Source organism: Strongylocentrotus purpuratus, unplaced genomic scaffold (genome assembly GCF_000002235.5).
Source record: "Strongylocentrotus purpuratus isolate Spur 01 unplaced genomic scaffold, Spur_5.0 spur5_scaffold_18, whole genome shotgun sequence".
Classification (NCBI taxonomy): Eukaryota; Metazoa; Echinodermata; class Echinoidea; order Camarodonta; family Strongylocentrotidae; genus Strongylocentrotus; species Strongylocentrotus purpuratus.
Genome location: NW_022145603.1, coordinates 15,597,383 through 15,669,471, shown reverse-complemented (window position 1 = coordinate 15,669,471; position 72,089 = coordinate 15,597,383). Strand labels below are relative to the sequence as shown.

General features: G+C 35.4%; 1 protein-coding gene across 1 annotated transcript; it reads left to right on the top strand.

The window, feature by feature from the left end:
• The first annotated feature begins 19,590 nt into the window (after nucleotides 1–19,590).
• On the top strand, nucleotides 19,591–46,282 carry LOC100893466. Its single transcript, XM_030989275.1, has 14 exons — nucleotides 19,591–19,938; nucleotides 21,822–21,943; nucleotides 23,054–24,066; nucleotides 24,653–24,799; nucleotides 25,944–26,118; nucleotides 27,556–27,741; nucleotides 30,995–31,161; nucleotides 34,698–34,860; nucleotides 35,580–35,728; nucleotides 37,144–37,282; nucleotides 40,547–40,774; nucleotides 42,008–42,168; nucleotides 44,891–45,155; nucleotides 46,150–46,282. Exons 2-14 carry the CDS (start codon nucleotides 21,830–21,832, stop codon nucleotides 46,249–46,251), a joined length of 3,009 nt encoding a protein of 1,002 aa, XP_030845135.1. The 5' UTR covers nucleotides 19,591–19,938; nucleotides 21,822–21,829; the 3' UTR covers nucleotides 46,252–46,282.
• The last annotated feature ends 25,807 nt before the right edge of the window (nucleotides 46,283–72,089 follow it).

The window sequence follows — 72,089 nt, the reverse complement described above, 5'->3', positions numbered from 1 at the left end:
ATTAACAAACGCGCCACACATTTTCTAAAGTCTTGTCAATTTGCTTGGATGGAATCTTCTCTTTGTGAAGAAAGTTAGTATATCAGATTGGATTCTCTTTTTGGAGTTTGGCTAGGTTATTGCAGAAACCTTCTTTGTGTGGGTGTGTTATATTGTTATATCAATTTGAGCAAAATAACACATATAAATAGCATAATCTCGACTGGATGAGAAACTTCATTTTATTTGCAGTAATACGCAAATAGCAATCGAGATATAAACAAACAATATATTTGTTTTTCTCCAAAAAGTATGAGATCAAAAAGTAAGGTAGAATGTGTTGTTTTTCTCGTTCTTCGCGTGGTAAACTGCTTTGCAAAACAACAGAAGTACAAGATAGATTTTTGGAAGAATATGTTAGTGTTTGATAACTGATAATGTTATCTTTTATGGTGTTTTTTAAACTCTTTTTGTTAATTATATACGGTGTATCCCTACGTTCGTTTATAATAATACACATCGTATGCCAATGTTTCGTATGAAGTTAATTCCAGACGTGATATCAATTGTGCGTTGAGACTGTAACTCCCGGAAGAAAAGCAGGATCCAAGAAGGAATTTAAAGGTACACTTTTGCCCTGAAAAAGAAGGTACCTCCCTTTTCTTCTTCTCTCTCTAGTATTACATTACTTTATGTTAAAGTCAGTGCAAAGAGCGATTATCCGCTTTAAATTTAATCCAATTTCGCAGAGAAAAGGCAAATGTCATAAATACATTGTCCTACTGGGAAAAAAGTGTAGAAATGCTTGACAATAAACACGATAAATAACTTATCATTCCTTCCTCCCAGGCCTTAAGACACAAATTAAGACATCCAGCCTGCACTTGGAATTACGACAAGCGAATATCGACGACAAAACCTTAACGTCAGCCAATATTTGCACGCAAATCAATCGTAATCATTATGACAAATGTAATGACACTGAGCCCTGCAGATGTCATTGATCAGCATTTGCTAAAAATGATTGGCTTTACTCCTGGGAGAAAACAGTTAAGTTTCATCAAACAAATCCATGTGTGATATTCTAATGTTGGCATGTATCCCTCTCTTGATTAAGATGTGATAATGTACTTTTGGTTATCGAAATATCATGAAAAGACTCTCATTTGGGAAACATATCACAGAACCTTTTTATAAATCACTTGCACGAATGCAATTTAATTCAATTATTTTAAAGTAAGTGCTAGTGATATGCGTCAATCATTGTTTGAAATTTCTTCTTGAACCGTTCTAAGAGGTTTTTCAAGCTGGTCTTAAGTTCTAAAGACTATGTCTTGGGTACGATTTTACAATTAGCTACCCCGTAAGAGGAGCAAAAAGGGTTTGAGAGAGGATTGTGTCCTGTAAAGTGGTGGGTTAACTGTGTCATACGATGGTAAAGTGGATCCTAATCAAATGATTGGTTGAGAGCGTACACGTGACCGAGCATTTTTTGTTTGCCTAACAAGTAGTTGTACTAATGACCGGTCATTAGTAAAAATCATGTTATAAAACATCATTTTTATCAAACAAATGAAACATCATCTAATAAAACAAATAATAAACATCTTTTTGTTCGGGCATTAGTAAAATAACGTGTTAGACTGTTCCAAAGGTACCTTGTGTGGGTAATTCTCACTAATGCCCTCACTGCTGTGTATTTTTTAATATTGTGCGACACAAATAATCTTTATGTGCCACATTGTATATTTCATGGGATGGAAAGGTCTGTTTCAAAAGGCTTCAATATGTATCTCACCGTTTCCATTGAAAAAGTATACCCTACAGTGTTTAAGGTTTGTCATGGAGCTATTAAAGACCGTACACGGGTAAATTTACAAAGACTTCCAAAGACATTGGGTTGCACAATCTTTCCGTCCCTTGGTGTCTGTAATTTTGTGTAAATGTGAACGTCTGGTAAACCTGCGACCGTGGGGACAGGCGAGTAAAGCAAGCAAAGTGTCCACAGTATTTGATACTGAACTGTGGAAATGGTTTTCAGAAGTTTTTGAAGCATTAACTATTGGGGTCTTATGTTTCCGCAGTACTGAAACATGCAAACTGTTACAGGGAATTCAGGTCACGCAAGTTTCTGTCAGATTTTTATTTCATCGCAATTATTCAGGATCCAAGCCGTCATTTACTAAGTCAAACAATAAATGTGTATATAATCTTTATCTGCAAGTGCTGATGATCATTTTCATTTTAAGCAAAGACGTATCTCTGAGTATGAAGTAATACATATAAATAAACGTATCATTGTATTGATAAAACTAATATTGAAGATTTTGGTGAATGATACTGGTAAATTGATTTGGCTGAACATATTTCATTGACTTTCACTTGACTTTAATGTTTTCAATTTACTGAAGAGGGAATCGCGTATTCGCTGATCTACTAAGGATAACAAGTGATATAAACTTCATCACATCAATTCGGAACAATCAGCTTTTCCTCGATTTACTTTCGAATGGGTTTACGAATTCGCGTGGGAGAGTATTTCTTTAACGTTTTGGTCTCCGATCGTTTCCGGCATTTTACAAACTTAAACATTGTACATAGAGGTTCCAGGTGAAGGAACAAGCATGAAATATATGATTCGGAAAGCATACAACGATATGAAAGAGATAATGGACTTCGAGCTCGCATAATAATAGTAAGAAATATTTTTTGGAAACATGTTTTGCAACGAAAATATCATGCCAAATCACGTTTGGCCTTTGTTCTTTGTAAAAAGAAATCATACAAAAGAACAAAAAAATGCAGTTATTTTAGTTTTATCGGGAGCGAGATCTTATTCAACCATGGTATTCATCACATACCATCGAAAACAGGTTTAATGATAAAGGCTTCCACACACCCCCGTTATGTATTTGATAATAATTTTGTATTAAAGTGAACTTCTACGCTGTCATTTTATTTGCGAAAATGTAATGGTGTTCAGTTATTCAACGATGGTATTCATCACTTACCGTCGAAAAACATGTTTACTGATGAAGGTTTCATGCTTCTCCTTTTATAGGAGAAATGCATATTATGTATTTGATACTTATTATTGAAGGGATTTTCCACGCAGTCATGTTATTTGCGAAAGTCTAAAGTGTATTTCAATAGTCAAAATGCGACTGCATACATTACGTATTGTTAAGTGGGATCAGCCATAGTGTTGTTCCTACTTAGCAGCAATTAATGTATGCACTTTACTTTCTGACTATTGAAATATAACTAATCGCAGCAGGTAAATTAAATAATTTGTAACGAGGCACTTAACAAGGATGTGGCTACCAAATTTGATTACGTTACGACAAAATTAAATTGACATCAAATGTGCCATTTTACTTTGTAGTTGGTCTGTAAAAGTGTCGTGGTCTAGCGGATGCATAGCTTGACTGTGGATCACAGGGTTCGCGGTTCGAGCCTCATAACTCGCAACACTAATGTCCTTTGGCAAGACATCAATCTTCATTTGCCACTCCCAATGCAGGTTTGATAAATTGGTACCTGGTAGGAAAGAATTCAGCGAGGGATTTTAGCGCCTAAGGGCAGCTTGGCTAAATCCAAGGTGATAATATTACTTTGTAGATGCCTTTAGCATCCCCTGGGATGAATACGAGGTCAATATGAATGTAGTTATTATTATTATCATTATTATTATTTCTTAAGGTCTTTAAAATACTATCAATTGAATACAGTTTGTACACATACATTCTTTTCAAATCTTAAAAGCGGTTGGTATTGTATGTATGGGGAAAAAAGCTTCGACGTGCCTCTTTTCATTGATTGTATGCGTTTTGAAAGCGTTAAAAGGCTAAATTCCTCCTTCGTTCGACCTTTGCAGAACCTTGAACTCCTTTACTTACAGGATGCATGTTTTCATCCTTTAAAAATGACAGGTACAAACTACATATGTCCAGTGCTCCGTTGACTGATTAATTGAAACTGTTTTCCCCGGATACGAATGCTGATGTTTCACAAGCTTGAATAGTTATCTTAAGGTGCATTGTATCACGGGGTTTACGTGTATTTCCTTAATGGACCATTACAATACGTTTCCTCCTGTAACCACAAAGAAAAAGCTTATGGATAAGCTTTGAAATTACTGAACACGATTCTATACGCTTGATTAATATTTGTCACCGAGCTCGACAACCGGATAGAATAGTAAAAGCCAAACGCACAAGCTAAACTGTATGCTCGTTTTACAGCCGTTGGACATTTACTTTTGATGTATTATTTTGTAGAAGAAGGTGATCCTTTGTGAATATTCTTTAAATTTGAAAACTATACGTTTTATAGGGGTATGGATTTCTTTGGGATAGAAACTGTATACGCTTACTCATATAGCTTCGTCGTAACGTCAGAAACTCTACGCTGAAATGTATATCTTAAATACAGATGATAGAAATCCCTCTGTATTTATTTTTACTAAATGACGTCACGCGTTACTGAAGACAGTACTTTTCTCCGTAATTAGACATACAATAGACACCGAGGTAATTGGTGATAGATATTACACTCACAACTAGGGGACATAATTTATCGTGAACTTGAATGTAAACCACAATGATCTATTACATCCTTTCCAGGCAAAAGCCTAAGGCTGACTCAGTAAATCCGATAGAAAATATTTTAAAAAGCACATGAAATTACTTTAACTTGTTCATTCATGTAAGTCAGGAATGATTGTATAATTAAGTAGAGGGCAAAGTAATCTACGTTGGAAGGTTCTGAGAAATGTTAATTCTTCAGTTTAACCAAGTTCATTGTTTTTTTGACAGAAAATTATACTTTGCTACTTTTATCTTATTTTTTCTAGAAATATAAAACCCAATCAATTATTTTGCTAACCCCCAAAATGTAAAGGAACTTCTGCAACTCAATGTATCTATCACCTAAATCCTAATCGTGTTTGTTATATCTTCTATGGGAACAAAAATCAACACTGCAAAAATACCAGCTTTTATTTCAAACAGAAACTAAGTCAGAAGTTGAATTAAAAGCAATTCATCATAAATATTGATTTTACCAAGGCCCATGCCAACAGAAAGATTAATCAATATCTAAAACTGAAAGTATACCACTTACCTCTTAGGGGGTCGCAGATTAGGCGCGCCAAAACTTCACAATTTTTCCTCTGCACTTGACTACGGCCGGTTTGTATTCAGCTCCCTGAAACAATGCTATCGACGTCAGTACCAATTCCAAAGAAATACAAAGGATAAATCTTTCCCGATTAAAGGATTGATACAATTGTGGCTGTCAGTTCCTGCGATCAGAAAAAAACCTCGAAAAACTTTACAAATCAGGCTTACCCCACGTTTGGGTTGCAAAGGAAACCCCGGCAATTTACCTCTTCAGGGCGTATGATACAAGAAACTTGAACAAGTGAATAGATTACGACCGTGTAGCACTCAATCAGTTTCTTTTCACTGTGCTTCGCCGCTGAATGAATGACGGGTATCGTTTGCAAATCTATTGGAAATACCTTAGCCTTGCCTACGAGTGGGTCCAGCACACACAACTTATTGCCACTATAGTGGGAAGTTCTTTGACAATGGGTACAGGGATAAGTTACGCCTACGTATAGGTGATTGGCGTCCACTCGGCTGCGCGGTGCTGGCGTCCGCCTCCTAGTTACTTTTTGCTAGACTCTTTTCCCAGACGTTCGGTTATTTCAAATAAAATCTCGCATCAATAGAGATTTATTTTAGCACGTTAATTAAATACCCAGATACGAAGTTTCATTAGAATTCTCCGCCTTTTAATAACGACTTTCCCAAGTACTCAAGTATGCCCGTACCAAGATATTGAAAATAAACAAAGTATATTCATTAATATCGGCAAATTAAAACTAGATAATTGTGATAAATGTGTTATAATTATCGATATTTTTTAAAGGAACAATAGAGACAGTGCGTTAATAGGCCATTACTTTTGAAGAGTATCATCATTAGTTGTATTATGAATGTTATTATTATAAGTAGTGTTGTTTTAAAGCTTATCTGTACTAGTTTACAGGAGGGATTATACCACTCTGCACGGTTACTGGACAGGGGGTTATCTCATCAACTTCGCTCTCAATTAACATAAGAAAGAGAGGATCATGGGGGACCAATGGTCACCGATTAGGCATTGTTTTCTATATAGAGTGAGCAAGTACATTGTAGCTACAAGTAGGACAGTGTGGCTTTAAAGGCTATCATTACAACTATCACTATTAAAATTATAAGCGTTTATATTCGTAGTATCATCATTAATATAATAATTATTATTTGTGCTATTACCAGGACTAATGGTAGTAGGAATAGTAATTTTAGTAGTAGTAGTGGTAATAGTAGTAGTAGTAATAGTAATAGTAGTAGTAGAAGTAGTAGTAGTAGTAGTAGTAGTAGTAGTAATAGTAATATTAGTAGTAGGAGTAGTAGTGATGATAGCCCTATCTGTGTTACTATAATTATCATAATTGTTATTGATATTAGTTATGTTATTATTATTATAATTATTGTCATCACTGCAATTCTGTTATTATGATCTGTATTATTTATATTCTCTATTGGATTCTAATTCGTTAAATGTCTCTCATTATTAAGGAATTTCTTTGTATTAATTAGGCTTGACAATTGTGAACGTCATAAATTAATTATTTAATTTAAGAAGAAAAAAACATTTTGGAATCGAAATATATGTATATGTATGTATATGTGTGTGTTTGATGCGAAAGGTAAGGAGAGAATAATGGTTGCATAAGATAAAACAAAGTTCCTCATTGCTCTCTTCTTTTTTTGAAAGGTTTTTGCAACTAAATATATAAGATAAATAAAACTTATGTTGCTGCTCATCATATCAACTATACTTAACCAAGAAGTTTCCTTTTTTAAATGGCAGTAATACATCTATACCTAAAAGTAAGGGCACATATTCAAAGCCAGAAAAAACGGCCGTCGTAGAAGCCTACAATCTCCTACAGCTGTATTGCACCACCCTCTAATAGAGGTATCCAACTTCATATAGAATCATAAATATCAACTTATTATCACTGTGACGTCACGCACACAGAGATCAACGGTCTATTTGCTCTAGCTGTCCGTGAACTTTGATAACAATGCAAAACATTTTTTCTTTCAAATATTTTGTGTGTGTGTCTCGTTGTGTGTGAGTTGAAAACGTGTATAGCATATATGACAATAGAAATGCCAATTTTGTTGAATGCCACCGGAACGTGAAAGATTGTTAAAATAGAACACTAATTTTAGACAAGAAAGCGAAATTCATATTACACGTTAAATAGACTAAGAGTGCAACTCTAAATGCATGATGGTTAAAAGTGTAATAATACAGTTGAGGGCAAGCGCCTGCAACATAAGAAGGTACATACAATCAACCGTCAAAATTCATTGATTATACGATCTTGCAACATTTAATGTCATGTTACCATGGTATGTCTACATCTTTAACTTAACATTATTCTGAATGTGCTATTCATTGTACAGTTACGGTTGATTCTTGCAGGAGAAACGGTCAATTTTAACTTGTATGTTACCTTGTCTCCTTGTCTTTTCAAAGTGAATTTTTTTTTTAAAAAAAACGTTACTTTCTTTTCAGTATTACTGTTGGACTTTTTGTTTTGGTGTTGATTATAACAGCATGGATATCTAACTGTCAATGTGATTGGATCTACACTTCCCTGTACAGTAAATGAAAGGTGTTTACGACGCTTTTGTGATAGTATATCCTCCCAAGAGTTGGTCACTATAGTTCAAAACGTGGCAGGAAAGTAAAGAGGTCATGATCTTATACCACAAGAAAGGTCCCCCCAAATCCCACATTAAATGTCTATTTTTGTCCACATTTTCAGCGCGTCCTATGCAAGTTCACACGTCTGATGTATGATAATCTTCATGGATTGACACACTCATACATCAAATGAACTTATCACATCAAAACATTCCAAGTAATCCGCGATCAATCATATCACATTATCCACGGCTCAAGTATCACCTGGTGCCGTATCAAAATGCTATTCAGTCGTCCCAGAAAGTGCCTCAGTCACACCTTTGCGTATTTGGCTTGCGTATTGCTGCGTACTAATGGCAAGCCGTTTTAACATTTATTCATATGTCTTAATATCAAGAAATTAATTCGTGGTATCAATAAATGTTTTCTTGATATCAAGAATTACCATTGTTTTATTACAGAAAATCGTTTCTTTATATCAAGAATCCATTTCTGGATATCAAGAAATAGGAATATAATATATGTTGAAATGGCTTGCCATAAATACGCAGCAATACGCAAGCCGAATACGCAAAAATGTGACTGAGGCAGTCCCTATATCATCAATTTATCATGCGTGATCCACTACCCCTGGAAATTTTCAGAAATTAAAATGAACACTGACCTTGCAATATTCTTTTTCTCCATGGACCTACATGTATTACCGACACTATGATAGATATAATATCGTGTGTTATCGTGAGGGTTAAGTTTGAACATAAGACTAAAAGAAAGTAATTAAACTATGTAAACAAATATTTCAAAAAGCCATACAAATATAGACGTGTTGTAAATGTTTATTTATTAAATATTCGATGTGATCAAATGTATAAAGTTGAGTTAAATGTTGTTGTTTTTTCTCTCACTTTAAAACATATACTTAACACATCGCCAAAAGCTTCTTTCTCAATAAAACAATACAACTTATGTATATTCCAAAATCAATATTGTTAACAATATGATTGCAAGGCCCTCAGGGAGAACAGTATGATTACTGATGAGGCTACCCTGGGTAAACAAGACATATCATTATTATTACTTCCGGGCTTGTAATTTTCTTTCTTTTTCTTGCTATAATTAAGGGTGGTTTAGGTCCAATTGCTTTTTGTTTAATTTAATCAATTTATTTATTTATTTATTCAGTCTTCTTTAAAATACAGGGTAGCCAAAAGGCCTGCTTTTCAACGAAGCCCTGTAGGCGAGTGACAAAGTACATGGTAACAATTACAACAATAACAAATACAAACATATACACAATACATAATATACAGTTGTTTACTACTAGATATAAAAAAATAACACAGAACACGTCTTAGTTTGAAAAAACCTACATAAAGTTCATACTTGGATTTAAATGAGCCATATAAAGCAAGGGAATATAATTTTATTTATAAATTAAACAAAACAAGTTCACTTAAATTGATATACTTGCACTGGTACGATAAAATCAAACAAAATATAAAACACACCAAAAGATAAGAAAATTTCAAGTCAGAGTACAGAGTTAAAATAAAAGTATGGCTAAAATGAAAGCGGCAGATTAAAGTGGATTGCAGTATTGAAAGTATTAGCACACAGTGGATAGTTTAACGAGACTCAAAGAACATGATACAATCAAACAAGCACAAGAAGAGCCCTCGTTCGATTTGAATACACTCTTTATAATAGAGTATGGGTATCGCAGATACACAACACAAACAAACCAATTAAGAAACAAATAAATAATTAAACAACAAATTTTTTTTGTTAAAAAGAAAGGAAAACAATTGACATTGCTAATGTGTATCCGTATTACAAAATTCTATATAATATGAACAAAACGTTGAGAAAAAAACATAAGTTGTGATCCAGAACTTTGTCGTTTAAAGTAACATCTGAAACGTGAGTATATTACAAATGAGTAGATGATATGGGTATCGGATTGTTACCAAGGGTGGTCGGTAAACTGTTTTCCTTTGATATTCTATCTATTATGCTTTAAGCATAGCAAATATAGAATACTCCGTTCTCAGTGGATGCATTCCATTATATTAAATCAATATTTGTTGTATAGAAGTATCAATAACTGCTGAAAAGTAATCCCATTTCCTGTTTTACCTTTATAACAAAAGTATGATTATAATTAAGAATAATGTGTGCATCGCTCCATTGCTGCTGGTAAAAGACGCCACATAATATACCATTTTGGCTGAATTGGATTTGATTTACAAGCAGGATTAATAGGTCATTCTGTATGAAATATCACTCATTAAATCAACATTAATATTCAAAACAAATTGAAAACTTTTCATGATTGGCCTCATTTTGTCTTAAGCTTTATGAACTACTTTTAAGCGTTTTGTCTGTCGTCACACTAAGCCTCTTTTCCTCGGAATCTGTCAAGTCCAACTTTGGCTTCTTGCCTATCGTTTTCGCCTAAAGAGTATTCCCGTGGATATGATCTGCACCTTTCCAATATATTCAGAAACGCCCCTTGACGGGCATTGCTTTCCAGTTCGTACCATATCCAATTCCGTACCTAGGCAATTGAATCTTTGGGGATGAACCCAGAGCATGTGCAAACACGGTCCTAGAATCGTATCTTTTTATCAAAGGCTAAAAAAAAAGGGCTCAGTATTGAAGAGAAATTTGAGGTGTGTTGCTCATAGTACATCCCAAAGCTTTTTTCTTCTTCCTTTTCTCCTTCTCTTTTTTCTTCTTCCTTTTCTCCTTCTCCTTCTTCTTCTTCCGCTTCTCCATTCAGGTGTTTCTTCTTAAAAGACTACCCCTACTTTTATTTCCATCTCTTTTCCCTTTTTCTTTTTCTCGCTCACTCTTCTCCCTCTTCTTCGTTTTCTTATGACTGTTTTCTTCTTCCCCCTCTTCTCCTTCTTCTCCTCGTCGTCTTGTTTTTTTCTTCTTAATCTTCTTTATTTGTTAAACTTTGTTGATGTTGGGGGAGGTGAAATGTAAGAATGAATTGCTTACTAAATATATACCAAACCAGCCGAGAGTGAGTGAGAGAAAGACAGGGATGAAAAGGGAGATAAAAAGCGGGCTATGATGCCCCCTCTAAGACACACCCGTATTTGATCACTTTTAATATGCCCCTCCCCCTCCAAATGTAAGATAGCTTTCCATCGTTGACATGACTTAGATCCGATATGCCACTGCTGCTCGTGGCGGATTTCTATTGACGCCCCGTGTGTAGTTCGGACATATCACGTGACCACGGTATGTGAGGCAATGGCGTGACGTTAGTTAGGCTACCTTTTGAACCAATAACTACATTAAAGCACATTTATTGACACCAGTAATGAATAACACGTTGTTCTGTATTATGCATTTATACATGACTGTAAACCAATTTTTTTATTAATGCTATTTTTATGAATGCATTTTAGATTCATTTGTTTATATATATGATATGGAGTCGACGAGTGACTCAATAAAAAGCTTTGGCGACGATTTGAGTTGTTTTTATTAATATATGTTTACTACTTTTTCTTGAAGTCGTTTGCGTTTTTCACAGTCTCTGAAAGGGATTTGGGTGTATTGAATGCGGACATTTATACGCTTTCTCTCTGGCAATAAGCATATATATATATATGCCTGTCCTTTTGTTGTATGTTTTTGATGTTTTGTGTTTTTTTTTTTTTAGTGATGCTTTTAATTTATTTCTTGCCGCCTCTTTTTCGAACCCATCATATTCAACCCTTCTCTCTTTTTCGCTCTCTCTCTCTCTCTCTCTCTCTCCTTCAGTCTCTTATATACTTGTTTTCTATCTCTATCTCTGTCTCTGCCCCTTCCCCTGCCTGTTCCTCTCTCTCTCTCTCTCTCTCTCTCTCTCTCGCTTTCTCCCTCTCTCACGAGCATCCCTTACAGACTGCCCCTGCCCACTTTAATTTCGACCATCCAATGTCCCCTTACGACAACACAAAACCGTCAAAAATATCTCTTTTATACGAATAACGTCAAGAGCTCTTAAGTAACCCATAAACATGTTTAAGAGTGAATTTAAGTTCATTTATTTTCGTGTTCATAATGTCTTAGTTTATCCTTTATCCATTTTATAGCATGTCTGATGTAATCCACTTCTCTCTAGCAACAGTCTACAAAGGGTACTCATGAAAATGGTACAAGGAGGATGAAGACGGAATCTAAATTTCAGGTCAACAGCTTGTAGCAGACTTTTAAACCCCATCTGCAATGCAAATTGAAGCAATATTGGAGCAGCGAAGGTGTGGCAAATTTGATTTAGGAGACCCGTTTCGTTTACTATTTTAAGGGACCTCGGCATCGGGAAACTATGTTCCAAGCATCGGCTAAAGTAATGAGCACTGTTATGTTATGTAGTCTGTGATGTTATTAATATATAAGGAGACCATTCTTATTGCAAAGAAGGATTGGTCTCTGCGTTCAATGGCTTTGTCATTGTCTTGTCCATGAGGGGGTGTACTGGTGATTGTACATCTTTCAACGTCATCACATATCGGTAACTCAAAAACTGGCTTGAATTGACCAAAGGACGTGTTTCCTCCTCTTTATCTACCTTCTCTCCGTCTACCTGTCTCTTTGTCACTCTGTCTCGCTCTCTTTATCTATTTATCACGCGTTCTATGTACCAATCTCTCACAATATCTGCCTCTCACTCAGAACATTACCTTAATTCCTCCGAAATCGATCTCTCCCCTGCATTTTAAATCATTTGCTATGTGTAAAGTTTCGCCTTGCTCTCTCGCTCTCTCATTATCTCTCTCCCTTTGTCTCACTCTCTCTCTCTCTCTATTTATCTCTCTCATTCTCTCTCTATCTCTCTCTCTATTTATCTCTCTCTTAATCTCGTTTTTCAATTGTAGGGCAACATGTCTATCATCTGACATTGTGATACCTTTCATTGATCACCTTTAAATAATATGCAACGTTAAAACCTTAGATATAGATATATGATGCTAATAGGCTCGTAATTTAGATACAAATTATTAACAACTTGTCATTGAATATTTCGCATCTTTTTTGAAAGAACAGAATAAAAAAAGAAACTAAATAATCTCGCTTGCAAATTTTGAGAAAGTACATATTATGCACATTTCATTAACATTCACAGGAAGCAATACAAACTCGTCAACATTCTCAGTTGAAAAGATTACCCAAGATCAATATTTTGTCATCAAACACCGCCCCTTGTGTTCCGATTGTCTCAATTCGACGTCCAATGTCACCCCGCAAGATGTTCGTGGGCGGGAAGCTATTGAATCTCCTTGCTTCGGTCATCTGCTCTGAATGCAAAATTGTGTAAATTGTCGCACACTTTGTTACGCATGTAGACTAACAAATTGACTTCCGCTCGCCCCTCTTTAAACGATGTAATATAGTGACATGCTTTAGTGAACATGGCGGAAATGAACTGCGAATAGCCGAAATGTATGCCTAATAAGGTGTGTAACGTGACACGGCATCTTTATGCCGTCTCAGACGTGGGAGATAAAGAAGAAGAAAAAAGGGGAAAGAAGAGAGAAAACAATAAGGAAATGGCGATAGACAGTACGAAAATAAAAAAAGAGGCGGAGATGGAAAAATAGAAAAAAATATATGAAGAAAAAAGAAAGACAGAGATACAATGAGGAAATTACGATATAAAGTGTAAAGTCAAAAGGAGACGGAGCCCGGCAAAATACATTTTACATGAGATAGATTCGAATTGTATAATTATAATAATTTCTTACGATTTCCATTTTCTCATGTGATGGTCTGTGTTATTTGTTAGTAGGTAAGCCCGGGGGGGGGGGGCTTTACTATGTAGACGGTTTTGTTTAAAGATATTAATCTAACATTTTACTTTATAAGAAATATTAATTGATTAGAAAAAACACCATTCCAATTCATAAATATCTTTCTATATTTCTATATTTCAGCACACGTGGATTATTATGTTTAACCCTGTGTTTTCAATTTTAACTTTTGTTCCCCCTCCCTCCTTTCGTTATGTCAGTATTTGGAATGGAATACTTGAAAAAGAGTTCAAATTATATTATATTATGTTTCGTCCTATCGTTACCACTGGTTTATTTCATTTTTCATGATTACTTTAATTTTCGGACATCACTTTTGACACTATTTTCCTTTTCTGACATTTCACTGAATATAAAGAATTTCGAAAAAGTATAATTTTCTAAAAACTAGAATCATTAACGAGTAGCAGGCAACTCCTTGAAAACAATATAATAAAAGGTAACTATGGTAATAATTGGAACATCAACAAGAGCAAAAAAACTATCAGTAATAATAATGATAATAGTACAAATGATCAAAAATGATAATAAAAATGAATACATTTCTAAATATGCAGCTATACAATGCAACCAAAAATAAATTAGAGTACATATATTAACATAATAATAGACGGTAAAATGAATCATAGATAAATGAAATGAATAAATAATGGCATAAATGAAATGCATAACAAATATATTATGTATTTTTTTAGGATACGGTAATAAATACTGTACATTACAAATGCAAACTACTCTTCTTGAGAAATTGGTTTTATGTCAAGGGAATAGACGTTTGTTTTTGTTTTTAATAGAGTATAATTGCAGAACTTGATGTTGCCAGCAAAGCTGAACAAAAAGGCCATCAAAGTTAGTCGACTTTAAAAAAATATTCATCACAATTATCTAGCCCGAAGGACGGAAACATGAAAATGGCAAAGCTTAAAGGTACCCGCTACACAAAGCGATTTCCACAATGCATGGCTATCACCGACCTCCCATTCTGCCCGAAGTGTCCCGTTGGGTCGTTCCCAATATTAGGTATCCACATGGTTTAGGGCTTCTATTCAATTAAGGTGGAAAAGTGTATTAATATGGAGGTATTTGTGTATATGATAGCAAGGTAAAAGAGGCTGAGAATGTCCTCAAACTTACTGATCTTGATTTTCGAGGTCTATTTCTGCCGGGTTGCCATTTCTCATGGGCATATCGACGTGGAGCAGCAAGACAAACAGCCCCTAGCGCTGTTGAGGAGTCACGAGGATCATATAATCGCAAGCGCAGAATTTGAAATCATAATTGCCAGTATGTATTTGTGGAATAAAGCCAGATATTATTCCTGTCATAATTATACATGATAGTATACACATCTAATAAATGACTATTTGAGGTCAATACACATTGTCTACATTAAAATTTTATAGGGAAATTATCTCAGTTCTGTCTTACTTTTACTTCTTTATATTCGCTTTTTTTCTTCTCTTCATCTCCCTCTCTCATTCTCTATCCATCTACCCCCAATATATCTATTTATGTATCATGTCTATCCTTTCTCTCTCTCTCTCTCTCTATCTCTCTTTCTCTCTCTCTCTCTCTCTCTCACTCTCTCTTTCTCTCTCTTTCCCTCTCTCCCTTTCTCCCTCTCTCTCTCTCTGTCTCTTCCACTCTCTCTTGTTATATCTCTCACTCTCTCTCCCACTTTTAGCAGTTATATTTTACATTTTGTTTGATTATTTGTTTTGGTCATTATATGTAGCGTATTTATACTACTACACTGTCGCTCATATAGTTGGAATATATATTTTTTTTAGCCCCAATTTATGGAATTATTTTGACAATGATTTATTCCTAATAGATCTAGATAATAGTATACATTCTCGGATTTTATTGAATAATAATTGTCCAGTGTTTGTTTTGCGTGACTGCTAAGGCATGTGTATGCACTATGCTTATCAACTAGGGGACCTACATTTTCGAAAAGTTACACGTACTATCTACTACAATGTTTGCCTTATTTCTATATTCAACTGTCTATCCATCAACCCACCGATATATCTCCTACCTACAGATTCATCTATCTATTTATATATCCCTCTCTTTATCTCTCTTACACTTTTGGCCGTAATAATTGTTTGCTTTGTGTCATTTATATGTTTGTGTCAGTGTAGTGAATATGTATTCCGTTTTTTTTTCTAGGTATAAAGTCAGTATTTTAAGTCAGCGAACCTGCCTACAACATGCCTAGCTTTCTAGTACGTATACTTGTAATCATCATAATTATTTACAAAACATTCCTTCATGCTATAAATAACAAGGACTCATTACTGTCTTACTAAATGTTTCAAGCTTTGTAAACTGTGCAGGGAATCTGGATAAAAGCAACCATCTATCAAATAATCAAAGTATACCCTCCACCACCATTATACCTATCTTATTACGTTAGATAAATTTTATCATATTGCAGTTATAAACAAAAATCATTATTTTGTTTTACAAAAACGTGGGTAACTAATCATAGAAAGGAAATAAACAGTATCATAGGGTATTGGTTCAGGATCCGATAATTTTGTTGTTGTAATGTGGTGTACCGCATGGATCAACAGTGGGACCGTTTATGTTCATCTGTTTATATTACAAATGACATGATTTGCGCCTGGGATTATCCAGAAAAGGACGTTTGAGTATGCCTAATTTGTCCACTTATGCGACCCCCCTCCCACTCCCATCTCTCTCTCTCTCTCTCTCTCTCTCACTCCTCCTCTTTGTGACCCTCTCCCTCCCCCTCTTGTACTGTTATTATCATTCAATACAAATATAAATAAATAGACAGAGAAAAAAAGTACATATTTCATTTAAATTTTCCCCTCACATATAAACTCTCTCTCTCTCTCTCTCTCTCTTACCCTCTCTTGCCCGCTTCACATGTACTGTAAGTGCGTTTTTAATCACCTTCCTTGTTGCCTTGAAGATTCATTTTCACTTTTGTTTACTTCTTTCTCTGTATTTATTCACGTCATTCCGACTTTCAGTCGGAATATACGATTACGTTTTGTTAATTTTTGTAGCAAGGATGAAAACATTATAGTTCGCTGCCTTGGGCTAAATGTTACACCTCTGTAATCACTTTCCTCTGTGGCCGTTGGAATGTTTGCATATTATGTTGTTGATAGTTTAGATCTACCTCGCCATCCACCAGCAAGTCCAGCGAAGAAAAGAAAAATAGTAAGGGCCGTCGATCTCTGCATCAACGTTGTAAAATTTGTGCCTGGCTTGATTATTTGAGAAGACGGTGAAAGTTATCGGTACACGCCCCCAGCGATATGGCGTATCAAATAAGCAGTCTATCATTGTTAGGTGGCGCTCTCAGTTCAATTGCAAACCCGTGACCTGAGACGCCCAGCAGTTGAAGTAGAAAATCGATCGACTGCAAGACGAGACGACGAGAAAAAAATATGTTGGTTTGCTGATTTCTTGCAAGGGATTTGTTCTTCTTCAGTTATCCCCATGTTTTCTTTTCTTTTCAGAGTATGATTATATTCGTGTATTTGTTTTTTCTCATTGTTGTAGTCTTGCTTCGGGCATTTACACCCGAAAATGTTGAATAAACATTTAAATTATACATATTATTAGGCAAAACATATTGTATCAACTATGAATAGACGGTTTGTTCTACAACATCGAAAAACAGTAGAGAAAAGAGACATACAAAAGCTTCTTCTTTGACTCTTATCGCAATAAGTGACTCAAAAGAAAATAAAGCTTAAATGGACATTATGTACCATCTTTGTGGGCTCTTTTTTTACACGTACATGTCACAGTTGTAAAAACTATCTACCTCAAAACAAAGGCACTGAAAGTTCACCTGTTGTAAGCTCACATCAATTTGGAGAATATGATGATACGAAATTATCTGCTATCGTTGCTGAATGAAATACAAATATGAATACTCAACAGCTTCAACTTAAGTTTTTTTCCAGATTAAAATCACTCTTGAAAGTTACCTTTTCCACAGGACTGATATGTCAAAATCATTTCGACACAAAATTATAAGCATTAAGCTAAACATGTACACATATATATGTAATATATATATATATATATATATATATATATATACACACCCACCTACATGTATCTCTCTTTTCCTCTCATTTGCTCCTCCACCTAGTAGAGATCGTTCCTTTAAACCTCTCTTATATATATTCCTCCGTCTTAATTATTGTAAATGTACCTTCTAAACTTCTTTATCTCCAAATTTCCATGTATGATTTATCTTGCTTCTGCTCCCAATCTTCATTTCTCTCTCATTCTCTCTCTACCTCCCTATCTTTATTTCTATCTCCCTACGTCTTACTCTCCCACCCCATAAACCGATTTATCTTTTTATTTCGCCAGTACCGCCTGAGTCGAGCTAAAAATCATTTGTCCTTCTTGTTTGTATCTGCCCACCATTAAATTCATCAAGATGATGATTTCCCATGTACAATTATTTCAATAAGTGTAAGTTATATATTGCCTTTGTATTTTTCCCCCGCAGGCTAATTGAATAAATAAAGGAAAAATATTGTTCGTCCCATGGCAACTATCCGTTTACATCGATTGAATTAAGATATTTTCCATTCTATGAAGGCCACGTGGAAAGAGGGAATCTACGAAATACACAGTGCATGAACATAAACATAAATTTATATAAAATGTATCATATAAATTTGTTGAGTTAACTGGACATCTATATAACCTCACATGGTACATTAATTGGACATCATCAACACGGGTCTATTATTACTACCCCTAACCCTTACCCTAGCCCTAATCCTACATTCAAAACAATACATTTAATAAAAATAATGAATAATGCTTCAAACTTTTTTTTTTTTTTTTTTTTTTTTTTTTTTTTAGGGGAGGGGGGGGGGGGGGGTGGGGTTTGCACAAGAAATCGCCAAATTCAACGTCATTAATATCACTTGCAATGCATTTTATGTCAACTTTGAAATAGTTTTGAAATAGTTGTTGGTAGTCTAATGCATCCAAAAATGCATTCTTTACACTTTCGAACACTAATACGTGGATAAATCAACAAATATGAGACTATGGCACTATTTTAAATGCATGTCTGTACAATGTTATGCACTATATTAGTCTAAATTATGTTACCAGTCTTTGTAAACAACAACGCACATGATTAATTAACATGGATGTAACACCTCATTCACTTAAATCACCCAATGTATCTATTTCACCATGCAACCAAAGGTGTCTACCCTCTAAAAAAATATTATTCATGAATTGTTAGTGATACACATTTATTATTTTCATTTTCTTAAGATGATAATGTTGTCAAATTTCAGCATTCATCCTAATTTGATAGTTTAAGCAAGTGAAGTACATGCATTAAACGACATAAAAAGGTGTCTAGGCATTTGCGAGAGCCCATTATGGCTGCATTCATTATTGCAATTGCTTAAAAAAAAATCACAAATGTAAAATACTGAGTATTTAGCAATCGAAACTACTTTTAAATGAAGGCGAGAGTCAAAAACTCTTCCCTACATGACACAACAACATCAACAACAATCAAAACAATTACAAACAACAACAATGGCACCAATCATCTTCTCAGCGAAAGATGTAAGGTGTCAAAGTATTAATAGCCCTGTGACCTAATGATCCTAGTTGTATGAAAGGCGATGCAGATGCTCTAGGGCATTGCATATTTTTGGATCTTAAGACTTCCATTTATAGTACCACCCTCTTTGTGGGGTTAGCCAAAATGTTTTACACATGTTGCGCATTCTTCTCCAACCCCACTTCGCTCTCGATTCATATCGACCGCCGTCACAGCGATCGATGCCCTCCTTAAAGACGGTTCCTTTTAACGGAGCATTAAGTGTCAATCTGTTGTTCCCGATGACTCGTGTCTTTCTTCCCCCTAATGAATACCATCATTGTACGGCTTCCATTGTTCTCCATTTGTGACAGCTAGAGATTCTTTCTTGGGGCAGATTAGTAGAAGCCCTTGAGGGTATTTATAGGAAATAATTGCAAACAGCCCCTACCCAAATCCCTCAAACACCAAACAAGATCACGTATTAGAGGACCATACATAATAGATTTGGCAGGACCGTTATGTTTGCTCATGTGCTCAAGAAGAAAACATGAACCGCGAGGAAGTGTTCTTGATAGGTGTATTCATAGAAACCATTCAACATCATAATTTCATCTTGTTGACAACGTTCTTCAGTTCCAAGAGAGAGGTTTCACCATTCCCCCTTGCATTGCTCGTATAGCCTCTGGCGTTGCATTCGAATTCGGCATCTCTGATTGTCCAACATGGATGACATGGAAAGGACGCAACCAAAGTTTTTGACGGACGATTGGTAGTTTTCTTCGGGTCCAGGTACGTTGGTTCCACCTTATACAATTATGGTTCAGATTCATATCTATAATTCAATCTTAATCATCCTCTGTTCGGAGTCAAAAGGGCGTTAACCCTCTGCTTACGGGAACCTGGTGGTCCCTGTGTTAAGCCTATGGGACCTATAACATTCAGTAGTCAACGGGTTTAACTCATCTGATGATCTGTTGTTGTATTCAAACACTCCACGGAAAACGTACTCTGTCGGGGTTCTTCATGACAGTGCAGTATATCAATAAAGTAGCTGCGTTTGATATATTTTTATCAAATGATTATTGAATTCAATGACCGGGGTGATAGTACACTGTTGGTCATAATGGTGGAATATTTATTTTTACCCCAGTTTAGGGAAGGATTTTAAATATCATTTATTTCTAATAGATCTAGATAATGGCATGCATTCTCAGATTTTATTGGATATTAATTTGCGAGTGTTTGTTTTGCGTGACTGCTTAATCATATGTGTGCTAATATGCTAATCAGCTAAGGGACCTACGTCCTGAAGTCATAATTGACAGTAATGAGGATTAATGCCTCACAAAAGGGCACTAATATATAGCTGATCGACACGATTTTTATCCTGGGGCCTCACAGTAACGAGGCCATTGATTAGCCCCTGACTCATGACTGTACGCAGTGTTTGCTAGGGTACGCGGCCCCTTTCTCAAATCCCCCAAAACGAAGAAAATGCAATAAATTATCAAAAATTCATTACATTTTCCCCCAGCCCCCAACAGGAAAAATTCCTCTGTAGGGCCATACATTATGGTTCAAGGCATAGCCACACAGAGTAATTTTTCCTGTTGGGGGCCGGGGGGAAATGCAATGAATTTTTGACAATTTATTGCATTTTCTTCGTTTTGGGGGATTTGTGGGGGCGGCCGCGTACCCTAGCAAACACTGCGTACAGTCATGATTCAGGGGCTAAGCAATGGCCTCGTTACTGTGAGGCCCAAGGATAAAAATCGTGTCGATCAGCTATATAAGTGCCCTTTTGTGAGGCATTAATCCTCATTACTGTCAATTATGATTTAAGGACGTAGGTTCCCTAGCTGATTAGCATAGTAACACAACTATGATTTAGTAGTCACGCAAAACAAACACTCGCAAATTAATATTCAATAAAATCTGAGAATGTATGCAATTATCTAGATCTATTAGAAATAAATAATTTTTTTTAATCCCTCCCTAAACTGGGGTAAACATAAATATTCCACCATTATGACCAACAGTGTATATATGTAAAACTCTTAGCATAACTGTATAGCTATATAATACCTTATAATTTCTTTAATTCGTAAAAATGTGTCTTCAACGAAGGTGATTCTTCTATACATGTTATTATTATTTCTTCTTCAACAAATCATTCCATATCAGTATTAAGGTCTATAAAATCGGTAAAAATATGGTCATTAATAAATGCATCCATACATGTATGTTTGTGAAGCTGTATCTTTAACTCACGAGGCGTATAGCAGGTCCACTGTACGTTTTAGTCTTTCTATTCTGTCCATTTTATAATTATCACTAACACCAATTAGATGTCTTCGATTAAGTCCCTAAGGGAAATATCACCATGGAAACTATGTTATAAAAAAATATTGAAGGCGACTGGAAAAAATTCCCTTGCGCAAGCATAGCTTATTCTTTAGATTTTCCTCGTATGATTTCGTTGTCTATTTTGTACGTATAGGCATCTTCAAATATTTCGTATCATGCAGGAAATACTTAGCTATGCCATAGGAACTCATATGTATACTCGTGTAACTGTTTCTGCCACTTCTCCACTGGGCTATGTTTGAGCTCATGTCAAATTGCATGTGTATTAAACAATTAATTGTGTGTGGATGGTGCTGTATTCTTAGAACACAAAATGGCTTTTAAAGCAGGGAATCATCTGGTGAGCGTCGCCGGAGAAGGCAAACCAGTCTTTGTGTGGAAAAGAAAGTGCAATAGACCAGGTGCAACTGTGAGTCATCAGTCACAGGTAAGAATTCGCAAAGTAGTGTTAAAACTCATGATTTATCGCTGTGACAATTATACTAGATCGTGTAATGAAGCTCAAAGTTTTTTTTTCAGAAAAAAAAGAGAAAATGAATTCGGTGCTTTTTTTTTTAAATAATAAAGGGCAAGTCTAAAGAAGCAAACATTGATAAGAGTGGGTCAGGGTGCGTTTGATCAAAATCCGATTTAAAATATATATAAAAGTTAATCATTTTTGAAGTTGCGATCAATCGAACACAAATTAAACATTCTGAATTATCTATTTCCTGCCTTAAAGAAAATTACCAATCATGAATGCAACCTAATTATGAATGTTGTAAATATGTTTTATACAACATATGAAACAAAGCTATCCCGTCATCACCAATTAAAGAAAATAAATGTTTATGAGATCGTTTGTACAGAGCAAATTGGAGAGGATTTTGCAAGATTCATCACACAAAGTGTGTTTGATTGATCGCAACTTAAAAATCATAACTTTCTTATTTGTAACCTGATTTGTTTGTCAAATTTTCACTGACCTGTTCCTCTCATTTCCTGCTCCTATTTATACAAACATCTTTAGAGCACATAAATCTAACATTTTATCAGATTCTTACATGTTTTAGACTCTGTCCTTATGTCTGTTTCTAATCAGTTTTACTAACGGAAAAATGCACAATACTTCCATCTCTCCTCAGATGCATTTTGCTGAAAATAGAAATCAAATACGAAACCTAATGAAGAAAATTACTAACAAACTCACATTCAACCCTTAAACGTACGTGGGTAAAGCGGATATCTGGTATCAATGGAAAAAAGACATTTATTTCTCCGCTGCACTACTAAGATATAAAGAAAACATCTTGTAAAGCAGTAACGATGTTCCCCCCCCCCCCTCTTTTTATATTTAAGCATAAACGGAAAGTTTTGTCAAAATATCGAAGCAAACAAAAAACATTTGCAGGAGATATACATTCTGGGCCAACAATATTCGATATTTTGAGCTTCAAATCCAAGGGGACAAAAATTCACCCTCTTTGTGGAACTGTTCGGCCATTCGCCATGTTTTTTTGTACTCGTATCAATTTCACATTTCATTGTTTCGAAACAGAGTTCTAAAAGCCGCCAAAGGACTGAAAAGGGACGACATCTCAGTAAGAGTGGAGATAGAAATAAAGATGATGAATCAAGTCGCTTGGTTTCAACTCTTTCGGACCTACAAGAACGACAGCAGAAAAGAGAAATGCTTTACGACAGTCTTGACAAGAAACTTGCTAAAGGCTCCGCCCATTCTGCAAATGCAGTGGACCTTGCCGATTTAGAGTGCAAGCCAACTCTTGCTAAAGATGATAAGATAGGAAGGAATCTGGAAGGTGATTGTTCGTCTTCGGGCTCCGAGTATGAACAAATCATCCCACCTTCAGGTGATGTAGCAATGCCAGGAAGTGCATTAATAACAGAAGTTGACCATATCAATGATGTTTTCAATTACTGTGCTATTGTTAGATCGGATGTAAGGCCGCTAAGTGCCGGGTCTCACCATAATATTGAAAAACACTCGAAGAACATTGTGCGTACAAATTCAGCAGTGAATAGAGGCTCATACGTTAAACATGGGTTGGACAAAGCGAACTCAAGTGCAGATTCTCAACGGAAATCAATATCAGAACGTCTTTCTGAGCCTGCATTAAACTCAAACAGTCCAAACACCGATGCAGAAGGTACGGACATGCTTCCTGGATCAAATCATAAATTCGTAGATCACGAGTCACATTCTGTGGTTGATTACGGAGGCAGCAGTTCTTCGGAAGCAGATGACGCACCACATCGGCAACAAGAAGTACCACTCTTGATGAAGCATGTGGAAGGAAGTAGCGGGATTAGTACAAGCGTGAAGGGACGGCCAATGCAGCGACCAGCTTCAGCCAGAGCGTCCCTTCAGCACCACTACCGGCATCGGAAGGAGAAGCTTCTTGATGAGATGAGAGTTCATCTTCATAAGAGGGTCAGGGCGAGGAAAGAGAAATCAATCGTCGGTGATGATATCTTCCAGCGACAGATGAAAAGTGGCTTCTGGACATCTGAGGTCCTTTACCATCAATGGGGAAATAATATCCTTTCCATGTAAGTTATTCAGTTAACAATTCGATTTACTTGTCATTCTATATCTGTCCCTTTCTTCTCTCACCTAGTCTTTGATTCCCCCCCCCCACTCTCTCTCTCTCTCTCTCTCTCTCTCTCTATTTATATCAGTATGTATCGAGATATAGTCATCGATATGCTCCCTCTTGTGATGCCACACATCCTTCTCTCTCTGTTCTCTCTCTGTTCTCTCTCTGTCTCACTCTGTCTCTCTGTCACTCGCACCATATCACACACACTCTCTCTCTCTTTCATTTCCTCTCTCTTTCTCCTCCAAAATCTCTCATTCTCTAATTCAACATTATATGCAATCGCGCACAAGGAGTAAAGGGAGTAGTAACTTTTAAAAACAATTAATACACTATCAGTGACCGTTGTCATAGGGATATCATAATTTAATAATTATTATAATGCCTTTCTAATGGGAGCATACCATCTATGTATTGATTTTAGGAATTTACTTACAGCATCATTCAATCGTGTACTATATTATTTCCTGTAAAATAAGTACCGAATATTGGTACTCTTATGTAATTATTTGCATGTCTAACTTTTCACTGTTTTCAAGGCGGAATACTTGGAAAGAAAACACATCTCAAGAGTTTGTCCAATCGTTTCCTGAAGAGCCTCAGCAGCCGATTCGACTACGCGCTCGTCGTCAGGCGATTTGTGTCGACAGGGACAAACGATCTCCACTTACCATGAACACGATGACGTAAGTCTTGCTCTGTCCTGTCTTTAATCCCAAATCTGGCCAATTAATATATTTTACCTCTATAATGGAGACGCGTGTTGGAGCAGTGATCTCGTAACCGGGAAATCCCGGGTTCGAAATCAAGTCGATGCGCTAGTGTCCTTTGGTACGGCAGAAATCCTCATTTCTAATTCCCTCGGAGAGGACTTAAAGCCGTCGGTCCCCTTGTTGCTTACTTTCGAGCATACACATGCTTTATTAGCAGTCAGGTAAAACAAACCATCAAACCAAAATCATTCTCTACACTTGCTTCAAGCCGTCGAAGATGGCGTTAGTAACAAACTCATACTAGTGTCCATAAAGGGACACTTACTCTACGTACGTCCAGCTTTCGCCGGACGTAGGAATGCTGGGATCACGTCATCTTCGGCTTGCAATTAGAAGAGGCCGAGGGAGATCGCTGTGATGGATATTATTACAAATTAAATCGGCCAGATACTTGACTATCCTGTCTGTATGAATTGTATGATACATGAGGAGGAGAAAATTGGCTCACCTGACTCACATTATATTATTTCAATATTGCTACAGAATATGATTACTAAACACCAGTTTTAGGTCGCTTCAAATGAACTGATTAGTCTATGATTGTTTCATACAAGTCATTTGTTCTTTTATTATTTTGCAGACTGTTTTCTTTTCCTCTCCTTTCGTTGTATAACTTCCGTTGTCTGTTTTGTTTCCTTTACATGCATAATTACGTGTATTATTCGTCCGCCTCGTAAGTGTTCTGTGTATTAAGGCAGTAGCCTAGGATTGAAAGTTTCTTTTCAACCTGCTTTCTCTTTTAATTTTCAATACATAAAGTATGTGATTAACAAATTGAAAGTTGTTAACAATATCCCTTACATAAAATACTCGATGAAAGTTGTAATGTTATCATCAATTTCTCTTTAAAAGAAGGAACATGATCATTTTGTATGTGGTTATTGTTTGTTTATTTTTAGTTTTGTGTACTTCTTTTCTGTGTTTAGTTATTTATTCAATTGTTGAGGTGGCATAAGTTGAAAAGTTCATGTGTACCATTATTTAACTCTTGTAATTAGTAGTTATCCTCCTTCGTAAATATTTATATTTGTGAGATTTTGGTCTGTCTCCACGACAGGTTCATGGCTCCTACAAAAGAGGAGGAACCTTCGGGAAATGTGCAATCACTGGACGCTAGACGGCGCTCTTCAAATTTACCCGCATACAACAAAGAGCGAAGCTACTCTGTCGATCAGGGAGGTCTGCCGATTAGATTTGATCTTCAAGAAGATGCAGAGTCGAGGAAAAGAAGAGTAAGGAAAAATAGATAAATAAATGAATACATAAGTAAATAATGAAGTCATTGAATAAATAAACATCTGAATTAATAAATGCATTTATAAATTAATAAAATAATAATTATGTTAGTATTCATATAGGGAGAGTAAAAAAAAAATATATATGTTGATATATTATTAGATAGATAAATCAATAAATTAATTAAAAGACAGTTAAATGAAGAAAATGGAAAATAATTAAAACAATTACTACCATGGATTAATAAATTGTGAAAATTTACATTTTTAAGAATTTACCTTCATTCATCTTGTGTGTTTTCATTTCAATTTCATTTAATTTCTTTATTGTGTCCATATAGGATAATTGTTTATATGCACATGAACAATCTTGCTTCAACATATGAACATAGGAACAACATATAATTGACATTCATAGGACCCTTTTTTAGTATACATCTGATATAAATACATGATCATGACATTTAAATACTCTTTCTTCTTCTTCTTCTTCTTCTTCTTCTTCTTCTTATTCTTCTTCTCTCTTTCTTCTTACATACCCTCCATTTTCTTTTATTCTTATATGCTCTAATCTGAAGTAGGTATTTTGTGTTAAAAATTATTTATTAATATGGTATAACGGTAGGGGTACAACAGTAAAGTAAGTTTACTGAAACGAAATAAATTATTCGTGTAACACGTCAAAGAGGGTATTTTGCATGGTTTTCACATTCTCTTCTCTTTACTGGGTTTCATTAACAACTCTTATGGAAAGCGGAATGAATTAATTAATGCGGCAACTAGTTCTTGCTTTAACAGATCTCAATCTTCGTCCGCTTCTCAGGTGTTTGTACTGGTCGTTAAGGGGGTGGGTTAGATGAGACATAATGAATAGGGCCTTAGATACTAGTCTTTCCTTACATACTACATCTAGGTCAACAGTATGGTTCATTATTTTGCTGGCTTGTTTTACAACCCTTCTCAGCTTTTGTTTGTCACTTTGCCTTGCATTATTAAACCAGATAATGGAATCAAATGTAACAGTACTCTGAATTATCGACTGGTAAAAGAGAAACAGAATTCTATCGTTCACATGAAAGTATCAATGGAATCAATGAAAACGTTGCCCGGCTATGCAACGCTGTTACATCACTGATTTAGTTTAATTCGAAATTTCCTTGCGTATAGTGACTTCAACTTAAAATCATAAAGCATTCCTTCCTTTTTTTCCCGATTGCTGTCAAACTTCCGCCATTCTACTCTTTTTTTTTTCTGCCTTCCTGTTTTTAACAATTTGGACAATCTTAACATTTTTTAGACATTTTGGCCAGGTATTCTATTCATCCTTTTTTTAATTAATTTTGTTGCATGTTTGTCCTGAAATTGTATAAACAAAAGATTGATCTACATTGTATTAATCATATCAATATTGTTATCGCATATAATTTGTTATAGTTGAGGGCGCTCTTCAAAGACACTATCATCAAGGTATATCGAATCACCACAGTCATGATGCATATGATTGAAGCATCGAAAGCAGGAACGTACTCCGGCCTTATGGCATCACTCCACTTCTCACAAGCTGATGGCTCCGAGGATCCGAACAGTTTCAACAAGGAACACTATTCCAGGAAATATGCAGTGAGTACGGTATCCCAGAAGATACAGATTATACACCAAAATATGATAAAAACTTGAATGAATGAATGGATGAATACATTAATGGATTAATGGATGGATGGATGAATGAACGAATGGATGAATGGATAGATGGATGGATGAATGAACGAATGGTTGGATGAATAAATGAATGAATAAATGAATGGATTAATGAAGTAATGACTGAACGAAAGAATGAATGAATGGCCGTGAGCACGTTGTATGTACCTGCGTCCAGAGAAAAGAAAACTTGACTTTTCAAAACGATGACATAAACAGATTTTTCTTATAAGCTAAAAAAAACTGTTCATATACCAGAATTACATCGGAATATTCTATCTTTCCGTAATGATCTATTAAATTAAAGCAATTAAATGTGTAATAAATTCGATCTTAGCTTAATGTTTTCATCGATTGTCACCCATTGGATTTAACTTTGTTATCCTATACTACGTCCTTTTTGTTTTAAGCTTTATATTCCTCTAATTCAATTTCTAATTTCATCGTCATGCCCATAGGCTCATGAGTTACAAGGCGCGGACGATTTATGCGTCTCCCTCTTTCATTTAGTTTCTTTGTTTTCAACTTCTATATTTGTTTTCTTCCTTCAGTTTCCTTTCTTATTGCTTTTTTCAAGCATATTTGAGCTCTTATATATTTGATATACTTTAGAAAGTTATCAATGATGGAGAAAACAAATGTTTTTCAAAATATATTTTTAGGTAATAGGAAATTACATTAACAGATAAGTGGTTCCTTCCTAGCTCTTCAGCTTTTCCTATCTTGAATCATCTTCCTTTGTTTGTACTTTTAGCACAAAACAAAGAAACAATCATGTTTGTTATGATTGAGATTAGGAACAATTGAACACTTGAAAATACTTAGACAGATATCAAGTACTTGTTGTTCACACCCGCGCACAGTCATTTACATTCAAATTAATAATACAGCCTTATGCAAGGGCGGAAAGACACGCCTAATTGCGTGGTTTTTCTTCTTCACAAATTTTAGCGATTGCTTCCAGACAATAAGTGTTATAAGTATTCGTTGCATTATGCAATGAGTATTAGCGTATTATAAGTGTATTATAAGTATAACAATAACCCAGGGCGTTTTTCATCATTTAAATCTTTGACAATGACCATAAGCCATGTAACTGCCTTTTAAATTGTAATTATCACTATTTTCTTCGAACAAGTATTTGAGGCCGCAGACATTTTCATAATAAAAACATATTCATGGAATAATGACAATCCAGAAGACCGACATCCCAAAATACTTTTGTAAAGGCCCACAGCACTATTTAGAGCTACTTGCGCCCTCTATATAACAAACAATGTCTAATCAGTAATCATTGGTCCCCCATGATCCTTTTATTCTTATGTTAATTGAGAGCTGAGTTGATGAGATAAACACCTGTCCAGTGACCTTGCAAGCGGTTCAAATCCCTCCTGTAAACTAGTACAGATACGATTTAAAGGTTCACGGCACCTACATTCGCCCCCGGCCCCCCCCCCCCCCCCCCCCCACTCAGGTTTCAAAATGACCGCATGCGTGTTGCCAAAATGTCCTTTTCGTAACAAAAGAAAAAGGTCGAGCCGTATTGACTTTACACACCGGACTTTTGCTGGAAAGGGGGGGGGGGGGTGCGGAAAAAGGCTCGTATACAAAAGAAAAAGGTCGAGCCGTATTGACTTTACACACCGGACTTTTGCTGAAAAGGGGGGGTCGGTTGGAACACGCATATGCGTACCCTAAATAACACTGAGTGGGGGGGGGGGGGGCCGGGCATTCGCCATGGCCTAGATAGACAAAAAAACAAAAAACGAAGAGTCACATGCAGCCCACGAAACCGACTGCCCCTTAAAGGTAAAGACCAGTATTGGAAACGCCCCAATTTCAAAAAATGAAATGGAAGCTCTCATTATCAATCATGTGAAAGAATATGTTTTGACCAATACATGATGATAACAAATTTGCCGGGAAACCGCCTACTAATTCATATATTTGGTAAATTTGTTTCTCTCATGGTCTGTGAGAGATATAGGGTAGTCCCATATACATCTTTCTGTGTATAGTGCTTGTAACTTTACGAAGAATGGGCCAAATTTCTTATCATTTTGATGATTCCAGAACCTTGCAGATGCTAGATGCTAGATGATCAACCTTTTCTGATCGATTCCACAACGTTTCTTTCACAATGCAATCGCATGACCATAACTGGTCTTTACCTTTAAGACTGATAATGTCTTTCTTGTGGGATACGGCTCTAATACCATTTTACCGAAATAATTACTTTGCGGTTTTGTTACTAATGGTAAAATAAGTAATTTACAAGTCCATTTTTATTTAAATCAGGGAGGAGAAAGGGATTTTGAAAGTGACCGGAAGTATGACAAAAATACTTTTGTTTTTATTTATCCTTTTTCACGGGACTTTATTTTGTTCATATCATAAAATAACAGCTATTTACAACAGTATTTATATACACAATTCATGCAATTGTAACATATCATAAAGGCCTATATTACAACACATGAAACTAATGTAACTTAATCACTAACTAAAATAATGAAAATATTTTTGTTACTTCGATTGTATCGTAATTCTTTTGATTACATTTCAAATCAAGATTGGTGCGAATTTCTAACATTTTAATTATTTTATCAAATACACAGCTTGTATCCTGTGCTTTTCACATTCAAAACATTCTCTAATATAGTTGCTATATATATTAAAGTGAGCAAAGTTTAAAATAAGATTGACAAGATTCATTTCTCTTCTCTCTATTTCATTGACCTATTAAACTATTTTTTTTTCGATCAAAAAGATTTTAAAATTAAACAGAGTATCGATTAATTTGGATACAATCTTCCCAAAAAGCGAAACTATGAATTTTGACCTAAAAAAAAGCACATATTTTTTATTGAAGAATTGTTAATACTTGACTTTAGAATATTAAATTTGCAATATTCTACAATGTGTTAAGCATGTTATCTGCTGTTATTTATGTTAATATTTCAGAATCTACACTTATTACCTCTTCATCTATTCCATCATTTATTTCATTTTATTGAAATAATTTGTCTTGTTTATTGGTTGTGTTTTTGTGTGTTTTTACTTTGTGTGCGTGTTTGTATTTGCTGGTCACAGTGGGAGTTGAACAAAAGTAATGACCAATATCATATGGCTGACGTTTTCCAATAAAATATTTCGCTGCCTCCTTTCTCCTCAGGAACTCCACGTACCACGCTGGGCGAAGCAGATCGCAGCAAAGGAACCGTGGGAGCGCACCCCGGAAGAGATAATTCGACTCTATGGAGTTATGCGCAACATGCGTAGTTTCGAAAAGTTCACCAGAAGAATGCGCATGGAAATTTGCCGTGCAGCAAGATACAACGAGTAAGATTAGCCTGTACTTCTTAAGGATTTTTGTTTCTTCAATTTACGGCCCGCTTTGAGTGTTTTTGTATCAAATGTTAAGTTTTTACCGAAGAATATTAAAAATAGTTTTGCTGAGTTTACACTTTAAATTGAGATTACACTCACCCCCCCCCCCACAAACACATACAATCTCTATCATTCTCTCCCTCTGTTTTATTTCCGTTTCTCTCTCTCTATCTCATTCACTCTCTTGGTCTTTCTCTTCCTCTCTCCACATAATATCTCGCTCTCCTCTTTTTTATTCTCTCTATTTCACTTTTTCTCTTTCTTGCTTTCTTTTTTTCCCCTCAACCTTACGCTTTTTATATCCGATCTCTTTCTCTCCCCTTTTTCTCTTCCCCCCCCCCCTCAATCCATGATGCAGGTATATATTTCTCTTGACATCTATTCTGAAATTTTCCACGTACATACAATAAGATCTCACAAGATAACCCACATCCGAAACTGAGGCCATGATAATACTCCAAGTAAAACAATTTGAATTTGTTTGTATCCATTGTATTGCTCTTTTGTGGAATATACATGACATGGGACTAGTATAAAGGATTAAAAGCCTCACTGTGTATAATGTACGCTCGAAATTCCCTTTTAAACCATTTGCAAGCCACATAGGTAATCTACCTGTGCCAAATTGTATTTATCACGTGAAAGATATGTATATGTCTCCGGTGCAAGATTAATTTATGCCAGCGAGAAAAAAAAAAGTGTCATGGAGCTAATCAAGACTTGAATTCGATAATTCAATTTAAGAAACAATTTGTAAAGCAAATGTTTGCAATAAATATTGCGCAGTGCAATTCTTCCGGCAATCGGTACCAACTATATTGTGCAAAATTGAACGTGTTGCAAACGAGCGACTGTACATAGAAGCAAAGAAAACAGCTGAAGTGTCAAAAGGCCACTTTATTATGCTAGTATCAAACGGTGTGTCGGTATTATACAACTTGAAGTCTTTACTTTTGGATATATAAATATATATATATAATTAAAGATAATCAATGGGGCGTCTTGCCTAGCTCATAATTATATTGGACTTGAAATCGCCCGGGGAGAGCTTAATATTGATGATATTGAAGTAATTTGCTCATCTCCCGCCATCGTCAACCGACATAAATTATAAGGCATAAACAAGTACCAGGGAAATAGTAATCAAGGTGGATTTGTTTGTAATTGGAAAAATGCGGTCTTCGATTATCAGTTATAGCTCAATTTCCGGCTGCCTTCTGAGTGAAGATTTTGAAGTATGTATTTCTAATCTACTTTTTGATAGAAATAGTAATTGTGATTATGGTACACGTATTATTATTATATATTATGCTCCAATTCTGCTGGGCTGACGATGGTCTGGTTCGTTTCAGTGTTAAATAGAAGGTTTAGTTTTGGAAAGAGGTTACCGATAATTTGTGAGCCTTTTCATTGTTTTTTTTATTCAAGTGTGGAAGAACTTTAGAGGAAAAATACTCACTGAAAAGCATTGCTCTTCAAATGCCTTCAGATTCTAAATATGACAAGTAATAGCTTACAAATTAGGCCACATGTATGTGTAGTCCCATATACATCCTTCGGTTTACAGTGGGCCAAATGTCTTATCATTTTGATGACTCCAGAACCTTGCAGTACACACCAATATTCATAAATATGCTGCATGATCAACCTTTTCTGATCGCTTCCACGCCGTTTCTTTCACAATGTAATCGCATGCCTGACCAGAACTCAACTTTATCTTGAAGAGAGATATGCCAAAATGAAGTTGGGCTAGAATTTCCCTCCATATCAAATTGCAACAATTCTCCATTAACATGGTGAGGTTCGCGCACTCAGTCCAATATGAAGACACTGAATTTCAATTTTTTTTATCTCTCTTTCATGAGTTCCTATTCGTGTTAGCTACATTATTTTAACCTTAATATCTGTATTTTGGTTACAATAAATATCATGATTAGGAAGACACAATATAAACTGGAATGAGGAAATGTATGAAGGATTTTGTGTTGGACTTTAGTTTTATAAGAATAATGCCTTTGATGCATGTTCAACGTAACATCAATTATTTATCGTATGAAGTCATATTTTTATATTTCTAAATAATAAATATAAATATGTTTCAAGTAATTAATATAACAAATGTTGCAAGTAATTAATATAAATATTTTGCAAGTAATGATAGGTCAATGTATACACCTTTCGATTTGAAGACATAGAGAAAGATACAAAACGGCTCACAATTGTGTAGAGTAGCAATATTGACTTAGTATGACAATCTCTCTCGCTACGCGATCGTAAAGTTATGCTATTAATATGAAAGGCAGTCGAACATGGGAAAAATAATTTGCGCAGCACCTCTCTTGCCAGTTTGTCCAGGACCAACAGTTGATTTAGGACACTGAAGCGATCCACGGCGAGACGGCCCGGTGGCCAAAGCCGCCCCGCCTAGTACCGACTCAGAAAATGTTAAAGTATAACTTTAGTTCTTGAAGTGTAGAAAACGAAGATAAATCAAAGTCACTAAAACAAATTCTTGAATGGAGTTGAAGATTTATTAAAATAAACGTAGAATTAATAAAATCACGAAGTTCATGTTTTGGGGCTGGGCAACCCAATTGAAGCAAATTAGCAACTCATGTCGGAATCGTAACGGAAAAGAGGTCCCGCTCCAGAGACGCACCTCGGTTTTTATCCCCCCCCCCCCCCCCCCCCGAACTGACACGCCTCGTCCTCCCAAAAATTGAGGCGTGTCACACAGACGCTTTGCGTAATATCAATCCACCCATAATTAGTTTCCGTATTAAAAGGTCCTATATTTCTTGGCGAATTTACCCCCTCGGATATAAGGCGCTCTGGATGATCCGCATCTCTATTCCTCACATACTTCTTTCACGCACCCACCTGTGTCTCTTACATTCTAATCTTTCAAACAAGAGATGCAAATCACCCGGAGACCCAACAACCCTGGAAATTAATTCAATGAATATAAAAAGGGATAAATGTTGCTATGTCCGTCCACACTAGCGAGCCCACATGCTTTTGGCTATTACACACCTGTAATCCTCACTTCCTCTCTCATACTATTTCGATAGTGTGAACAGACCCGGCAACAAGGAAAAACCCTTCCAATTGTAATACAAATCTATTTCCCAAATTTGCCCAATTAAATTTAAGTCAACTGTGGCGACACGCCCAGCGACACCTAATCCAATCGGCCAAGCCGAAAAAGTAGAGCCAAAGTTAAGAGCGCAACGTCTCGGAACAGGTGTTAAAAATAGCATACAAGGAATTCACCATGTATGTTTGTAAACATAGTTCTAGCGAAATCTACCAGGAATTTGCCTTGTACATGTACGTCAATGAACCTTTGAGGAAAACGTAAACACGAGAATATCCATATCATTACAACACAATACTTATATATAAAAAACTTGTTTGCCATGTTATGAACATTAAAATATTGTTATATCATATATTTGTGATCTTTACCATCTTTACCATGCTTTCAGATGCGGAAAGGGGCGTGTCATCGTAAGGCAAGGTCACGTGGGCTTCAACTTCTACTTCATCTTCTCCGGCTCGGTGTTTGTTCAACTCGATATTCTGGACGAGTCTTCGGGTGTGATGACCACTAGTAACGTCAATACGCTGATGAGAGGCTCTTCTTTCGGGGTCTGTCTGTCTTCTTCTTCTTCTTCTTCTTCTTCTTCTTCTTCTTCTTCTTTACTTCTGTTACTTCAACTACTACGACTACTACTAATTCGCATCAGTCTTCTTCTGCTTCGTGATATTTCTCATCCTCCCCTTTTTTGTTCTTCTTTTTTTTCTGTTTTTTCCTTTATTCCTTTTCTTCTTCTTCTTCTTCTTCTTCTTCTTCTTCCTCCTCTTCTTCTTCTTCTTCTTCTTCTTCTTCTTCTTCTTCTTCCTCTTCTTCTTCTTCTTCTTCTTCTTCCTCTTCTTCTTCTTCTTCTTCTTCTTCTACTACTCTTAAAACTAAAATTGCCATTATAAATATTAATACTACCACCACCACCACTACTACTACCACTACTACTATTACTATTACTACTACTACTACTACTACTACTACTACTACTCATCCTTCGATAATATTATTTGTTATCATTATTGCTACTATAATTATAGTTCATTAGAATTGAGAAAAATATATATCATTATTGTTGTTATTATTGTTATTATTATTATCATTATCATTATTATTTTAATTATCATAATTATATTTATAAATGTTATTGTTGTTAACCCTGTTTTTATTCACCCTTCTCCACGTTTCTATTTAATTCCTCTTTTCTTTGTCAACATTTTCAAGAACGGTGTGTTTATGCTTGGTCATCATTTATAAATGCAATGTTTTTATTTTCATTGTTAAGGAGTTAGCTCTGCTTAGTAATGGACAACGCACCGCGTCAGTTATTTGCCGAGAAAACACCGAAATATTTGAGATTGAGAAGGAAACGTTTTTGGAAGTTTGTCCAGATATTTTCGACAACGAACTAGCAGAGAAGATTAAGGTTGCAAAGTAAGTTTTATTTTTTCATGTTTTAGACAACATAACTTTAGATCCTCGGTGGCAACGGGTGGCACAGAACAGTATATGGCGGTGTGACCAAAGTTCGCGCGTGACCAAAGTTCGCTTTCTCAAAAAATCGGTAAGATTTCGAAAATCTGATATCACCAATGGAAAGAGGGTCATAACATTACCCTGAAACGAAATTTTCTTTAGAATTGGGTGCGAAATTGTGAAAATATTGACAAAAGATCGGCAAATTTTGCAGTTATTTGCGTCCGTTCCGAAAAATTATCAACTTACCGATAAGGGTCTGGAAATCTTCATTTTGAGATCAGAAATCCTAAAAATTGTAAGTAAAGAGTGGTACTAACTGATTGTACGATATCTTGCCTTGCAAATTATGATATTACCTTATTTTTGATGGATCGCATTTTTTGATAAATCAACTGTAAACCACCTTGCGTGAAGTTAGGTCTCATTGTTTTTATGACTTTTTTAGATGCAGCGCGCACGCACGATCGGACATCGAATTTTTAGATCGCGATATCTCCGAAATCCTTCGACGGTAAATTTTTCTAGTTGAACCAATCTGTAGTAAAAAACTTTGCTGTCCATTTGGTAATAATTGAAATAAATAAACTTGTGTAGAATGTGAGAAATCATAGATCGAATATCACATTTTGTAAGCTGTTCTAAAATGTCCGCGAACTTTGGTCACCCCTTCATACACCAGTTCACGGTTGTGTGCGCAATTTTAAACAAAGCTAATGACCTAGTCATGTATTTATGCGTAAATTAAGATTGCGCCCATGCAAATTATGATGACATCACTGCCTGCGCGCTGCGTTGTGCGCGCACATCATCATTTGCATGGGCGCAATCTTAATTTACGCATAAATACCACTTACCTCGGGCCATTGGCTTTGTTTCAAATCCAATGACCCGAGGTCAATTGTCTGCGCATGCGCACTGATACAACCGTAAACTGGTGTATTGAATATTTAAACAGGTGTGATATTAACCCATTGTCTCCTGAAACCGGGTGGTCCTTGTGTTAAGCCTATGATAATTAGAGAATTCAGTAGCTAACGGATTAACACGTTATTCCGTGATGTGTATATGTGTACACACAATGTGTGTTTGTATTGGTAAGAAGGCAAAGTTCAGTTTTATACGACTTCAAACTAATTTGATTAATTATTTTTTTCAAAGATTTGGAAGGATATGCTAGATCAGGTCAATATTAAACCCTAATTGATTTCTTTCTCTTTTTTCTCTTATTCTGTTATTTATGTTTAGTTTAATTCTTGCAGGGTAATATTGTCAGCTGCAAAACTTGTTTGTATTCATATTTCAGTTTGTATTTTTGTAATTTATGCATGTTTGTAATCATGGTTTTCATTTCCAAATATCGAAATTCTCAGTGAACTACCGTTCTTTAAATCCTGGCCCGAAGATCAACTCCGAAGGCTGTGCTTCGAGTCCCCCATCCAGGAGATTGACTTCGGGAAGGTGGTCGAGACGAATCCAGGGACGTCGGAATACTGCTACGTAGTCCTCGAGGTGAGACACGATGTCGTAGCGTATGTCGAGATAGACAAGATTATTGTCGAATGTGTCCCTTGTATCTCTGCCTAGCGGCTAGCCTATAATCTAGGCGGAGTGCCGAGCTTTTTTCTTTGCTGCTAGACTAACCTTAAGCAGAACGTCTGATACGGCGAGACTACGAACCGTGAGCCGCGAAGCGGCTCACCGCCTATAATCACTGGTCTAGCTTTAGTCGTTGTTTTTTTTTTATTATCGACCATGAATCCGTGGCAGTTTTTCGTACGAAAAAACCTCATGAATACGAAATGAACTCAACCAATCAGAAACACGTATGGAGAAGAGTCTATGCATATGCATATTATAAATCACGTGACATTACGTCATTTTCTTCATCCAAGATGGCGGGTAGTTCATGCGACGACGATCTTCTGCGAGAAAGTTTATCATATGCGGCCAACAAACTAGGCATTCCTAATGGAAAATTCAGAGAACTGCAGGAATCCGCTATTCGTAGCGTTATTGAAGCCGGCAGGGATATTTTTGTTGCATTACCTACTGGTTTTGGAAAGAGTGCAATATACCAAGCAATCCCCTTGTGCTGTGACATAGGTGTACCTTATTTGGTAGGGCTGTTGAATGATTCATAGATCCGCCATTTTGAATATATATGAATATTGATTAGCTAGACCAGTGATTATAGGCGGTGAGCCGCTCCGCGACTCACGGTTCGTAGTCTCGCCGTATCAGACCTTCTGCTTAGGGTTAGTCTAGCAGCAAAGAAAAAAGCTCGGCACTCCGCCTAGATTATAGGCTACCTAGCGGCCCGTGTGAGAAGAACAACCTGTCGTTGGGAGCGCCCTGTCAAGTACTAATAATCGTACGTGCGTCAAAGCAGCGCGCGCGTGTCATAATGTGAGCATGTAGTGTGTGCACGTCCGATCCACAGTTGCTCGTATCGCACGCACGGATCAAATAGCATGTAAACAGCAATTAGAAGTCAGCACAGAAGGTGGGCTAAGGCCGAGATATGAAAGGCAATGAATTCTACTGACACGTATTCGCGTATACTGTCATCTCCTACTCACAATAGGGACTCTTAGATTCGCACGAAGACAATGGGGATTGCTACGATCACGTCCTTTTAATGCACTGCCTTGAATGTACGTCATACGTATCAGTCCACGCAAATCTAAAAGTCCCTAATGTCCCGATGTTTCGACAGGCAGGTACCACAATGCATCAGCAACCGATGGCGCGTGGGTGATGATGACTGGGTCTAGGAAATCGCTAGATGTACAGCTGCATCAAAAGATGGGGCGACTAAAAATGAATTACAACAAGGGTAGCGACGTCGGTAGAATTATTTCTATTGTTAAGATTTTTCACGAAAATAACCAAAACAAGATGCAAACAATACTGTAATTCATTATTATACGGAAACCGTTTTGGCATGCATGCGTTGGCGCGTGCTATCAATGGGGACAATCTGATTGCTTTTTGTTTCCCATTTCGTCTTTATTCTCCGTATATAGATTCTCTATAGAATCAATATTCGCAAATATCATATATGGGTTGCATATTCTCAGAATCATGCATTTATTATCGTGAAGTGTCACCCCCACCCCGCACTTTGATATGATTTTGAGGTCACTGGAAAATGAAGGGATATTATTTTGTAATAGTATCACAATCATTCCTTGATCAATTTCACAATTTGAGAGACACACGTTTCATCAACCTCATAAAAACTACCATTGCTTATTTAGTTCGCTCTTATTGTGTAAATCTCCCGCTACTATCATTGTTTTCGTTATGAATTCAATCTCATTCAGATGAAATCAATGTCAAGGTTAAATCGTTATTTATAGATTTCAATTAGAGCATCAGTAATTTCGACATTATGCAGATTTTATTTTCTGCCCGTAAATTTCTGAAGATGTCAATTTGTTGCGAACAAAATTGAAATCCCGTATACGGCATCGATTTTCTGACGCACAATTGGAAAATAGTGGTTGAACGAACTGATGGTACAATAATGGTAGTCCCTTTTGTGTATAGCGCTTAAAGCTAATCTTGAGCTCTTATATGGACATCGCATGTTGAGAGAACATGGCTATAATTCATTTTGGATTGTTTATCCTGCAATAAATTGATTGTTTGAACAATTACAATAAAATAGCCTCACAACAAAATTGCATTTCCTTATCTTTCTATACTCGTTCCTCAGCTCCTATATATCTTCTCCAAAAATCGTTTTGCCACATGTCATTCAATTGTAATAATGAAAATATAGTGTAAGTACTTTTTGTATTCTGTGATAATTTATTTTCCTATCATTACCATAACTCAAGCTTATCTTTAATACTGTGTTTTCAATCGATTTACATCATAAATATTATTACCCTTATAATTCGATAGTGCACACGCCCCGCTCCTTTGGGAGTATTCCGGCCCTTCGCCATTTTATAAGTGCTCACATGCCAGTACAGGCGCATTTGCATTCGCATCCTACCCGGTACCCTTTAGCACAATAGTGGAGAGTAGCAAATGTAGATAAATGTCTTGCCAAAGGACTAGTGCCGCTGCAGGAATCAAACCGCAGGCATGTGGTCCATAGTCCGGTAAAGTATTTACTAGGCAACGACATTTCTACACATGATACTTGACGATAGGAAAAGTGCGATGACATTTGCTGTGAAGGTTTGGGTTGTCTGTACTCTAATTCATACAAATAACAAAGAATATATCATTATATATTTTGGAAAATGACTATTTTCGATAGAATCATGGTTGTACTTTTCAAACACCCTTAAATGAATAATGATTAATAATAGCAATGGGAATAATGATACTAGTAATAATGTGTCATTTGTTACACAAGCTAGTCTCATCAAAATTCATACTGTACTCCGTAAGGGTCCTGTAATTATATTAAAAGTCTTTTTTTTCTCGACTAATCCTTCAAATCATTATATTCGAGTCAACTGAAAGTGACAGTCATGAAAGAACATGCATGTAAATAATTTAACAACAACTAGATATGAATATCTTGGAGGGTAACCTTTTGGGAAAAATCATCACAATATATTATTATTATTATTAATATCATAATCATAATTATTATCATATTAATTGTTATTATCACAGTCACCATCGTCGACGTCGTCGTCATCAGTATTATCATTGTTTATCATAATCAGTATTATCATTACTTTCTTCTTGCTATTACTGTTATTATTACCGTTTTTCTTTCGGTCTTGTTCTGTCCATGTATTGTAGGGAAAGGTGTCTTTGCTGAAAGAATGCGACCTGGTACAGGCTTTGACTCAGCATTGCAAGGAAATGATGACACGTGACCTTGCACCTGACAGGAAAAGGGACGGTCCCTCGGAAAGCTCTCTTAACGAGAAGATCATGCAGAAATTAAAGGCCCTCCTGTTGCCGGAGTGGACTAAAAATGGAAAATGCCACATGTCGATTGGATTGATGTCCGTTGGACATGCCACGGTAAGAATGGATATCCTCATATTAAAAGACTAATTTCAATAGACCAGTTCACGGTTAGCACATTACTGCAATGACCCCGAATATCCACAGATCTTTCAAACCTGAAGAGGTCCCACTTTGTACATATTTAAATAAACACTCCTATAGCGATGGAGGTGCTACATAAATAGCCTTAGTTTGTTCCCCCTTTTCAAAGAATACTTACACCTGTGTATCATGGAGTGCATAAATGAATAATGATTACATAACTTTCAAGAGCACGTATATAGTATTTCGTCTCCGTGCATTTCAAAATTTGTTCTGCAATGACCTTTATCTGCTCATGCTCAGACTGCAACCGTGAACTGGCTTATTACCATAGTTGTGTCTAGTCGTGTTCTCCAGCAGTGTTGTACGTTTGTTGTTGGTGTTGTTGTAATGAATGTGTGGGTGTTTGCGCGTGTATGTATGTGAGTTACAATTCATGAGACCTCCAGGCTACGCTGTCGATCTTGTGGGCCTTCAGAATGATCAATAGACTGACTAACCGCGACTGACATGATTTTTTAATTAATGATTATTCTTGTTTTGTCAGTCCCCTTTTTTTTTAACTTCCCACTTTTTTTAATAACTTTATGCATTGACATTATTTGTCGATTTATTCTTTCATTTCTGCTTAGGCATATCCTCGTCTCATCTATGTGTACACTTTTTTCGAATTGCATTATAGTCATCATTTGATAAAGCTCCATGGGCGAACTGTTATAAAAACGATTTTTTGGCGTACGAATGGTCATTATTTATTTTCTTTATTCTTCTTTTGTTGTATATATGTATTTATATGGTGAGTAATTAATTCAATTGCGAGAATCCTACGTTATGGTAATATACAAGTAATAATTGAAACATTCAAAATATAAATCACCAATAGTTCAATTTTTCACTATTACCGGTTCCAATTTAGTTCATCAGATAGCCAATTTAATCCGTCATTGGTCTGACGAATAACATTAAACCGGTAATAGAGAAGAATTGAATCCTCCAGGATTTGTTTTAAGCTGTTTTAGTTATCATTTCTGTACAGATATATATATATATATATATATATATATATATATATATGTTATATACTTATTTCCAGGTTAAGTCTCTTAATGTCGATAACATTTAAATTGACCTTTGTTCCGTCATCTCGTATTCCGTTTTATTCAATCCTCATTTCGCTGCCCTCTGTCTCTCATTTCTCCTCCGTAGGATCTGCTGCCAATCAAGTTCCGTGACCGGGAGCAGCTCGCTGGTGTTACCCTTGTAAGCCGAGGATGCCGAACGATGAGGGTCACGAAACAACGAATAGAAAAGATGGCGCCGAGGGGGATACTAGATACCTTTCGACAAAAACACAGTACCGTTCTCCCGTATGTAGCTGTGTATTTGTATTGCTCTAATTATTTTTGTTTCGATGAATTTTCCCCTTAAAGAGGAGGTTCATAGAAATATCGAAATTAGGTAAATGATACTTTACAGATCGCTTTATAAGCCCCCACTAGTGTGAGGAATAAATTAAATGCAATTTTGACACCCTTATCAGAACTCACTCACAAAGTGAAATGACGGCGATAAAACACAAACGATTACGGTGACGTGACGTTGTGAACTAACCTACATCACACATTCAAGTCATTGTTGGATGCCCATTATTTTTTCGTACATTTTCCACCAGTGGTGATATTTCCTTCATTTTTGACACTTTAAATGAGACACACCGAATAAATAATACTTTCTACAAATGTGTTTTTGTTTTTCATGTAATTTTCCTCCATACTTTGTGTGTCTTATCTATATTAAAGTGCGAAGGACATTTAGCATGCTGACCTAACAACTCTTCTGGCGCAATATAGGCAACAAATCTACATAAATTGTCCAGATATTTATTACGAACATTTCTGATTAGGCCGATTAATTTATGATCTTTATGATCGTAATAAGAGATAAATGAGGAAAGCGGAAATCGAGAGAGGACCGAGATCAGTCCGGTTTGCGATTCACGGCTAGCTCGAGCACGCGACTTGCTTTGGCAAGCCATATATCGTGCTTGCCCCGGCTCGGCCTCGACTACGGCGGCCCCGACAGCTTAGGCTTGTCCATCGACATTGTACAATTTTTTTAAGTTCTACTTCGAGGTCAAGACTTCCCAAATCTCGATTTTCGATGTCGCTCTCCGAGGTATTTCCTTCTTTTATCACCACAAACCTAAAATCAAATATGTTTTCGTCCATATCAATATTTCCCGGGCATTTCGATGAATATAAACTACGTCAGGTATTAATGCAATCCATGTGTTTTGCACAAAAACTGCATCGCGCACCGTGACGTCACCGAAAAATCAGTGTGTATTACGATAATCATTGTTTTGGGATCTTGAGTGGGTTGATGTTTCCGTCAGTTTTAATCAACTGTTATAATTTTTCGCTCGATTTACAAGTTAAACGAACGTGATATTCTCACGCATTGTAAGTTAACAATGATACCAAATTCTGTCAAGTTTCAAAACAATGAACATTCTCTTTAATAATTCAACGTTTGACGATTCATGACTTGCAATTAATATGTCATTGATTGGTTTGAATTGATTGATTATTGAAAGCTGCCAATGTTTTCTTCTTCACAATTTCACACTGGCTTAATTATTATATATACCCTTTTTTTGTTATTCTACTCCTTTCATTAGTAGTTCAATGTTCGTCGTTCTGATTGAATGTATACGTTTGATTCGCAGTTGAAAACTGCCATGCCTTCGCGGTTTTTGTTAACTAGTATTTAGCAGTGTATTTAGAAATTACATATATCTCTCACTGGTTTTATATCGTTATTCTCAATTTAACCTTGATGTGATTGTATCCCAGTTAATATTTGTTTTACCTTTTTTGTTCATTTACAATTCAACATTGCTACGTATTTATTTCGATATGTAGATGTTACATATTCTGAGTGGATATTCGTAATGTCTTAGTCATAATGCCAATTCAACTCCATTACCGACTTATTATAGGCCATCGATTTGTTTGTTCTTTTGATATTGGTCCCGTTGATGAGAGACTCGGGGCATAGTATTTAACATATCGATAGAGATTCCTTCAGAGGGGGCGGAACATTGTAGACGTGACTTATATCTTGATACCCTTTCCGAACGGTCAGAGTTAAATGGCTGCCTGATTTATCTTCTGCTTTCTTTGTGTTAGGCTTTGTTTTTCGTCCATTTGCAAAATATGACACTATCTGATATATATATATATGATTATTATACATTAGTGTCCGTATACTTTGACATAGGCTCAGTTATTACATAATACGAGTTAACAAATTAATAGGCCCATATAATATACGTGTATATACAGGCGCGTACACAGGGGGGGGGGGGGGGGTGGGGGGTTAAACCCCCCCTTTGGTAATTTTTTTGTGTGTAAACCCCCCCCCTAAAATTCCCTAACCCCCCCCCCTTTCGTTTTTTTTTTTTTAATTAAAAAAAAAAAAAAATTCCCATGGCCGACCTCAAAAAGATGACCTTACCCCCCCCCCCCCCCCCCCCCCAACGGAGCAAAATGTCAAATTTTCAAATTTCGATACCAAAAAAAAAAAAAAAAAAGTGTCCTCTTACCCCCCCACTGAGCGACTTTTCGGCCGGCGCGATTTTCAAATTTTCGGGAGCAAAATATTTTGGGCCAGATTTTAACCCCCCCCCCCCCCTTGAAAAATCCTGCGTACGCCCCTGTGTATATATATATATATATATATATATATATACATAAATAAAGAGAGAGAGAGATAAAGAGAAAGAGAGAATCTTAAAAGACGTTTACGTTTTTATTTACGTTTTATCTACGTAATCTAACACTCAATTAATCGTTCAATAACCAAAGTATAAATGTATCAATTATATTGAAGTTGAACACCAAAATCATTTCCTTTGTTCAATTTCAATTTATTTTACATCGCAGTTGAAGGAAATGATTCTAAAGCAAATACTGAAGTGTTTATTGAGTAGAAAACGTAAGTGTCGTTTAAACTCAATTCAAAGGCCTAACACATGCCAATTGAATTGCACTTAATTTTATGTTTATCGTTTTTCGTATGTTACAGAACCCCTTCAAATGAAGAGCTATTTGAGCGTTTTCTCGTAGACGTAGCATGGCGTCATTACCGCACCTACGTAACAAAGGGTTCAACGGAGAAGTTATCACGTGGAACGGGAAGTACAAAGTCAATGTGGCTCGCTAACTACCTTGTAACGAACGCTCTACTCAGAGACAAGAGAGGGCGTCTTGCGGTGAAGGAAAGATTAAAAGAAATCCAAGAGCGGCATCACAGAAAAACAGAAGACGAAGAAGATGAAGAAGAAAATAAGGTATACATAATTTGTTTTGTTCCTTTTTCGATTTGTTTTTGTTGACATAGGAATATACACGAAAAGTTTCCTTCCAAAATATTTTACATATACATATTTTCTTTAGTATCGAAGTTTAGATTTTAAAGGTACTCACTTAAAAATCCTACGCTTACTATTACGTATACTTTGTAACATTTCATTTTCCTTGAAAATGAGAAAAAAATAACGCTGTTAGACCAACATAAAAGAATTTCGTTCGCTCATCTATAAAACGTTACTAGTCTAATTAAATGCATGACATACTTAAAATATTTTATATTATTATTACAAGACCGGGTTTCTTCTCAAATAACCCCTTTTTCCTGCCTATTTGTTAATTATTTGTGTTTATTTAGTGTTGAGGATGCACCTCTAATTTAGAACCATATAAAGAGTCATAACGATCAAATAGGCCTAATTATAGATCGTTATCATGATTCGCGTTCGAAAACTTGACCGGTTAGGTGAAATGCAAACTATGCTCTCGATGCCTTGGGTCACACCGCCGTATCGACTCAGTAACTGACTCTTAACAAACCAGTTTCTGGTCATTTGAGAAAAATGTGATTCTTTCTTCGGTATGTCGTCACTCAGGTTTTGGATTGTTTGGTGTAACTGGGGTACAACATTTTATACTGGTGTCCATAAAGTTGGAAAAATTGTTTCTTACCTGTTTTCGTGAAATGATTGTGACAATATGACTTATTCTTGATTAGTAAAGTTGATTTATCCTCATAACTCTATGGAACACTTTAATGAGTCATGGATATCGATCAATAACATTATGTAAAGATAAAACATTTTATCAAGATGAATCATGCTGTCAAATTCATTGTATGAAAAGAAGTAAGAAACAAATTATTATACTGTTCTGGACAGCAGTGTATATGTTTATACATCGTACAATACAAACGCAATTCGTCTTTATCTCATTAGCCATGTTTTAATTCGATCTTTTTAATTTTGGTAACAGGAATCTGAAGAGGACCAAGCAAGAATAGTCCATCTAAACAAGCTGAGAAAAGGAACCATCTCACACACCTTTAGTAAGATAGAAGAGGCGTGTAATATATAACTAATCCTTTGCAAGGTCACTTATCTTTTGAATAATGAGAGCTGTTACCAATTAAAAAAGAAGAGTTGTCATTTGAATTAGAGCTTATTACCGCAATAATTATCGAAGATTTGAGGCCATATCGACCCTCATCCTCTTATTTCCGTCCAATGTATAATTCAAATACTGGTATAAAAATATACAAATAATACACAGCAGTGAGGGCATTAGTAAGAATTACCCACACAAGGTACCTTTGGAAAAGGCTAACACGCCCGAGGCGATAGCCGAGGGCGTCTTAGACTTTTTCAAAGGTACCGAGTGTGGGTAATTATACTAATGCCCGAACAAAATGATGTGTATTATTTGTTTTATAAAATTATAACGTGGATCCTTGTTATTTGATCAATCGCCCTCATCTCAAACTCAAAGGCCCGAATTCACAAAGGAGGTTTAAATCTTACCCATGGTTTAAATTCTCATTTACATAACCCATGGTTTAAAATAAGCGCAAATTGAGGCGTACCTTGCCTTGCGCGCGTCTAATATTAGACCTCCGACTTGTGTCGCGCTTATTTTGCGCTAATTTAAGCTAGATGTGGTAATGACCAGTCATTACCCAAATTATGCGTTAGGCAAAATAAATGCCTGGTCACGTGTACGCTTTCAACCAATCATTTGATTAGGAGCTACGTCATCATCTTATATGACCACAACAAAAATTAATGCAGACAAAATACATAATGCGCGACTGATTGATGTGATATCATATAGTTATTTGAAATATTCTTGGATTGAGAAATGTTTTATACATGAATGGGATTTAACTGGGCTCTGTGAAAAGCTGGATTGAATTGCCTATTATAAAACAGATTAAGAGTGGCTCATTAATCCGGTGCCCTAATTTAAAAAATACAAAGAGAACAATTAAAAGGATAGACTATTGAAGAGGTGGGGTTTTACAGATTTATAAATGATAATTGACTGTAATGCATGAACTTGATAGCTTTGGTTGGACACTTAAAGGTGGATGTTGGTTTATCATTTATTTAATCGTAACGATCACGTTGACTTCTGGTCGTGTCATGCGTGTGATTGCATCGTAAAAGAAATTGTGTATAACTGTGGATCGTGTAAGACATATGTGTGTATACTGTGAGTTTTTGGTATCATTAAAACGATAGCAGGTTAGCCCGTTCTTGCTAAGAGCATGCTAAGGGTCACATACACTGTGCACATAAATGTGTAATGTGCTGTGGACCACAATCTTCAGCTATTACTCATCATTTGAAGAGCAATCCCCTTTTTATGTTACGTGATGGACATGTTTTTCAATGCTAATCTTCCACCCAAACATAACAGCCCAACAAGCTCACAAAATTGTGTTCACCTTTCCCAGAACTATACTTCTTTCTCTTTAACTGATAGGAAAAGTCTGTAATTTTCTAAATGTCAATAAAATATTTCATAGATATATTATTTTTTTTTCTCCATTGTTACCTTATAATCGTTGTCTATATTTCCGTGTCCATGATAAACCTACAGACCAAACAGTATTTTGTTTAATAACGCCCTGTTATATGTGAGCCTTATAAGAGCAGTAGTTCATGGTACAACAGAGAAACTGACAGGGAACTCTCCCTGAATTGATGTCAGTATATGACACGTTCGTTTTTGTCAAGGACTGCAGTCTAATTGCTCGAGAGAATGTCCATTAGTTTCATTATTCAATGACCTTATATTACATAGTATATTATATTATATAGTGTCGTGGTCGAGTGGTTTAAGGCGCTTGACTGTAGATGCGAAGGTCGAGGGTTCGAATCCCGACACGGCACTAATATCCTTTGGCAAGATATTTACCTGCACTTGCTACTCTCCACCCAGGTGTTAAATGGGTACCCGGTAGGATGCGAACGTTCATGTGGTTGAACGAGCAAGTGTGCGCCTGTAAAATGGCGACTGGCTGGAATGCTCCCCAGGGAGTGGAAAATGTGCACACATTGTGTGCGGGTAAGCCTGAATCCGATGACCGGGGTAATAATATATCTGTAAAGCGCTTAGGCACATCGTTGGATCGGTGTATTGAGCGCTATAAAAAAAACCGGATTATTATTATTATTATTATACAAATTTATAAGAGAAAAGAAGCCAAATACGAAAGGCAGGTTGATGAGAGCTTAACGAAAACGGACAAACAATAACAAATATATGAAATGTTGATAGATGTAATCATGAAGCTTATTGGCACTTATGGGCATCCATAATTATCATTAGTCCGATTTATTTTAAAGCTTCGCCATCTTGTATTCCTCTTTCACAGTTTGTATAGAAACAAATTTATTACCAATGCTAGATTGACCTTTACAAAAACTTAATGTTTTAAGGGGGATAATTATGAATAATTATTTCATATTGCGTTTGATCTTCCACTATCGAATTTCTTAAGACCTTCTCTAATCTTTTGATCTCATAACTATAATTTTGATAAATAGAAGTTGGGAGTAGAAAATTAAATTTAGATTTAAATTAACAGAAATTTGTGTACCGGTAATGCCAATGTAAATGTGTGTGGGGGGAGAGTTTCTAGACGCCGTTTTTATCGGTTGATAAATACAAATGAAATGTATATCGTATGTATGCTATTGTTTTAATACCGAAATAATACTATATCAATCGAAATGAAATGATTATGTTACACAGGGAGTTGGTGTCACTATGAACATGACGGACAAAGAAAGAGGACAAAATATACAGTTCCTCATTCTACCCTCAACAATTGCTGTGGTAGACAAAGGGATATCCCTTCACTGCTATTAGGTGAATATGCATGTGACACCTGTTCTACACATTTTTACATACTAGCAGTGAAGGGATGTTCCTTTGTCTTCCACAGCAATTGTTGAGGGTAGAATGAGGAACTGTATATTTTGTCCTCCTTCTGTGTCCGTCATGTTCATAGCGTTTGTACATTCAAGTTTTAAAGCCCGCATAAACGGATGTATACCGTGTGAGTCCAAAAAAATTTACACCTAGAAAATTGCTAATAACTTTTAAAATCATCTATGAACAGTAAATTATTATACAGCTTATGAAAGAGTGTTTTTCCCCAAATCATTTGGTATCATTTTTGTGTGGTATGTGTTCACGCTTGGATGAACAGGGGGCATTCTTTGCGAGAGTGCAAAAATCTGTTCATAGATGGTTTTTAAAATAATTAGCAATTTTCTAGGTGTAAACTTTTTTTTGACTCACACTGTATACGTACACACAATCATATGAAATAAAAGTTTGGACCGAACGGTTCAGCTGTTTTTTTTGGAGATATTTTGCCTATGATCACATTTGAAGGGCATTTCATTCCCGGGGTTCATTTTGTTTTATTATTTTCCAAAGCAACGTAACACATTTCTAAATCCTTTCGCATGTGTTATTCAGACGTGACTGTTTGTATTTCGTCGAAGCGTGAGCCATCCAATTCATAAGTGTTACTTATTATGTTGAACAGGTCTATGTCATATTTGTCACATTCAAGTGTCTCCCGAAATGCGTTGTTTTTATAAATTGTTTGTATTATGTAAAAAAAATTGTGCATTATATAAAATATACCAATTCATTTCAAAGTTGTAATACATTTTTGAAGTTTATTTGATTGACGTTTTGAAATTGCGACTGATATTCATTTCTGAAAGTGACTCCTGTTCTATAAACATCCTTTGTTAATATTTGGATCGATTTACTTGTTCTCTCTCTCTCTCTCTCTCTCTCTCTCTCTTCTATTTATCTCTCTCTATCTCTTTTTCTCTCTATCTCTTTTTCTCTCTTTCTCACTGTTCTCTCTCTCTCTCTCTCTCTCTCTCACTCTTTGCTTATCCATAATCGTTTGTTCCGTTCTACTTAAATTTCCCACTCCCACTCTCTCCCTCTCTCTCCCTCTCTCTCCCTCTCTCCACGATTTCTTAGAAGGCTAGGATTACCTAATCTTCTCGAGTGGGCTTATTATGGATTTTAATTGTATTTCAATTTCAAATTAAAACAAATGAAGATAGGAGAGCTTTTGTCTTCTTGTTATTATTATTATCCTTCTTCTTCTTCTTCTTCTTCTTCTTCTTCTTCTCCTTATTTTTCTCCTTGTTCTGGCTGCACATGATGGTTTCGAAGTAAACCTAATTTCACGGTCTATTGGAACTTCGATCTTGGTGGAATTATGTCAGCAAAATCATCCGGGTACTCATCCATGCTAACAATATTACAACAACACTGTAATAGAAAGTAATAAGATAGACCGAGATTATTTGAAATACATTTTAATTTGATGAAATACATCTACTAACAATAAATGAAATCATTGCATATTGACAACAATTAAATACCCCAATAATCGATTTATCTGTGCATACTTTTTACACATTTTAATATGTTCCTATATACAAACTATCCTGTTCTATCATTGCGCGTCTACATTTGACATAGTTTAGGCTCTGTAGCAGGTTTATAAGAAAGATTAGTTGTAAATGTTCTAAAGTTCGAATAAAGTTTCCGGAAAACATACAAACCGGCAGATCTTTATGTCTCCTTTTGATGACGATAAATCTGGTTTTACACGCTCGTTAGAATAACACACTACATATCCAACATTATCAAATGTTAACATACGGTGTCGACACATTTTCCAACTGTTCGTCGTGATTGAAAAGGTACCAAAACAAATTAAACTTTGAAGGATTCTGTTCAGTCGGAGACATCCATTTACTAATGTTAATCTTACATGTTATAATCGAATAAGAAAAATGGTTTCATTCTGTAAAGTCACAGGTCACCGATTGGAAATTGTCCTGATTCTGTTTACGAGACTTATAATTCACCTTGTTTACCATGTTCAAAGTAATACCAAATAATTTGATAGTCGTCTGGATAACCGAACACAGTTAGCGTCTTTCATGAATATTTATCATTATTACGCGCGACTACCCGCAACAAATGTAACTCGAAATATATTAATGTTTGATTCTTTAGTTGTGCGTCCAGTAGTAAATAACATTTTACAAATTATGTTTACCCCTACCCCCTTTTCTTTCTTACAATAACAGAAATACAAATGTATGATCAATCATTATATTTAATCATTAAAACAAAAAGTCATTATTTATATTCAATAAGAAAGAAACTTTTATATTGATATGCATGCTGATGAGAAGAAGAAGAAAAAGAATGATGATAATCATAGTAATAATGATCATGATAATAATAAATAATGACAATAAATTGAATAATAACACGAAGAAAAATAAGAATATGGTAATAATGATGATAATAATTCAAGTATATATTTCATCTCTGACTTTCATCTTCTAATTTTGTTGATGACAAAGGGATTTATGTCCAAAAAGGCAGAATTATTTTAAGGGATTAATTCTATAATATAGAATCTGAAAAGAGGGAAATTATTCCTTCGTCTGAATTCATATGCATTTCATATAAATCCAAAGTTTACTTTATAAATACTAGATAAATAAGAAGAGTCAACTTTTCGATTAGTACAAAGCAGTAGTAGTAAATATCTTTCTTCTGGTTTATAACAGTCAATTCATCCAAAAATTTGATAAACAGATTACAGAGAGATAGAGGCAATTTGGAATATTAATCTTGTATCATAATCTGCAATATTTTTAAGTAGTTGTGCCCTGTAAGGGCTTTTGCCCTTTTAATGATTTTACCAAAACGTGATTAATGCTTACTTTTCAAGCCATAAAAAGGTTACTTGATGAGTTTCCTTCTTCCTCTGCTTTTTCTTCTGAGGATTATTGAGCTTGTATATTCGTTTTCTTGTGGCATGTATTTTTTTACATGATCTTTCAGTTTTCAATTACCATAAATTACCATCACGCAAGATGGCTTTGATATGAACAAAATAAAGTAAAATTTACCCCCAAAAATGATGCAGGTCTTTTCAAAACTGTGCTCCAATTTGACCAACTAAAGCAAATATATATATTGTAATCATTTTGTTTTCTTTCTCTCACTACAATTGCACAAAAACTTATCCAATTAGTTCAGTTCATCTTACCCTATACATTGTAAAAGGAACGTTCCTTAGTATTTGTTCAGAAGCAAAGGTTTTCATCTTATTTTTTTTTTAAAGATTCCTGTCGACAATTTCTTTCTTGTAAACAAAGTCGCATGATTAGAGCAACATGAATAATGTTTAAAGTATATTCAAGATAAATTTATACATTCCTGATGCCATATTTGTTAACATTACGAAGATGTTTGGGATGATTGCGTGCACCATCACGAGTTATAAGAAAGTAAAGTTACTGTGGTGGAGAATGAAGAGGAGGATGATGCCCGATCATGAGATGTATCCATCTTCAAAAACATCGACATCATCGACCGTTGAGGATCCGTGTATCGAGTCCATTAGCCGTTCTGTGGAAAAGGGAAGAAAGGAGAGAGAGATAGAGAGAGAGAGAGAGAGGGAGAAAGAGAGAGAAAGACAGAGAGGGGAGGGAGAGAGAGAAAAAAGGGAGAGGGGAGGGAGAGAGAGAGAGAGAGAGAGAGAAAGGGAGGGGTGGAGACACGTGGGGAGGGAGAAATAAAGCATGGGGATAGGGAGGGGGAAAGATAGTTAAAGATGAGGGAGATGGGGTGACAGAAAGATTCGGATAGAGGTAGGGAGAGGAGGAGGAGGTGTAGACCATAGGTGGGTAGAGAGTAGGAGGGTGAGAGTGAGGAAGAGAGCAAAGAGGGAATGGATGAGGAAAGGAATATAGGCATTGAGAAGGGAGCAGAGGAGGGACGATATTGGGAGAGAGAAATAAAGAGGTGGGCACATGGGCGAAAATTAAAAGGGGTAAGGGGAATGGAAAGGGGGAGAGATAGAGAGAGCAGAGAGATTTAGTGCGAGGAGAGGACAAAAAGACGGGAGGGGTGTGGAAAGGGAATACAAAGAGAAGATAGAGAGGAGAAAGAATTGCAGAATTATTTTCAGGAACTCATCTAATTATTATTGTATAACCTTTCAAAGGTACTCATTAATGTGGGCCGACTTATCCTCAACTAACAAAGCGAGCACATATATCCTTACTTAACGTTGACCAACATCTCTGAAAGAAATAATTGTTTCTTGCATATTGAGGCGAAGTAACAATCAAATAATAAGCAACTTTACACATGGCCGGCTAAAGGAGTGTACTCTCGCCTGACTGCACCCATTTTTGTTTTGTAACTTATCATTATCCAGTATTTTTGTATTTCACGGTACCTTCATTGTGTTGTAACCCCTCGTGTACATTCTTTTAGCACGTTTGTTGGAACGTTTAATACACTTCATACCTTTTTTTTCTTCAACTGCTGTTTAGTTCAACTGCTGTTTAGTTCAACTGCTATTGAGCCTTGATTCAAAGTGGATACCAATTGAATACAGACCAGAATTTGTTAAGAGAAATCAGTAATTTCCTGCTTCAACGAAAACGTGGGCTCAATTGCTCTTCTTACAAGCAAGCGTACACATTATTGTTGCAAACACGTCTCTAAAATCAAGTGTTCATATTGCAAATATGATGTGAATACTTTCACAATTGTAACAAGGTCGAATTTTTGTTTTTGATCATTATAATTTTAGTCAAGTGCCTCTATCAAAGAAGCTATATACTTCATACTTTTTTTCTTCAACTGCTATTGAGCCTTGATTCAAAGTGGATACCAATTGTATACAGACAAGAATTTGTTAAGAGAAATCAGTAATTTCCTGCTTCAACGAAAATGTGGGCTCAATTGCTCTTCTTACAAGCAAGCGTACATATTATTGTTGCAAACACGTCTCTAAAATAAAGTGTTCATATTTCAAATATGATGTGAATACTTTCACAAATGTAACAAGTTCGAATTATTGTTTTTGATCATTATAATTTCAGTCAAGTGCCTGTATCAAAGAAACTATTGAATGCAAAATTGAGTTTCTTTATAATGAAAGGGGGTCGAATATGCAAAAAGGGCAATTTGCACGTTTATTTTATAATATATACTTCATACTTTTTTTCTTCAACTGCTATTGAGCCTTGATTCAAAGTGGATACCAATTGTATACAGACAAGAATTTGTTAAGAGAAATCAGTTATTTCCTGCTTCAACGAAAACGTGGGCTCAATTGCTCTTCTTACAAGCAAGCGTACATATTATTGTTGCAAACACGTCTCTAAAATCAAGTGTTCATATTGCAAATATGATGTGAATACTTTCACAAATGTAACAAGTTCGAATTATTGTTTTTGATCATTATAATTTTAGTCAAGTGCCTGTATCAAAGAAACTATTGAATGCAAAATTGAGTTTCTTTATAATGAAAGGGGGTCGAATATGCAAAAAGGGCAATTTGCACGTTTGTTTTATAATAGTAACAAAAAATAATGATTATGATAATGATAATAACAATTATGATAATAATGATGATTGTAATAGTTAAAGTACGCAAATAAAATAATGATGATAAATTAAATAATAATGATATTAATAATATTCACAATTTTTATAATTATTCAACAATAAAAACATTTGAAATTGATGTATTTTTCTTCTTCCTCTCCTTATTCAAGACCCCAAAACATCACTGTGTTTCCAATTTCTGTTTAATTGATTAAAACAGTATTTCAACAATTCATGACTTTCTTATTTCAAATCAAATTTTGTTCACAATTTCCTTTTCCTCTTTCTGTCATATATTTAGAAGAGGAGGAACAAGGTAAAAAAATAGAAGAAAAGGGAAAAGAAAGGAGAAAGAAAAAGAAAAAGAGAAAGAAGAATGAGAAGAATGATCAGAAGATCCGAAGAAGGGGGAGGAGGAATGAGGAAAAGAAGAAGAGGAAAAAGAAATATATATTAATAATAATACTAATGATAATGAAAACAACAACAACAAGGACGAGGAGGAGAAGCAAGAAAAAGAAGAATGAAAAGAAGAAGGAGATAAAAGAAAAAAGAAGAACAAATCAAAACCAACTAAATACCAGGATGGTCATCCCTACCTAGTACTTCACGGTGGTCATTTTGCTATCAGACTTACCTGCCTTTTCGAGGGCTGTTCTGTGCCTTGCTGCTGTGAGAATATGTTGAAGGAAAGCTGAGTCACTTACTTGGAAATCGGATAAGCCAGCGTCGGGCGAAATCTAGAAAATGGTTTACAAATGAGTAATGACCTTGTGTCTTTATTTTCTATATTGGGCAGTGATAAATAATCAAAATTTAATGAATTTGTCGTTAAATCTAAGATATCGAACATTGCATTATGTCGGTATACTGTATATCATACAGCCTATAATTCAATACATTTGATTGCATCAAGATTAGATCAGCGAGAATGTTTGTGTTGTTGTTAACTGAGTAATATTCGTAGTAAAATAGAAAATAAAGGTATTTAATACACAATGTCACTAATTTCCAACAGTCATATGGGTCAGTGTTTCCGTATGATGGTGCACCTATTAAACGATAGTCTATGCCATAGCGATATACATTAAAGAGTTTGCATCATTCAGCTAGTCGAAGGGTTGTTAAAAAGACATAGCCACTGTAGCAGAGACAGCTTGTATCCATGTTTGCATACAGTGACGATGTACACCAGTTAGGGTTAGGGCTAAATTAGGATTAAGGCTGAAGTTTTTTTTCTTCAAACATGCCTCTATGACAGATTACATATTGCCAAAATAATAAATACACATTTTAAACAAAGAAGGCGGGAGTTACCTTTGTGGATACTCTTTTTACCGGAAGTGACGAAACTCTCCCGTCTCCCATTGATACGGACCCACAGACAAGAAGGCACCTCCACGACGCGGCTCTCCCCGGAGATCTTCGACATGAACAACCTACAAGATGAAACAGGAGAAGCGAAGGAAAAGGTATTTGTTTATGCTTAGTTTGTTTAACTGACTGCTAAGAAAGCATGAGCCTGCTTGTTAGTAATCAAGCAGGGACCGATGGCTCCTAGAGGGGGGGGGGGGGGAATACCCGTTTCGGTAAGATTTCACTTGCCGTGCTGCAAGATCCTTCAGACGAATGTATTGATCGTAATGGAATCTAGCAATTGGCTCGCTTCAGTAATTTTTTCCGTAATAATCCATAGTGCCAATACGAAAGGTCACAACATGTTTCATAATATTGTACCTAAGAAAAGAAATATATGTCAGGTTTAGGGCTATAAATTAAAATGAAAAGCTTAGGAATCTTTTACAAAATGTGTTTATGACACTATAGCACAATTTGGCATGCCATTTTCGGTATTACTTGATTTCTCGTCAGGATTCGAATGTGTGGGTATTTCAAATGAAATTCTTTTCAGGGGACATGTTGACGATGACAATAAAACCGTCTTACATAAATCATCTTTAAGGTCATGAATGATATTTTTTCATTTTACATAATTCATCTTTTTCCGTAAGACGATCCTATTATACTGCACACGAGTGCAATCAATGTGATAATAATACATTCAATGGGACTGACGAATCACCTTGTATATTTTTAAGGTCCCCGTGCGATATTCTCGCCATATCTCGTTATATCCCATCATTTTATGTAAGGATTGATCCAAGAGGGTAGTGTTGGCACTGAATTCCGACAGAAATAATGTTTAATAGTTCCCATTATGGATCATGCCAGTACTTCGCATGAAGACATTTATGCTCGTAAGCACACTAAGCGGATTACTGTTGGCCTTTTATGTCGCTTAAACTGTGAACAGTCAATACCTCAATACATTTTCAAGGCGTTTGGCCGATACCATATCTTTCTTTTCGTTTTCCTTCTCTTCCCGTTCTTGTTGACAATTCTGTTGGTGCCGTCAGTTTTCATCTTCTTCTTCTTCGTCTTTCTTGTTCTTCTTGTTCTTCTTCTTTTTCTTCTTCTTTTTCTTCTTCTTCTTCTTCTTCTTCTTCTTCTTCTTCTTCTTCTTCTTCTTCTTTTTTCTTCTTCTTCTTCTTCTTCTTCTTCTTCTTCTTCTTCTTCTTCTTTTTTCTTCTTTTTCTCCTTCTTCTTCTTCTTCTTCTTCTTCTTCTTCTTCTTCATCCACTTTTTCTTCTTCGTCTGTGTATTCTACTCTGAACGCTTGAATTTTAAATTCTAAAGAAGATCTGCACAGAATTTAAATATTCAGTCTGTCTCATTTGTATAGTGTAAATTATGAAATCGCTTAGGTCGTCTAGAGCCTTTCCTCAGCACACATGCGCACACTACTATGGCCAAGCGGATAGTAAAAACTATTTGATGTGTCTTATTTATAGTTTAGTCATGATACTAGCCTTCTCGGGAACATTGGGAAGCCAGATTTGCAACATGATGCAGGTCACCCATATGGTGCGTGAGCTTAATTTACCTAATTTAATTGTTCAAGAGCTTTAAAGGGATAGTTGAGTTCTTGTTTCACACCGCAGATGTCTTCAAAGTGCACGGTTATTGCTCTTTTTCTTATCACTGACACATCTAGTGCTCTTTTATGACCTAAAATGGCTATGAAGTAAGTTTAGACCCCAAAATGTGCGAAATTTAGCCAGTACGATCATACCAGTTCAACTCCACTTTCAAAAGAATACGGTGACCGTTAATTAATTATTAATAATTAATAACGAAACATGGGCCGACTGGTTGTGCGTATTAAAACCAACACGAAAAAGCCAACATCAGCATTGGCTGGAATAAAACGTATAAGGCGCTATCTCGTTTTTTCAACGGCTGGTTCAAATTTATCGAATATTTGTGAAGCACCACATATATTAGAATTCGTTTTATTCATGGAAATTTCAGCCGTCTCTGTACAGATTTTGATCAAACAAAGATGAATGTGTCATTTAAATTGTATGTTCTTTCAAATTTGACATTCAGTTTTTCATTATCTCATAAAAAAAGTTACTTTATGTAGCGCCCTCTACAACAAAACTCAACTATCCCTTTAAGTTGAAATTCTTATTTCCTGAGATTAAATTATGAAGGAAACTTTCTAGAAGCAATGGCAATTCAGCTGTGTGTATTTTGCGGTAAGATGTGATGTACACAGGGAGGTTATGGAATGATCAAAATTAAATTATTATCAGAATATGCCATCTGAAAGTAAATTCTCGTGGCAACTTGTCAGTGTTGTCATAATAGTTTTTTTTTTTTTATCCCTGCATATATTTTCCCATTATCATTATCATCATAATCATCATCATCATCAATAATATAATTATTGTTATTCTTTTATTTAACATATGCTTTCATTTGTGTATCTGTACCGCGTGATAAATGGGTTCATCTATTTCATAAGATTTGTTGGGGCTGACATATTTCCAACAATTTCCTTAATACAACGCAGAGCTTATTCCGCAAATAATGGTATAAAAAAAAATGATTTGAAAATTTGAAAATAAAAAGACAACAAAACAACAGTACAGTATCTCTTTTTCTGATAACATCTTCAAGTGTGCTTAATAGTGGGATTAATCAGTTAAAGATTTGTTGATACCATCTATCTTAAAATAACCTCAAATGTAAAAAGACAATAACAAATAAGAAGAAAAAAAGAAACAGAGTCAATCATCTTTCAACCTAGAAAACGAGATTTTCTTATTCAGAGTGCATATCTAATAACAAAAATATTATCTTTAGTAGTGGATTGATATAAGTAATAGTAATAAGAGTAATTGATCCATATAAAGTTATTTGACGTTAACCAAAAAAAAGACAATCAGGAAATGGAGAAGTAGGACATCCGTGCTTCTAGCAGCGTGCCAACAATTGAACGTTTTTATTACAAGGCTGTAAACAAAAAAATCTGATTGATAGTAAATCGAGGATAGCCTCAGGCAATACCTATTGACAATTCCGAATGTGGCAATAACATGCTTTGTAATCCGGACATGTTTTGAATAGGCAATTAAATACGGGATGGAATTGCCCTTGAGTAGATTTTCTCTTTTAATATTTCCGATCGCGTGTTTGTCAATTCCTTAATGCCTGCAATCGCACAGAAACTTGAATATCGGTAAAGCTGTTCGCTAGAACTGTATACTTATATGTAATAATTGAATCGGGATATTCAGAATATGTAGGGTCTGTGGGAAATTACATCGATGCGTGGTAACATCATGCGAACCTTTAACTTTTTGTATTCTATAAACCAATTGAATTTTTGAGTGAAAGTGAATACATCTTTTTAACTAATATACATCAAACAGGTATTGTATAAGGATCACCTCTTAATGACCATTGTAATAAGTATGTTTGGGAAAATTGTTCCCCCAACTCTTTTGGATTTCTTCTTCTTTCCCCAGTTTCAATCATTTATATTTTCCTTTTTTTTTGTCTTGTCTATTCGATAAATATACAATTTGGTAACCATTCTTCGTGGAAAGGATTGACAGATTTGTGCTGGGGAAAAAATAGGATATTCCGACAGCCGAAAATGGACTCCAAGTGAGGCTTTTCCCTTAATCCTATCCTGAAATTCCAGCTCGCACAAAGGGTGTCAGCATTCTCAATAACATTGCATTACATCCCTCTTCCGTCGCGTCTTGTGACTGGTTTAGGGCGCCCCCGAAGAGGTGACCAATCCTCTCTCTCTCTCGCTCTCTCTCCCTCACTCTCTCTCTCCCTCACTCTCTCTCTCCCCCTCTCACTCTTTCTTCCCCTTTGTCCCACTCTTCTGTGTCAGTCTCTGTCGGCGTGTTACGATCTCTCGTTCTCTTTCAATACGTGACCTTACCTGTTCCCCCCTCTCTCTCTCTCTTTATATATTTATATATATTTATATATATTTATATATCTCACTCCTTCCCTCTCTCTCTCTCTTTATATATTTACATATATTTATATATCTCACTCCTTCCCTCTCTCTCTCTTTCTCTCTTTCTCTCTCGACCTACTGTTTTCTTTCTTTATGCGACTCTCTTCTTTACTCTCTATTTTCCTCTTTTGTGGTCAGTGTCTCAGCCTCCTCAGAACTCTTTATCTCTCTTTCTCTCTCCCTTTCTCTTTTTTTTTTCTCTCTCCCTCTAACTCACTCTCTCTATCTCGCTTTCTCGCTCTTCTCTCAATCTACATATACATCTCTCTCCCCACCTCAACTAATCACTTTCCTTCCATTTTGTTGCCAGCCTCCCTTTGAATATTTTTGCAGGTCATTATGAACTTTGCGAAAAGCTAAAATTGATTTTGATAGTCTATATTTTATTGCACAAGATAATCAATATTATAATGCAGCGTTCAAACAAGCAACTATGTGACAAAAAAGTAGTTACAAAGATCTTCATTTTGTAGTCAAATACTGTAGAGTCATATGAAAAACCGTATGTTTTATGTTTTATGAACGCGATAATTATCATAGAAGGTAGCGAAAATAAGCAAAGAATGAAACTACACAAATTTACTTAAGTATTTCTTTTCAAATCCTGAGTGACATTGTTGTTGTTGATTTTGTTTTATTTGTTTAGTTTTTTGTATAGAAATATGGCGAAAGTTTATTGTCACATACCAGCATATTATGTACCTGATTTAAAAGGGTGAACAGTTTCCTTTCGGGGAAATGAAAATGATTTAAACACTTTAAACTTATACGTTACATGGACCTTGTCACATTTTTTGTCCCAACCTTATGGAATGACCCATATGGAAGATAAATCAGTCACGCATGTGATGTTATGAGGTAAAAAGAAGAAGAATAATTTGTATCACCGCCTTTTACAATAATGCAATTTTGTAGGTACAGTATATTTGGAGGATTCAGTTGGTATGCCTTCATATTTACCCCAATTCAGGAAAGAATTTCAGCTTCCACTTTCCTTTGATCTTGAAGTGTTCGTCGGCAAGGAGAAGCAACTTGTTTTCTTATTCACGTTACATTTTAATCCTGACACTATAATACAAGTCACAACACAGAAGGCTCTTAAATTCCATTGCCTTGGAAACCTTACATAAGAAAAATTCTGATCAAAATTCCATGTTCCAAATTTAAATCTAGAAGAAGAATGAAACAGCTTTTGCGAGTTAAGAGTTTCAGCCACAGCATGCAATTTGTCGTCTGTCATCCTCGCGTGTGGCTTAAAATATTTTCTTTTCTTTAATCACAGGATGCCAATGATTGCCAATGGTATAATAGGAAGGTCATGTTTTTTGTCATGGGGAGCAGAGCTCTCTTCATATCTGCACAGTTAATTTGACCTTATTTCTCTAGCGTCTGCAGATCTGCGAAGATTTCCACTAACGTCAAAAAACATTGGCAAGAATCTTAAAGTGTGTTGTAATAATGAGAATAATGATAAAAATGATAGTGTTAATAATAGTAAGCATGGGTTGTGTAAAACTGAGTGGTTGTACTTTGGTTTGATCTTTCATATCCACCAATGGATTGTTTTGCCTGACTGCTGAACGTGAATATGTTTTCCGGTTAACGACCGGGGGACGTACGGCTCGAAGTTATATCCGAGGGACTTAATAATTGAGTTTTGATGGGTGCTAGTGTATCGACTGGGACTCCCCAAACCCCCTGTTACGGTACGTTCGATATATCCCTGAGCCTCAGCTAACAAAAAAGAATAATAATGATGTCTCCATTCATATATTCACGTTACATATTCACACAAGAACACATTTTTAACACTCATACTGGGTCTAAATTTTTAGAAATATCAAAAATGCAGTTTCCTCCAAATCATGGGTTATTTATTTCTCTCAGTAACAGTTTTCCTCTCGATTTGTTTTTCTAGTGCATGCCGGTTGCTTTACCCATGTTTCTAGACACCACTCAAAGCGCCACCAGACCTATGTATGGGTTTAATTATCTGAAGTATATGTATGTATTTAGGGTTAGGGTAATAAACCCGTGTTTATGATGTCCGGTCAAGTTACCATGTAGGGTAATATATAGATGTCCTGTAAATACAACATATTGGGTTATAAATACATATATCATATTTAGGGTTAGGGTTTGCCCTAACCCTAACCCTAACTCTAACCCTAATCCTTACCCTAAATTCAAAACAATATAATAATGCAACTAATGAGTCATGATTACACGTTTTTCTTTGGATGCCTTTAAGTTTCCTCTGCATGCAAACGTACACAGAGGGTAGTAATTGTATTGACACATGGTCATTAACAGGACACGAAAATGTCCTGCTAATATTTTATGTTTATTTAATGACTATTTTTTTCACTACATGTTTCCGTCTAATGACGCTGTAAGAAGTATATATATATATATATATATATATATATGTGTGTGTGTGTGTGTGTGTGTGTGTGTGTTTGTGAGTGTGCTTTATATAGCATTGGACAAATCTAAGACAAGCAAGACGTTGTCGGCACTAATTCTTATTGAATTGAATGGACTAGATAGGAAAGGCAAATGTAATCGGATTTTAGAGATTACTAGAGCAGCCAATGGCGCATAAAGTGGCATTGAACTAAAAGCATGAATAAGAAAACTGTTTTTTCCTCTCCTTTCTGAAATTATCGTTATAATGTAAAGTTCAGTATCAAAAGGAAATTAATCTCATCAATGTTTTGAAAATGTATTTGAAAAGCTCTTAAACCTGTTTTATTTTGAAGAAATCCTTCGCCATCGAAGGTATACCTATAGGAACGCCAAAAGGGCTATATTTAGTTCTTTAAAACTAATCGATGTTAATGATATGAATCTAGTTCATGGCGGCCGATTGTTTTAACTTCAGTTATGATATTTGCTTTTTCTTTGTATACCATCATCAATTATTGTTTATGTCAACATTTATAATTGCTGTTTTGGCTTTCCCTACAGCTATAGAGCTTAGAAAAAGATAAAGCTGAGTTTTTCTACTGCTGATACCTTTTTGAATAATTCATGGAAACGGAATTGGACAAGTTACTAGTACTGACATTGACGCAAATTGTATGCAAATATTTCGTTCTAAATGCATAATGCATCGTGCATAATGTTTGTTTCTTTGTGTTGGGTTTTTAGTTGTTATCATTTAGTTAGACAAATCTGACTAATTTGAAAACATCAGAATGATAAGCCTGAGTGGTATTTCTAATTTATTTTTCTTCTATTATTCATTGGGTTTTGCAGATTTCAAGGATTTGTTTAGATCTTAGTGTCGTGTTCTAGCCAACGACATAATTTATCGTTGAAGTTTGGATTTACTATGCAATTACTAAACAATCATCAAAAAAAGAAAAAGGCCATATGATCTTTCCTCTTCCTTCTTCACCTAAATCCCTTCTTCCTTTTCTCCTTCTCTTTTTTCTTTTTCCTTTTGTTGATGGAACTACTTTTCCGGAAAAATATCAAACTTGGGATCAAAAAAAAAAAAATTGTAATTTTCAGAATTAGGTTACTCAAAACGTTATCAAGAAATGTATAAGTTTAATAGAAGAAACTCTATTACGTTCGGATTTTTGGTATAAGGAATATGTATATCCTTCCTTTATACACGAAATTGCACATTTAATAAGTAATTTGGAAGTAACCACGCTTTTTTAATTTTTTACTTTATCGACTTGTTTTACGTGACTTTGTCCCTTTTTTGTTAATGGTTGGTTTCCTATTGGGGTTTCGTCTCCCCAAAAATCGTTCTAACAATAATTTCATTCCTAGGCTTCACTTCTTTGTTTTCTCTTTTTTTCTTCTTCTTATACGTTTTTTTTCTTCTTTTCTTACTAAGGGGTTGACTCGTTGTTTTCCTGTTAACAAATTCTGCTCCAGCATTCTGTTTTTATTTCCAACATCTTTCTGTCATTGTCATTCTCTATCTCTCTCTCTCTCTCTCTCTCTCTTATTTATTTATTTATTTATTTCGTTTTCCTCTTCCTCTTCCTCGCCTCTCCTAGTCCTCCCTTCTTTCATAATTGTGTTAGTTGTTCATTATGTCAATCGGTTGTCAAAGCCATCATATCTTGTCTTCTTCTGTTTTGTTTCTTGTGTGTTTCCATAGTCGATCTGCCCTCCACGTCTCCTAAATCCTACAGCTAACAAGGTGCGTGATAGTAGATCAAAATATGCCACAGTTTGACTCGATGTTACTCAGCCTCGATGTGAAATAGCTATCATTTTCTATAAATTCCCAACACAATTTCTTTGACGAATCCTTACACCAAAATATAAACCTATTCCGTGCACCCATAATCCTCAAACTCAACCCCAAGCACGAAAATCTCGGATATCATATACATGTATCTGAATCCGTTTGATGAAATTCGTGCACGCGCAAGTAATGGGCATATTGTAGAAATGTATATAAATCTATGTATATTATTTGAATTTGAAGTCAATGCCATGTTTATTGAACAAAAGCATGGTATGTCACAGGTTCGTTAACTGCTGTGAGTGACGTAAAGTGTCTTATTTGTATTTATAAAAGATGAGACTGGAATATATGTGATACTTACAAAAACAAACCTGTATACGTGTATAAATATCGAGAAATATACATAATATACAGATAGTTTTGTTCTCTGAACCTCTGTGTTTAAAACGTACATGTGCATAACTTGTCTATTCATGTGTACTATAGACTAAACGAATCAGAACAAAAGAAATTTTCCCGATTTACACATTATTTAGAAAAGTCAATACCTGTATAACTATCTTAATTGAAACAACAAGGGATAAAAGAGAAACGCCAGCAACATATGCAGGCTATTTCCTCATAATACAGACTATCATTAATTAAGTTAAAAACATAAACCACTTATTACCTTGTAACCTTTGGAAAAGGCGCTATATACATCCAATTATTATTATTTATTATATACCAACTGGCGACATTTATCAAGTTGTTTTTATTTATCACTGTTTATATAGATTTGTTTAAGCCGTATGCGACAATATCTGTCATTTATTTAGGTAAGGAAATAACTTTGGGATTTCAAAAAAGACTATTATAAAAACTTAAAATGTAAAATCCCTATTAAATTTCACGATCAAGTCTAATGGATTTTAATTGTTGAGTCGATTAGGAATTACTTTGGGCTAGGCGCGCAAGCATGGCATTATCTACGTGAACTTGGTTGCCGAAAAGTCCTCAAAGATTTATTTGTAGAAGGCAATTTCTTTCAAACTTTAAATCATATATTTAGTTGAATAAATCTTAAACACGTATAGTATTTTATTTGTTAGTCCTTAGGTGGATTTTAAAATTCAAGTCCTAGAGTAGGCTATTGGAAACTTGTCATCCACCCTTTGTTCTAAATTTGGCATCCTTAGAAGAATTTGTTGTAAAGGTTCTGGGCAAATAGAACTCGTTGGGTGTACAAGGTAGCGAAAAACAAGTGTCAATTTCCAAAGCCTTCGTCTCAAACTCGTGCTCTTACATTCACAAACACGCACTACTGACATCGCGCAGGGGTCACCACACTCCCACCCCACCCTTCCGCCCTCACTCCTTATCTCTATATATATATCTCTCTATCTCTACCCCCCTCTCTATCTCTCTCTCTCTTCCTCTCTCTCTCTCTCTCTCTCTCTCTCTCCCTCTCTTCTCTCTCTCTCTCTCTCTCTCTCTCTCTCTCTGTCTATCTTTCGTTCTCCTCTGCATATGTTTGTTGCTACGATTATACATGTCACCGCATTCGTGATCGATATTATGTGTTAGAGGCGGCACTGCTATGAGGTTATTCATAACCTTAAAACATTCTCACAATTCAATTTTGTTTAGTTTCTAAAACATCATAATTTTTCCCTAAATTCATTCAGATATCTGTTTAACTTTAATTATAAAGGGGCGTCATTTAAAAAGAATGAATATCAAATTGTCCGTTTACATGATACCTTACTATTAATTGCTTCGTTGTTGTTTCCTATATACTTCTTAAGAATAACACTAATTTAAAGTTCATATTATTACAATGATTTTTATCGTTTTCAATATTATCATTGTTAATTATATGTTTATTGTTATTATTTTTACAATGACTGGTAATATTATCATCATCATCATCATCATCATTTGTATTATTATCATTATCAATATTACTATTACTTATATGTTATCCAAGGCTTTGACTAATATTATTATTTTTACGATTACTATTAATGGGAAAGAATTAGTCTGTAAGGTCAGGTAAGGTTTCCAGACGTCAGATTATCGAAACATTTCAAATCAATTTATTCCGGCACTTAATCCGGCTTAAATTGAAGACCAATCTTAGCTGGATGCCATTAAACATATTATTTATTTATATTCAACTCGCTTGAACTTTCCTCTCTAAATATTGAATATTTTCTTCAATGCAAGGTATACTTCAGGTTTTAAATTGCGTATAACATGTATACATTGATGAGGTCTCTGTTTACATTGATGTAAGCACAAGAAAGCAGCATACAAACACAATTTACTAAATGTGTTATATGAGATAATATTTTGTTTCTACGGCAAAAGTTCTTATGTCATTTTAGCCGGATTATGTTGCCATACTTTTTTGCAAAAAAAATGCAACGAGGTATCCTTTCTCTATCAATAATGTATTTTCTGTTTCAAATGAATACAGAATAGTAATTTTAACTGCATGTACATTGTAGCTAAACGAACATGTAAAGATTCATAGGCATCTTATTGTTTTGTCCTAACATGTATAGTTTTCTTTAATTTTATTTACTACCCTATATACTCATTGCAGTACTCGTGTGTACAGCATATTTTATGATTTTATCTTTAGCACAAGTGCGCCTTGAGCATTTGATTTCAAGGTAATATGGATCCTTACGAATATCGTAAAGTAGTAGTAGTAGTAGTAGTAATAGTATCAGCTGGAGCCGCAGCTGCAATAATATCAATTTCTTCCTACTACTAAAGAATAATCATATTTAAGTGGCCATTACAAAATCATCTTTACCCTCGCTGTGACATTCTGGAAATGAATTGTAAAGGACATGATTTTGCTAACACGTAATCAAAAATCAAGCAGCAGACAAAACAGTGCATACACTCATGTCTTCCGTATAGTTGCAAGTGGAATCTAACAAATACAGTTTTGTCAGTAAAAAGAAAGTCTATTGTCTTCAGAATTCCATTCTTATCTCATAGTAGACATCGCTGGACACTTACTTTTCATCAGATCATGCCACAAAGAATTTTCCTATTTTCCCCCTTCATTCACGAGTAAATCAGCTGAACAAAAATAAATACATTTGATATCGTAGCTAACACCTAACTGAGCTCTCCCCGGAATCAGTTGAAGTTCGGATTTCAAGGCTGATTTCGCTATCAATTTCTTGGTTTGACATTATAAAGAAAACTCTCTCACTTCTCCCCCCCCCCCGGTCCGCCGCCCTCGTTCTCTCTCTCTCTCTCTCTCTCTCTCTCTCTTTCTCTCTCTATCTATTATTTCTTTCTTCCTCTTCTATGTTTGTCTCTGCCCCTCTCTATCCAGCTTTCTCTCTCTCGCATATTCTCTCACTCTCTTTCTTCGTCTGTCTCTGTCTGCCTCTCTCTCTCTTTGTATATATAAATATATGTGTTTGTTTGTCCCTCTCTTTCTCTCTTTCTCGCTCGCGCTCTCGTTCACTTCTCTCTCTCTCTCTCTCTCTCTCTCTCACCAGACACATGTCATAATTCCTCCTATCCTTATCCTTCACCCACCTTCTCTAAAGAACCTCTATCTTTCATAAGTATAAGTATACTCATGTTTTACACATCTATCTAGCCCGAGTGTCTGAATATAAATATCGACTATCAATATAAAATAGCAAGGAAATACCTCACGATGCATTCGAATAGCTAGACTAAGTGTTAAATATATGTCGTCTCTATGGCAAGAGCTTTACAGCAACCTTTATCATCATCATCATCATCATCATCATCATCAGTGCAACCTTTTTACAACCTTTTTAGCAGGTACATGTAGTCACAATTACGAAACACACTATCATTGTTGCGTGCTACCTTCGGGTAATTCGGAAATGCCCGAGGGCAAAAGGCCATATACACTTAAGGTTACCGATCGGTTCGTTAATTTCTCCCCCACAGGTGTCAATGAAATATCACGCCTATTCAATTCAAGTTCATTCCTTTTTTCAATTTACTTTAAATTAAATCTTTGAAAAGCTGTGATGAATAGTGCGATTTATTGGTGAGAAGTGGTTAAGCCATAAATACGTTTTCCGTTTTCTTTCCTTCTCAATTCGTTTCTTTCTCGCTATCATCAGTTCTTTGTTTAATTTCTTCTTTTAACCTCGAAGGTCCAAAAGGGTTTGATTTTCGAAGGCATATTGTGTTTTTTTTCGGAATGAGAGGAACAAGTAAAATCAGCAAAAAGTTAAATGCCTCATTAATACTTTATGGCACACTGTTTGTTTTCCTAAATGTATACTCCTGTCACATTTTGAAGGATATGTTTTTGTCAGAAGTTGTTTTGATGCGAAAGTATAAACATGATGATTCGTTGTTAAAAAAAAGGCATTTTTTTTAATCCTAGCTAAAAAAAATCGAGGCACCACATTCTTCAACTCTCTGTTTAGCTGTTCGATAAACGTGTTATTCGTCCATAAATCCATTCAAGCGTAGCAAATAAATTTGAGTTTAATCCTTCCCTTTTCGAAATCAAATCGAATGTTTTCAACACGATTTAATATATTCTTTATATTTCGAATTTGGAGATGTACATTTAATTTGTTTTATAGATTCAAGTTCAAGTTCTAGCTAACATTTCTTCCATTCATTTAGCAAATCTGCATTTACAAAATCAAAAAGCACAGATCCCGGAACAACAATGGTTTAATGGAAACAACTTTAAAAAGGCAAGAACTTTCTTGATTCTGCCAATAAAAAATGTAAACAGCAATACAGAAGAATACAAAAATAAACATGGAACTGTTTCAATACAAGTAAAAACAAATCAAGACGAAATCAATCACTGCAAAAGTAAGATGAAAACAAATAAAAGCCTATATAAAGAATTCTAAGTACTGTAAATGTTTGGATTCAATATTATTGACTTTCACCTCCTATTGGAGACGTTTCGGAAAGGAATGCATTTGATATGGAAAGGCAAATTACGTGTAAAAATGTAAACCATATTTCAAGTTACTTCATTGAAGAAAACAGTTTTGTTTGTGTTTAACTCTAACATTTTGTATGCAGTAATCTTAAATTATTTGTATTGATATGGCCGTCGTTTAATATAAGAGAATATGAAAGAAATATGTGAGAATACTTACAACAAACGATATGTTTACTGTTACTGTTCTAGATTCATACAACTTCAATTAAACTTCGACTGCAATCATGGTTCGATACAAATGCAGTATAAATTAATATTAACAGTAATCTAAGCTTTTTCTTTTATACATTCTACCATGTCACATTTCGTATGATCTGTATTTTTTTTATTGGAGCTGAGTAGTTAAAGCGATTTATCTGTTATGAGGTAAATAATATAATAAAAGGATGCTCATGGACAAATTGCTTTAAAAGGTGGGGATCTGTAATCGATAATAAGAGTAGTAACAGCAATAGTCATAGTTGTTGTTTTGTCATATTGCTGTTGCTGTTTTCAGGCTAGTAGTAGAAGTAGTAGTAACAGTAATAACCGTGGTAGTAGCAGTATGAGTAGTAGTAGAAGTAGTAGGAGTAGTAGTAGTTGTAGAAGTAGTAGTAGTTGTAAGAGTATATGTAGAAGAAGAATTATTTTGCTTTTGTTTCTGTTGTTTTTGTATAACTAGTAGCAGTATTAGTAGTATTAGTAGTAGTAGAACTGGTAGTAGTAGTACTAATAGTAGTAATAGTAGTAGTAGTAGTAGTAGTAGTAGTAGTAGTAGTATAATCAGCAGCAGGATCAGTAGTATTGGTATATTTATTTGTGCTATTTTTGTTTTATCAATAGTTGAAGCAGAAGTAGTAGTAGTAGTAGTAGTAGTAGTAGTAGTAGTAGTAGTAGTAGTAGAAGCAGCAGCATAATTATATCATCGTCTAATGTTATTATTGCTATCATTATAATTTTAAAATATAAAACAAAAATAGGGAATAATTAATTGCAGTTGCCTTATTAAAACTGCAAATAACATTTCTGAAATGAAAAGTTCATTTTGTTTTGGTCATTTGATATGAAATATGCCAAAAGTCCATTTTTATACAGTCCATTTACGTACAGTAATTGGGGATGACTACAAAAATGAAACTGTTTCAAAAGGTCGTAGATACAAACTGACAGAGAAGAACCCTCTTTTCGATGGAAACTATCCAGTAAATTATTGTTTTCTTTTACCCTTTCTACCTATACCGGAGTGTTGGCTCAGTCAGTAGAGCGTCCGCCTCACAACCGGGAGGTCGTGGGTTCGAACCCCGGCCGCGACATACCAAAAGACGTTAAAAGATGGGAGTTGTTGCTACCTTGTTTGGCGTTCAACAATAAGGGATAGAGCAACGTCGATCTGGCGCTGCTCAGTGGCAGCCGGGCTCACGATCAATTGGGCAAAAAGAATTTCCGTTTCGGTTTAATAAAATTTAGAGTGGACTATTAGATTATTATTATTATATTTAATGTTCATTGTATGATTTTATCGGGGTTGTTATCATTAAAAAAGTAAGTTAATTTACAAGGATAAGTTAATACAGAAATATGGAATGATCCCCAATAATCTTTTTCCAATTAAGGACAGCGTACAAATAAAATCTCATTCTAATAAATAACTGATATAAAAATTAACATGGTCGAAATTTGCTTTCTTTTTTCAATACTTGTTCTAAATCATTCGCTGTTATGTTGTTAACCTAAATGCAAACTTATGTTGATGTTGTCAGTATCAGATCCTTGCTTCCATTGGGCATTTACCGTTATTTATTGTTTTTAAAGTCTTTGATTTAAACGGTTTTCAATCAATTTAAAATAAAATAGCTCGGTTTAAATGTCTCCTTCTCATTCTAAAATCCCTAATGAAACTGGTTGGCTCAATTTGTTCCACTCTGCAAGCCTATTGCCTTTGAAACAGAATCAATGCATTTCTGTATTTACAAAAATAAAAAGTTATCACTGTACTTTTAATTTTAAAACATACCTTTGTTTGTCTTCATTTATTTCTAGAATAAGACTTATATCCTGCGGAAATGGGAATAGGTAGATCAGGTTAATATCATAGTATTATTAATAAGAAGTAATAGTAGAAGTATAAGTAGTGTGGTAGTAATAGTTGTAGTGGTGGTGAAAGTAGTAGTGATAGTAGTTGTAATAGTAGTTGTAGCAGTAACAGGATTAGTAAGTGAAGGAGGAGGAGTAGTAGTTGTAGTAATATTGTAATTATCATTTGTATAATGATTGTCATTATTATTATCATTATTATTATTCTTGTTGGTGTCGTTGTTTTAATGTCATAATTATTATAACAATTGTCATTATTATTCTTACTACAACTACTCCACACAATACGACTACTAATACTCCTCCTCCTCCTCATAACATAAGTAGTAGTACTACTACTACGAAAAATAATAATAACATTACTAACTACAACTCCAACTGCTTCTACTACTACTACTACTACTACTACTACTACTACTATTACTGCTGCTGCTACTACTTCTACTACTCAAAAGTCTTCTGTTTGGAACAATTTGTTGAGATTTTTTATGCCAGTATGTGAAGGACTTTTAGTACAAAAAAGGGTGATTCATCTCGTTCCTCCTTTTGGGTTACTTAAACAGAAGTTGAAGGCCACACCTTGCTTCCGCTTTCTAGGTATCTATTACAGCTGGATTCACCCTTAGGAATAAGGGCGTCCCACAGGTAAGCTCTTTCTCAGAGTACATTCCCAGAATACACGGATTTCTTTTTTCTGTTCATTTCGCACCAAATCTAACCAAGTTCAATTTGAAAACTCCATACTGTCTATGCCACAAATTACTTTTGTAGAAATCCCCGAG

Excerpts from the sequence above, each read along its gene's own strand:
- LOC100893466 (XM_030989275.1), top strand. The coding sequence starts at position 21,830 with ATGGCTTTTAAAGCAGGGAATCATCTGGTGAGCGTCGCCGGAGAAGGC. Across the intron at positions 21,944-23,053 it reads CTGTGAGTCATCAGTCACAG|AGTTCTAAAAGCCGCCAAAG; the intron begins GTAAGAATTCGC and ends GTTTCGAAACAG. Across the intron at positions 42,169-44,890 it reads AAACACAGTACCGTTCTCCC|AACCCCTTCAAATGAAGAGC; the intron begins GTATGTAGCTGT and ends CGTATGTTACAG.